This window comes from Apodemus sylvaticus, chromosome 8 (genome assembly GCF_947179515.1).
Source record: "Apodemus sylvaticus chromosome 8, mApoSyl1.1, whole genome shotgun sequence".
Lineage (NCBI taxonomy): Eukaryota > Metazoa > Chordata > Mammalia > Rodentia > Muridae > Apodemus > Apodemus sylvaticus.
In genome coordinates, this window is record NC_067479.1 from 47,505,346 (window position 1) to 47,577,434 (window position 72,089).

Here is a 72,089-nt window from a genome sequence, read left to right on the forward strand (position 1 = left end):
TCTCTCAGCAGGACCCACGTACCTTCCTCTAGGGCTGCCAAAGCCCAGATAAGCAAACAGACCCTTTCTTTCTCAAGAGAAATAAAGTCCTAACCATGTGCTTCTCCTGGGTCATCTTCAGCATGGGAGGTGGAGGTCACCTCTACAACTGCTTGATGCCCTCTCTCTTGGACTATGGGCTCATTGTTGGTAAATGCGATAGCACCTCCCCCACCCTGTGATTCATAGAGTTCAGGAGCCCCAACTCTGTGCTACAGACTGAAAATGACACATGTGCTTTTTACCCAATGGCGGTGGATCTTCTGTAAGTCCAGTCAGGGAGGGGTTAAGTCCAGCAAGCTTCCAGGTGCCCTCTCTAAGCGCCCCCTGAATGTACCCAGCCCAAATCTCAAGTTTTAAATGATATACACATGTCTCAGTGTACGGGGAAACGCCTCAGTGCTAGAAGCCCACTCTTCACGGAGAGAGGCTGTGCTTTGCAGACATGAAAGACTGTAAATGGTTTTGGTTAAGAGGCATAAAAATAAAAATAAAAATAATGAAACACAAGCTTACACTTAACGGGCAGAAGATGAGGTTGTTCACAACAGCCCATAAATACTTCTAACACTGGCTCTCAGCTCGGGAAGATAATCTTTCTTACCATTTTCCCTTCCACTTTAGCACTTACTCAGAATGAACTGTAATTGCCAGATAACTTACTGTTTCCCCAGTAATCAGAGAATTCGTTGGGAGCAGAGACTGTTTCACTCACTGACATTTCCCCAGAAGCTGGTACATTGTTTTGTACCTGGTGATAGTATGTGCACTAGAATATTTCATGAGTGAACGAATGAATGTGTGAACAAATGATGTTTTCTAAGAACACCCGTGGGCCTCATGAGAGATCTTAGAAGACATCGTGCCAGCAAGGGTTTGGATGAGTGAATGTTCCTTGGTCTGTTGAAGAATGACAGACACGTGAGTGCCCTGTGTGACAGAAAAGCAAACCAGACAGGAACAGGGCCAGATTGGGAAGAGCCTTCAATGCTAAGGACACTGAACATGACTCCCTGAGGTGGGGGTCCTCAATGTTCTATCTTCCTGAGTGCTCCTGCCCTCTTAACCCTCCTCCTCCTCCTGCAAGCACATCCCTGTAGAGTGGCATTACATTAAGGGCAACAGAGTGTGATGAGCTTAAAAATCTCCAAAGCCTTCAGATAATAGCAAAATATAAATGTAGCTTTCAATGGACAAAAGATTCAGAGTGACAGGGCAATGCAAAGGAAAAGTAAAAGCACAACGAGATACTATTCCACACACATTTTTATCAAATATGCAGAAAATGGCAGATGGTGAAAAAAAAAAAAAAAAAAAGACCTGAAACTCCAGTAGAAATACAAAGAGTAATTCCACTGTGCAAAACTAGATGGCGACTCCTCAAAAATTTACACCCAGAATGCCATGGGGTTCTACAGTCCTACTTTGGGGACTATAACTTAAAGAATTGAAAGTAAGGATGTAGACAGACATTTGTATACAAACATTTCTAGCAGCACTATTCACAAACTAAACAACCCCAGTGTCCATCAACAGTAAATGGACACACAAACACATACACATACACACACACACACACACACACACACACACAAATTCTGTACATCATACAGTGGAAGATGCTCTTCCTTTAAAATCGTAGGGCAGAAAGAAAGAGAATTCAAACTCACACTAGACTGTGGATGAGTGCTGAAAACATTGTGCTAAGTAAAATAACCCACACGTAAAGATAGTGGTTCCAGTTTGGAGAAGCCAAACTCACAAAGGCAGAAATTATAGCATAGGTTATCAGGCCAGGGACGAAGAGTAGAAAGAATGGGTAGCCATTGCTTAATGGATAGCTTTTCAATACAAGATAATGACGCGGTTCTAGAGAGGGATGGTGACTATTGTATGCATTATGAATATATTTGATAACACTGAAATAACACTTGGATAAAATGGTAAGCTCTATGCTTTTTATGTTTTCCATAATGTAGAACTGAAAGTACCACTGTGAAGAATTAAAAGTTCTTTGCCACAGAAAACATAAGGGGCTCCATTCGCACCACATGATCACATTGTTTGCTCTAAATTACAGTTCTGAACTATGATATCTTGGGTCATCCAAACTTATCCAATATATCTCCATGACACATTCCTATCTTCTGTCATTTCTAAAAGGCTTCCCAGGAGTTCAATGGACTTTGCAAAGTGTTATGGTTTAGACATTGTCTCAGTTTCAGTTATATGGCTGTGAAGAGACACCATGACCAAGGCAACTTTTATAAAAGACAACATTTAATTGGGTCTGCCTTACATTTTCAGAGGTTTAGTCCATTAACATCATGGCAGGAAACCTGGCAGTGTCCAGGCAGACACAGTGCTGTTGAAGGGTCTGCAAATTCTGCATCTTGATCCAAAGGTAGGAGGAAGAGGATTGTCTCACGGGCAGCTAGGAGGAGGGTTTCCAAGCCTACCTCCAAAGTGACACACTTCCTCCAACAAGGGCACACCTCCTAACAGTGCCACTCCCTGGGCCAAGCATATGCAAACCACCATAGATATGTCTTGAGTGTGTCCTCTCAAGGCACTCAGAAGCTTGGCCCTAAGAAAGCCAGTCTTAAGAAATGGTGGGTCCTTTAAGGTGATAGATCACTGCAAGAATTATCCTTAGATAGGATTAATGTACTTATCACAAGATGATGGTTACTTTCCACAAGAAGGAATTAATAACATAACAAGACTGACCCTGCCCACTTGCTCTCTCTGGCCTCCCATTTTTCCAGTTTATTTCTTCTGCACACTGTTATGATTCTGTTTCCCTTTCTTCTTGTGACACAACCATGGAGATACTTACCACAAACCAATCCAAGAAATTCACATGATCTTCAATATTTAACCACCAGAACTATAAGCTAAGCAAAACCTCTTTTCTTTCTCTACTCTTTTCAAAGTACCCAGCCTTAGGTATTTCCTTACAGCAACAGAAAACTAGCTAATACAAGGAGAAATAGTATCTCTCACAGTTAGGTTCATCTAATGATAGCATCTACTAATAACACCTGAATGACTGCTTCCCCCTACAATTCCAATTGCTTTAGCTCCTGTATTTTTTTGAAGGCATGAAAAGACTATTATCTGCCAATAAACAGTGTGATTTATTGCCTAGAGGTACTTAGACATTGGGATGTCATGATCCTTTTGGGGAGATGGTTTCTACCAACTTGTAAGGAAGAACACCTCTGCCTCTTATTCTCAGTAAGTGCTATGCCCGCCCTGGCTTATCTTACCACCAGGCTGCAGTCACTTTCCTGAGGAACATAAAGCTAGTGGTAGCAACATACAGGAAAGAGACGGGAACCCTCGGGGGCCTGAGCAGTTCCTGATGCTGAATATTGTCATCTATGGTAGCCTCTGGAGGCAATTCCTAATGTTCACCGGTGTGTCTAGAATCGCCATAGTTTCTGCCACTCGGGAACATAAGAATTCTGCTTTCATTTCCTCCAGGAAGACCTGACAAGGAAGGAAATAAGAAAAGTTTGAAAAAGAAAAAAAAAGAGGTTTTTGACTTTCAAAAGCCTAGAACTTGGATCATACTCAAAAGATTTGAACAAAATCTGGTCAGTCAGAAAGTGTTTCCTGTTCCTGGGAGGCAAATAAAGGTATCCCACCTGGGTAAAGGATACCATTGGATAAATCTGATATTTAGAAGCTTCTAGACCACGTAAGGGGTGAAGTGGGGGGCTCTTATCCCTGCCCTTCCCAAATCATGCCAAGTATCCCAAGAGAGCATCAAGATCCCACTTCGTGTTGAGAAATGGCCCTGTTGCCATCGAGACTAGGGACAGGAGCCATAGAGGGACACAGCACATGGGTTTGAAGAAGGAAGACCATTGAAAGCTTTGTGGGTTTCCTATGGCCCTGGGGGAATCAGGAAATAGCATTCATTGGTATGTGCCGGGGAAAGAATAAAGGACCAAAACTAGGAGAGTAGCCACAGTGTTCAGGGCGGTCACGACACAAGAATGAGGACCTCCTAGCAGACGTGTAGAAAGATGTTAGCCCAGAACCTGGCCCCAACCCTTGTGACAGGATCGCCATCCACCAGCCTGAATTAAAACTTCATCCCAGGAAAACAAGAAGACCACCGATTAGTTCAGCAAAGTCCCCACTTCCTGAGCAACAGAGTCAGATGAGAACTCTCTCACCAATTGCAGGGACAGGCATCATCTTGCCTTAAGGCCCAGGTTTATAAACAGGAACCCTGAATGGGTCTGAGCGAGGTTGTCTGCATATACCTTATGGTTGTGTAGCTTGGTATTCTTGTGAGACGTCTAACAGTTAGAATGGGGATTTTCTCTGACTCTTTGCTCATGGTTGGGACCCTTTTATCCCGCTGGGTTGCCATGTCAAGCTGTGGTATGAGGGTTTGTGCCGAGATTTATTGTATCTTGTTAGACCATATTCATTGGATATCCCTGGGAGACCTGCTCCCTCCTCCTTCTTCTTCTTCTTCTTCTTCTTCTTCTTCTTCTTCTTCTTCTTCTTCTTCTTCTTCTTCTTCTCCTTCTTCTTGAAAGGAAACAGAGGAAGAGTTGATCTGAAAGAAAGAGAAAGTTGGGGAGGGACCGAGAGGAATGGAGGGAGGGGAAACTCTGGTCAGGGTGTAATTTATGCAAGAAGAAAAGAAGGTTTTAAAAAAAAAAAAGGCCCAGGTTTGTGGTCTCTGAGTCATGCTAGCCACGTATGAATGTGTTCATCACTTATTAATACTCAGAAAAGTCAAATTTTACTCAAGGGTTAAGTTCTAATATTGGTTCATGACGTGAAAACCAAGTATAATCACAACTGACCCTGAAAATATCTTAAATTTGCTCATAAAAATACAGTACTGTACCATCGCTCAATAAATTCAAAGCAGCCAGATTTTCTTCCAACTTTGAAACAGATTGCTGGCTTCTATTTTCCAATTTAGCACCAAATATAGTAATTGGCTTTTGTTTAGAAATATGTTGTTCAAAATTTAAAAATAAATTATTTTATCTTCAAATGCTAGAATCACATGTGTGTCATTATGACTTCATCACAGAAGAGCCAGAGACTAATAAGGAAAGAGTCCTCCACCCCCACCTCGATTGGGACACCTAACAAGGGGGTTGGAAGGACGCCCTCACCCACAGCTGGCATCGTCAATCTCTCGCTGAGCTCACGACTCTTCTCCGTCTCTATTTTGTGTGGCTGGGTTAGTGCCATCTTTAAATCTAGCTTTCTGAATGCTTAGACTCGTGGGAATACTCTAGAAACTACACCAGCTGCAACTTCACAGCAACCTAGAGTCGACACAATTGCCACTTCGTACTCACCAAAAGGCCCTCACTGCATCACCTCTAGCAGACATGTTCTCTGAAGGCTTTCCAAGTGGTTCAGAGGATGGGTGTGCATACCTCATGCACAGCTTCCTGCCAAAGCCCCACAGGCATCTCTCCTCAGTCCACTGGTCAACGGGGTTGCCCCCTTCCCCATCCCTCAAAGTCTCTGCCCTTTGGCATTGATTATGCTGATTCAAACCTATTCCTTCCCACTGTCAGTGCATCCATCGGAAGGGCTCCGGTGCCTATGTCTTAAAAGGTACAGGGAAATGTGTGGCAATGTTTTCCTACTGCGGGTTAATTCTTTACGAACATGATCTGAATTTCATTTACTACCTTAACAGCTGTCACCTATTAACAAGTTTAATGTGCTAGACGCTCTGTGTTTGCAGTCCTAATGACTTCCTATAATAACCCAAGGAATGCTCTCCAAGTCACAATTAAGGGAACCAAAGGGCATGAATGAAGGTCATATATACTGAGTCACACAGCCCAGCCCGAAGTCTGAAGGTTTATTCACACTCCCTTCCACCTGCACAGAGTGATGTGGGCTTTCCGACTTAGACGCCCCCTCCCGCCCCCACCGCCCAGCTCATGTCCAGACATCCAAGGGTTGAGATAATCACTATGGAGTGGTAGTCGGTTAAAAATACAACCACATAGCCCAAGCTAATTGTGCCCCACAGAAGGACTGAAAAGTGGTTGGCTAGCCAATCTATCTCCATTCCCTCACCTTTCCGCTAGAAGCTGCTACCCATGAACAAAAATAGAAATGGAGATTGTTAGATGGAAACTCTAGGAAAGTTTTCAGAAGGAAAAAAGCCAATCCTCTCCTAATCTCCATTTTCTTTTATTGAAACCAGGCTCTTATATGCCCTAGGCTGGCTTCAGATTCACTGTGTGGCTAAGTATGAACATCTAAGCCTGATCCCACCTCCCACGTTCTGGGCATCTTAGATTGCTGTTTGATGTTGTGCTAAACACTGCCACCAAAACTTAGTTGGCTGAGGAAGTGGTCTATTTGGCTTCCATCATCAGTGGAAAGCCAAGGCAGGAACCTGGAGTCAGGGACTAAAACAAAGATCCCGGAGGAACACTGCCTGCGGCTTGCTTCTTTAGCTCACTCCGAGGCTCACATTCAAACATCCTAGGCTCACCCACTTAGGGATGTACTACCCACAGTGGGCTTCCCCAACCCATCAATTAGAAATGGAAAAAAAAAATGCCTCACAGACATACCAGCAGGCCAATCTGATGAAGGCTCTTCCTCAGTTGAGAGTTCTTCTTCTCCGGGTATGTCTAGGTTTGTGTCAAGTTGACAAAAACTATGACTCCATGTAGCAACTATATTTCAGTGCTCCGAGCTTGTGTTGTGTCGGGGACCTTGTGCATCTGAGGCAAGCATCCTACCCACTGAGCTACACCCCACCTGCTACCCTCTTCCTTCTCCCTCCTGCTTGCAACACAGGTGCCAAATCCTGGAATTCTGAAGCCCTTGTGTGCCACAGAGACGATTAAGATAATGTCATGGCAATCTACAAAGGCTACAAGGGAGATGTGTTTCAACCAAAAGCCACCTCCCATGGCCTACTGTGTCTAGGGAGAAAGTCAACTCCTAATTTTGCTGCCACCTCTTGGTAAGGTGTTCTGTGTCTGACAGTCAACGGCAGTTCTGAATGGCGTCATCACCGGCTCTGAGCTGCTTTATCCTTAATAAACAGTCTCTGTCCTGCTATCAGGCCTAATCCAGAAGCACACCAGCCAAGGACAAGCCAAGGGTGGCTGTACTCAAACCGTGGCAGGGGCTTCTGTCTCCAGACTTACAAAAGCTAAACCCCTCCTGGAGGTTGAAGGGAACACACTTAAACCTGTCAGCAAATGTCACATTCAAGAGAATGGAAGTTATGCAGGCCATGCCCTCGTGGTGCATGAGATTAAGAGGATTAAAATAACCACATGCGTGTGGGGAAGGTGCTTTTCAGACTTCCCTTCATCTTGTTTTAACAACCAACTCTCCCTTGTAGGAGGTGTCTGCACTTGGTCCCAGGGGAGTTCTTTATACACAATGTGATGTGCAGAGCTGCCTTCAGATCGGAAGGAGAAATTCTGCCATGTCACTTCCAAACCGCTAAATGGGTTCCCTAATGATTCTGGGCTGAGGACTTCTGAACATCTGAAAACCAAAGGAGACACCAAGTCTGCTGAAGAGAACGGAGCGCGCTGGGGGAAGGGGTGGCAGCCACCATTCACCTTGTGATGAGTGTTGGTGGGTGGTGCTGTCCACCGGAATGAATCCAGTGAGCAGCAGGGCTAGGTACCCTTGTGCCAGCATTCAGGGGCACAGAAAAGGTTTTGCCTTTCTGCGCCCTGCTGCAGTTTGGATGCCAGGCAAAGAGCATCCGGGACTTGCTGCACAGAAACAAGGCTTATCCACATCAAAAATTTAGACATTAACCCCTATTTACAACATTTGTTCACAACATACGGATGGGAAGCTTTTTAGTAAATCACTTGAGATGAGCTGTCTGGCCTCAAATAAAAGATGTTTGCCAATTTCTTGGTAAGGCAGAAGAAGAGCTCTTTATCAAAAGCATATTAGCATATTTTGCCTCATTAATAACTTCACTGCAGCATTAATTTGCCTAATTATCACATTTGGAATTCAACATGGTATCTAATTAATTCAGAACCCAAAAAAAAACAAACCCAGAATTCCAGAGTGCTCTTGCTGGGGGGGGGGGGCTCCCCTCTTTCCTTGGAGTGAGTGTTTGTACAGGTGTGAATGTGTGTCCTGCATCTGCCCAGAAAACCCAGCATTCCCTGAGTCCTATGTAAAAATATCTGTAAAGTGACCATCTCCCAAGCTCGGTCAGCTTAGTTTTCTGTGAGCTCTTCAACCCTCTCCTCTCTCCTTCCTTTTGTTTCTTCTCTGACACTCTTTTCCTAGAGTCTGAAAGCAAATGCAAGAGCCAAAGGACCACCAGTGGCCTTTCTTTGCCAGCCAGGGCCTTCGGCACTAAATAAATGAGCAGTGTTTGCATGCCTTACCCTCCCTGCAAAGTCCTTCTGACTAATTTCCAGAGACCGTGGGTAAACAGCTAGCTGGTATTTGCAAAAAAATAAAAATTAAAGCACAGCTGCCAAAGCTGTCTTGGGGATCAAAAAAGAGCGCCTCACCAAGTCCCCTGCACCCACATACCCTGAACCCCACACAAGATCTGTACTGTGTGCCACCACCACAGAACAGAGATACACAGAAAGGATTCAGGCCTACATGATATTGCAGGGGAAAATGGTTGTTTAAATAAATTTTGTTTCCAATGTGCCTGCTTCAGGGCTATTTTTAAAACATAAAGTTGTGGCCAAGAACAGTCAGGTCAGGTTAATGTACTGGGGATATTTAGGTTTTAAAAGGTGTTATTAACCACCCAATGGGAAATGCAGCTCTGGCAATCTAAAATGTAAAGCGCGGGGCCTGCCTTCTTCAGGTAATATATTCCAACGCAAAGAGCAGCTATTTATAGATTGTGAGGCACATCCTGCTACAGGTCAAATCCCTACCAACAATAATCCTCTTCCATAGACAGAGAATTTCCTGCGTAAATGTTTATCTCAAACACTTCTAAATTATAAGCCTACTGTTCTTGCATCTTCTAAATTAAATTCACTTAGAGAGACCAAGGGAAAATATATATATTATGTAGTGGCTCTGTGGCTGAGTTTTCCTGCCTGCTGCTGTGCCTGACATCAACACATCTTTTCAGCTCACTTCCGGTACACCCGAAGTGAACAGCCTTAAAACCAAAGGTAACCATCCTACAGCAGAAGGACGGTGCGCCCAGGTTTTGATATTTTATCTTGATATCTGCGCATCGGGAGCAGATCACAGATTCCTCAATACTAAAGAGCAGGTACTAAGGAAATGGCTGCTGTGTAAGTTAGGATTCCCAGCACTCACATTAAGAAGCCAGGTGTGGCATGTCTATAACCCCAGTCCTGGAAGCAGAAACAAATCCCCAGAGCTGGCTGAGCAGCCAATCAACCCAGTGACTATTAGGTTTAGTGAGAGACTCTCAATGGCTTCCACACACATACGCACACATGTGCACACCTACATACATGCATTCATATACACACTACTCTTTAGTGAAAGAATCTGTGCCACACACATGTTCACACCCATACACATAGGTAACTCACATATATACTACACACATACACACACACACACACACACACACCCCAAATGCTCCAGCAGCATCAACTAATATTCCTTCAAGAGATTACCCTAATTTAATCCAACCTATGGGGGAAAAACACTACTCTTGGAACCATAGGCCTGCTATCTATGCTATTGAACATTGCAACCAGATGCTGCTGGAACCACCAACCCTACTAACAGACTATACCTAAGCAGCCTGTAGGAGAAGAGAAAACACATTAAAATGTTCCCATACTCCTCCGAAAATTGACACAAGCCCACCTCATAAAGCTGTCACACCACCAACAAAGATTTAGGTCTATTCAGGAGACAGAAATACCCAGATAACAGGGTCCGAGGGTAAAGAGTATAAGGAAGACACTTGGTGAGTGTCTCCGGCCACCTTCAACCTGTCAGCCCTCAACCCTCGCTTCTATGGGCCCAGGAGGAATGGAGTGGCTTTTCAACGCTTAAAAAAAAAAAGGTATTAAGAAAAGGAAAGGCGTTTTTTTTTTAATCCTTCATGCTCAATAAAGACTGTGCAGACATAAAATCCCTCATTTAAATGCCTCAAGTTTTAATATAAAATGTATTATACAGGAAAAAGATTTTATTACCATTAAATGCTTGCTGCAATCCAACAAAAGAAGAAACTGACCTTGAATCTAAATCTTCTGCCGATGTTAGAATCCTCTATTATTCTAAATGTTATTTACTGAACATATTTTCATTATCGCTCTTCTTTTTTTTGGAGAAATAATGATTTTCTCCCTAGAAGGTCTAAAAATGTGCATTGTTTTCTCAAGACAATTCTGAAGATGATTTTCCAAAGAAATGCTAATACAGACCAACTCCTGCCCATAGACCACAGAAAGTCCATCTTAAAACAGGGGCAGAACCTGGCCCACCAGACTCAAGTAGAGATTGGGAACATGGGAGAAAAAATTCGGAGACCATGTAGTAAGGCAAAAGGAAGAAAATGGTGAAAAATGGTCCAGGTGGAAATTATAAATAGGAAATTCTTTTTTTGTTGTTCGATGTATTTTTATTTACATTTCAAATGATTTCCCCTTTTCTGGCCCCCCACTTCCCAAAAGTCCCATAAGCCCCCTTCCCTCCCCCTGTTCTCCCATCCACCCCTTCCCACTTCCCTGTTCTGGTTTTGCCTTATACTGCTACACTGAGTCTTTCCAGAACCAGGGGCCACTCCTCCATTCTTCTTGAACCTCATTTGATGTGTGCATTATGTTTTGGGTATTCCAATTTTCTAGGCTAATATCCACTTATTAGTGAGTGCAAACCATGATTGATCTTTTGAGACTGGGTTACCTCACTTAGTATGATGTTCTCCAGCTCCATCTATTTGTCTAAGAATTTCATGAATTCATTGTTTCTAATGACTGAATAGTACTCCATTGTGTATATATACCACATTTTTTTATCCATTCTTCCATTGAGGGATACCTGGGTTCTTTCCAGCTTCTGGATATTATAAATAGGGCTGCTATGAGCATAGTGGAGCACGTATCCTTATTACATGCTGGGGAATTCATGACACACAAAATAAAATCATCATTCTCATAGTAAAAATAATCATTAATGGGTATAAAACTCAGGCATTTTGTATCAGGGTCTTAAAAATGTAAAAAAGGGCCCAATAAATTTGGATAATTCAACTGTTTTACAGTGGGCCTAATCCACAAAGGTGTGGGTCAGTGTTCATAAAAAGCTCAAGGATAATACAGTTCTCATGGGCTAAAAACAGTAGAGAGCTACGCTACACCCAAGGAAGCAAAGGGTTAGAGTAGTAACTACAACCCTCCCCCTCCCCAAAAAACCAAAACAGGATAAGGAAGGAAGGCACCATAGCATTCAAGAAAATGCCATCTGAAAGGTGGAAGATACAGGAACTTTCAATCTTGGGAAGCAAAGGCTGGAAGACCAAGAATGGACCAGCCTGGGCTACATAATGAAAGATGCTGTCTCCAGAACAAAACCAAATAGGAAACAAATGAGGTCAAACTGATACGTAATGCACTTCCAACCATCTGTTTGCTATCGAAGCCCTGTTTGACCCAACATGACTATAAACTGAAGAACAAAAGGCTCCTGTTAAAGTAGGGAGCCTGTTATCTGCCAAAACATTGAGACTAGAGAAGGATAGAAAGGAGAGTGGGTCAACAAGGGCAAAAAGAAGATATCCTACAGTAAGGACCAAAGAGTTCGAATAAACAAGGAACTCCAGCAAACCGTCATTCAGAGGTAAGTAGTAAAAATGGTGACTTCCACTGAGCGTGGTGACATGAACATCTGTGATCCCAGCACTTGGGAAGTGGAGAAGGAAGCTCAGTGCCAGCGTGGGCTACATAGGATGATCTTGTCTCAAAAAAACAGAAACAAGCAAGCAAACAAAAATGATGGTGACAGAGATCAGCTCACGTGAAGGTCTGTTCTGCTCTTTATTCTATGATGTCAACAGATAGCACACACCGAGCTTCGCCTTCTCTAAAATAGGATTATTGGTCATGTGTCAACGCTGCTTTTGAGACAGGATCAAGCATTTAACAGACTCGTGCATCCAGGCTCTTCCATCTTTTCCAGTCACAGTCTTTTCTTTTCCATAGCGTTTTTTTGTTTTTTGTTTTTTTGTTTTTTTGTTTTTTTTTTATTGCCCTAGCAATCAAACCCAAGGCCTTGCTATGCTGGGTAAAGCAATGCGCCATAAGTGATGTCTCCAAACCTACAGCCACCCAACTCAGTCACATTACAAAGAACACAAGAAGAGATGAGTCATGCCTCTTTGTAGGTTTAGACACAGCATTGGCTCACTTTGGAAATATCAAGGACGCTTTATTCCACTTGTAGTTTCTATAATTTTCCCCCCAGCAAACTATTGGCCAGAGAATGAGCCTGGAGCCCAACTCGACTCTTTGAAGTATTCCCTGTGGTCTGGTGAGCACTCTGGCAGCTTCCCTGGGCACCTGCGCTCATTATGGCGGGGGATTGCTACAGGCAGCGCCCGCCACGTGCTCAGGCAACAGAGTGGCTGGTAGCTCTTCTTGCTCCCGGCTTCATTTCCCTTTTCTCACCTTGAATCAGAAGCAAGAGAACACTAGAGAGGGACCGACACTGGGCTACACACAGATCCTCTCTAAGAACCTAATGGTACATTCCTTTTTGAAAGAACAATGCCTGCCTGTTTCCTTTTGTCTTCTGAGAGTCTCTACATCTCCTTCCTCAGGGCCATTCCCACAGCACAAAGTTCGCCAGCACATTCTAGCTTTCATGAGAGGCGAGGAAAGAAACTTTACAGCTCTTCTACACTAAAATGTAATAACTTTCTCCACACGGCTGCACAAAGGATTTCTTTGGGAACAAGGGACCGAGTTTCACAGTTGCATAAATATAAACTAAAGTAGAAATCCATCTTTGAGTCGGCAGGCACACAGTCAACATTCCCATTTTTCAACAGTCTCAAGGTCGTTCCTCACTATGTGTTCTTTCGGCTCAGCCTTAAAGTTAAGCTACTTTAATAATTCATGACATCATACCCATTAAAATATGAGTATTTTCTACCAAAGGAAACAGCCTTTTCCCCCCTTTCTCCATGGAAGAGGCCCAGACGAGCTTCTGCATAGGAAAGCAATGCTGCTCACAAGCAGTAACTGATGAGGTTTCAGAACGGAGCCTTGCAATTTAGTCTACCGCTCTACACAATGACTTTTATCATGAAAAGCCAGTGCCATATGCCAGAGGAGACAGGTTAAGCCTCTTAAATGTCCCTGACAGCAATGAGCTTTCATTTATAAAAAGTAAACATCTGCCTCATGGGGAAATAATCCACAGAACAATAGGGATGGGTTATTTGTTTGCTTGATTTATTGTGACTGCACTTGAGACTGGTGCATTTCAGACATCCGAGATATGTCAAAATAGGGTTGATTTTTTTAAAACATTAAAAAAAAACAGTTTGAAACCTTTTATAGATATCAAAGAGGAGTCCTGCCCACTACAGATACTTACCATGAAGAACTGAAGATTTCAAAAACGAAAAGAGAAAAAAAAGACCAGAATTCAGGCCTTGAGTTCCACTTGTGCTAGCTATATGTCTCCGGCAAATTATTTAACTTCTCTAGGTCGTATTTTCCATAGCTGTGAGTGAGGGTCAAAATTGTGTCTATTCTGTGAAGTGAGGGGATTCTGATGATTTATGACTGTGAAAGTCCTCAGAAAACTGTGCAGCAAAACAAATGTTAAGACGCTGCTTGCTATTAAAGAGACAAAAAAGACATTTTGCTCTGTGCTTTTAAAAGTCAATAGGCAGAAGATTTATTGCCCATGTACAAAAGAAATTTCCCTTTGCTTATGGATATCACCTGGAAATTCCCTGCAGCCCCCAGATTATCTTACTCTGGCTCCGTGTGCATGACAATGATCCTTCGAATGTCACCTGGTAAAATCAGTGATTGTAGCTATCCATCACGGGCATGCCTGGCAAGAACTAAAAAGCATCCTTATCCCTCCCCCAACATCCTCATCACCATCACAACCCACAGCATCAGCAGCATCTTCTCCGGTCTGCAAAATGTCCCTTCGGACTCATGCAAGCTCTAAGAAGCTTTATTTTAGAAGTTAGAAATGTGGTATTCAGCAGACTCTGGGCAATGTATAAGTAGGAAAAAAAACAAAACCCAAGGGAAAGAACAGTATGACAACCACCTACTCCTTTGTGTCCCCAGTCCCTGTACAACCATCTATCCCTGTGCCTGTAATGTCTTCCCAAAGGTCAAGTTCGTAGTCTTCTCTTCTCATATCCTTGAGAGAATGCCTGCCCTTTGGCCACCTTTGACCTCCCCTTTCAGTCCCTAACATTAACTTGACACATGGGATACCTAAACCAAATTTGTAAAAATGAACAAGAAAAGGAAATAAACAGCAGGAGAGAAAATTAATGGTGTCTTTGTTCTTCGTCTCCACCTTAGCTTGTAGAGAAGTCTCTAGCTTTACATTTGGGGGAGGAAAGTAAGATGGCTCATCGGATAAAGGCACTGCCACCAAGTCTGATGGCCTAAGTTTGATCCCCAGGATCCACATGGTGAAAGGAGAGAAACAACTCCCAGTGATTGTCTCTAACTTCAACATGCACTGACCACCCTCCTCCCAGGGCACACAAAAGACATTATTTAAATTTAAAAAATACTAATGAAAATAAAATTTCTGTGCCTTTGGAAACAAGCCTCCTCTGGGCTCAACTACAGAATCCTAAGTTCGTTGTAAGGAAGCCGGTGAGTAATAGCAAGACCCAGGGAGGTTCCAGGCAGATCCCAGCACCCAGCTGGTTGGGAACACTATCTGGAAAGGGGAGGGGAATACAACAAAACACCTCAAAAGAAAATTCACTCCTGGAACCACTCAGATAGATGTGTGCAATGTGTGACCTAACCTGTCTATTGTAGTCTAGACTGGGACCATACTGCGTTGCCAGCCAATATAATGAGCTCACCCTGAACGGAGGTTGGTCAAGCCCACAGCATGTAGGCCGCAGCCCCAGCTCTGGAGAATGGCTCATCTGGTAAAGGCACCTGCCAGCTGAAGGCTTGCATCTTCAGGCAGTTCATCAAACACATCTGCACCAAGGATGCCGCTGACAGATGCCAGAGACAGAGAACCAGCCAGTCAAACACACCTATTTCCCATGAAATTTCTGCTTTGCATTTAACAAACTGCAGCTGAGTGTGAGTGTGTAGTCTGGCCGAGAAGCCAGAGTACCACATGGATTTTCCTCCTACCTTAAATCTGGATACTCGCACTAAGCTCCCCAGTCCTCTGTGCCTCATGTTCACAACTCTAGCACTGTCTTTCCCTCTAATTTGTCTAAACTTGAAAATGCCAAACATTTGCCAACGTAGAGAAATAGCATCACGCACGCTCACATTTCAAAAGCTAGCTTTGGTGATGCTCATCTCAGGACCAGACTGATCGCCGCAAAGCCCCGGTCCTCTCTCCATCTTCATCCTTAACACTGAATTATTTCCCGTAAAATCCTCAACTTATACTATTTCACCTATAAACATTTCGATGTGTATCTCTAAAGCTCTTTTCTAGGACCTTCCTGGCCCCATAACTTTTAACTTTCTTCATCCCTCATATTCAATGTGTAAATAACTCACAGAAGTGTTCTCCACTGGCTGCTCTTATTTTGTCTCCATTTCTGCAGACTTCATCCTCCTGACCTTAGCTTCTAGACTAGAAGACGGAAGACACTTCTCCTCGTGTTCAGACTCTAAGCTCTCTCCCCATGCTCATCAATACTCTCTTACCATCCCTGTTCAAATAGCCATGGTATGGGTTGGAGGTGCGGTTCAGTGGGAGAGTGATTGCTTAGCATTCAGGAAATCCCTGTATGTGATTCCAACACCAAAAGAAAACAAGGGAGAGAAAAAAATCAATGCTAGACTTGGATTACCTCTGTTGCCCAAACAACTTAAAACTATCAAATCATATCAGGCAGCCATTTTCAAAAACTCAAAAAACAAAGCTCTTCTCTCTCTCCCTCCCCCTCCCTCTCTCTCCCCTCTCTCTAAGTGTATGAGTGTGTTACTCTATATGTATGTGGTGTGTGTGTGTGTGTGTGTGTGTGTGCATGCCCATGTGTGCACACTGAAAGGCCGGAACAGGACATCAGCTGTCTCCTCCATCCCTGTCACCCCTGTTGCCTTGTGACAGAGTCTTTCCATGAGGTGGAAGTTTACCTTTTCAACTTGGCTGGCTGAGCAGTGAACTCTCAGAATCTACCTTTGCCTACCCTCCAGGGTGGTTACAGGAACCTAGGGGTTCAAATGCATGCCCTCATGCTTGCGGAACGGGGACAACCCTGGTTTCCTGAGAGATGGGAAACTGACTAGCGGAAGCCTAAGCTTGGTGTCAGAAGGCAATTTCCAGTGGTGTTGCAGTAAAGGCATCTGAACAAAGCGCCATCGTGCTAGTGAGCTGCGTCCGGCAGAGGTCATAGTTTGGGCCCGCTGGCATGAGTGAAATCTACTAGGCATAAAAGTTGAAAACTGGAAGCAATGTAGTCCACAGAAGTCCATGGGGGAAGCTCTGCCGGAGCTCAACCAAGAGCCAAAGGACATCTAGACAGGCTTACGAAGATGGCGGCATTCTGAAGTTGGGATCGGAACAGACACACTGGAAGTAAGCAGTGTAGGTAAGCTGGTGGGAGGCCTTGATAACACATTGTTCACAGTCTAGGTGTCCAGCTGAAACTCTGGCAACGGTACTACTCAGGAATAAGAAGCAGCCCCGAATAAAAGGTTACATTAGTCTACTCTTCCAAAACTTACAATCGAACCCTCACAAAGCTAAATGAAAAGGTTAAAAATTAAATCCCACAAGTTAAAAGGACTTTGAAAATCTTAAAATTTCAACAGATACTCCCTAAGAAATCATAAAAGCAGACTCACCCAAGTTCATTTTAATCTACAAGTAATCAACTACCACTAAAATGGAAATAACTTTTAAAAGAAGGGGAACTGAGGATGTAGCTCATTTAGAAGAGTGATTGCCTAGCATGTCTTGGTCCCCAGCACGGCACAAAACTCTGCATGGCAGCCCACCTCTAACCATGGAACTTAGGAGGTGAAGAGAGGATGGTCAGAAGTTCAAGGCCATCCTCATAGCATATTCAAGACCAGCCTGCACTACATAAGATCCTGTCTCAAATCAACAACAAATGAAATATCACAAAACACAGTCCCTACACTGATTTGTCCACAGTATCTGATGTGCAATCAAAAATTAGTAGACACACCAAGAATTACAATGTGATATATATATATATATATATATATATATATATATATATATATATATATATATACAATGTATATATGTGTACACACACACACATATATATATCAGGAACTAGAAACTAACATATGAGAAGCTCATATCTGTAATTTAACAAACTGACAAATTCAAAGAAATAGTAAATACATTCAAATCATCGAGGTAAAATAGAAACTTAATAAATGAAAGAGAAAGACTTGCAGCAGAGAAAGGAGAAGGAGCATTTAAAATGAAAACTTGCTGTGTGGACTTCTGAGTAAATTGAAGGCAACAGAAAAAAAAAATCTAGTAGATTGGGAAACAGATCGATAAAATCTACCCAATCTGTAAAGGAGAAGGAAAAATGGATAAAATGAATAGGGCCTCAAAGTCCTCAGGACAATATCAAACAGTCTGCTTGGTGCGATTTGGATTCCCCTGAGGAGAAGACAATGATAACAGAGCAGGTAAATTACTGAAGAAATACCAAGGGTCTTAGCTGGAAGGCAAGAGCTGAGCTGTCTGGTGTTGGAGGAGACAAACCGGCCAGCCAAAAGTGAAAGCGTTGTGTGGGCTTGTGTCTCAGCGGTGGAGGTCACAGAGACAGACAGGAGGCCTTGGACTTCAAACATGCACTGGGCAGCCATCAACACCGAGACACATCGTTGGTCACAGGCTGAGAAGAACTGATCACATGCTAAGCTCTAAACGGGATGTCTTTATCAGCCCTCCCCTCCCCCACCACTAGCCGACTTTTTAGTAGACTTCCCAGGTTTAAGTGGAAGGCTCAGCTCCCATGGACACGTGAACAGCACTAATCATCGTACTGAGTGTTAGCAGAGGCAGGAAGAGGAAGGGCGAGGAAGGGAAAGAAGTGGTTCTAGTAGCTTTTGCAGAGAATGTATTGGGAGGACTAGGCCAGGGTTGGAGGCAGAAAATGGGAGTGGGATGTAACCATATTTTATTGTATACAGTATGAAATCCTCAAGGAAAAAAGGGGGCATTTATACTTTAAAAAGTCTTCATTCACACTGGCGAGAGCTAGAACTGGAGAAGGTGCTGAGTCCTGTTTATGTCATTTTCCTTCTTTTGTTTTTCTTTTACCTATGAAATAGCACCCCAGATTCTGGGCAGGTGGGCCAGAACAACTGGGAATTATCTCTTTTGACAGAGCCCACAATAAAAGGTTCCTTTGGTTTTTTGGACTAAGGGTGTTCTGGGAGAGAGAAATGGGCAGGGGCCAGAGTGGGAAATGAGTGAGCACAAGGAGAAAAGAACAGTTTCTTTAAGGTTTCCCCCTTTCCCTACAGCAGAGATGTCTGAGGCCTATGCACCAGACAACCAGACATAAAAGAAAGAGAACCAGGCAGTGGTACAAAGCAAAACGGTAGACCCACGTGAGTTTCCTGAGTCCTTAACTGCAACTCCGTCATAGACTGCCACGTTCTGGCTGGGCTGGAGCTGTGGGAAGAGAGATTTTCCCCCAGAAGCTTGTGAGCAAAGCCTTTCTCCTAGCCCATAGCCAGTGATGAAAACTAGCACACAGGTTTTTCAACCAAGAGCCAAACCTTCAGAAAAGAATAGCTGAAAATTACATTCGATAAAAAAAAAATCAGCTTATAAAGCCAAGCAGCTCAGTGAGCCTCAAGCTGGCTAAATACAAAGAACGCTACACGTAGGTACTTCATTGTCAGGCTGCTGGAGACCAACAGGAAAGAGGAAACGCTGAAAACAATCAGAGTACGTAAGATTTCACATGCGGAGAGCAATAATAGAAATGCCGGCTGACTTATTGCCAGAAAATGGAAAGAAAGAAAAGAGGAGAAGGAAGAGGAGGAAGAGGGGGAGGAGGAGGGGGATGACCAAAAGTCAATGGAATCACACCTCTAATATAAGGGGCATAGAGGTGAGGGTTGGGGTGACAGAATGATTCTGTTAATATATTTCCATAGATTCCATAAAGGATCGTTTAAAAGCAAGAAGGGAAACACCATCGAGAGAGAGAGAGAGAGAGAGAGAGAGAGAGAGAGAGAGAGAGAGAGAGAATACATGGTTGGCAAATTCAACTAAAGACGCCAGAGGATGACCCTTCTGACTTGGAGAATGACCCCAGATGGAACAGGAAAGAACCAAGAGCTATAGCTACTGAAGCGTAGCCCGTGTCCCAGTGCACGGGTCACACTCATGAAGACACTCAGTACAAATGGACTCAAGGTGCTATTAGTAATCATTTTTGTTTTCAAAAGGACTTGAAATTTGGAAGGAGATGGGTTGTTAAGTCCCAGAGAAAGTTAGAGAGAGGTAGTGAGAGTGGATAGGATCAAAATACATCGCATACCTATATGAAATTTTCAAAGAATAAATTTTAAAAAGTATAAGAAAGGAAGAAAGAATAACTAGGAACCCAGGATTGGTTAACAAATAAAAGGAACGCTAGTGTTATTTCGTCTCACAGTTTCTTTGGAAGAACACCATTTAACAGTAGTTACAAATAGTAACACCATACGGAAGGTCTTAACAATTCATAGAAGTAAGACTTGAAAACGTATTAGCCTGGGAGAAGGGCCATCAGGGTTACAGAAAACTGTAAGATTATTAAATGTGTGGTATAAGAACAAGAAGTGGGACCACTTAGGTGTGAAGGTGGAGGTAAGAGGTAGAAGGTAGGGGAGGTGAGAGGTGGAAGGCAGAGGAGGAGAGAGGTAGAAGGTAGGGGAGGTGAGAGGTGGAAGGTAGGGGAGGTGGGGCAAAACTGACCCTGACACTCAACTAATTCCAAGATCACTCTCCTGCAAGAAGCTCGGATCTGATTGGCCATTCCCCAAAATGAAGAGCGGCTACTTCACCCCTGTGGGTCACAAATAGACTGAACTGCTGACGTCAGATGGGTGTGTCTGGCCTGACTCCACCTTTTATTTTCAATGCTCAATTGACCAGAGGCATTTGTTCTCCTCAAGAATTTGCAATATGCAAGAGCATGCTTTATTTTTTTTCATTCTGCTGGTTATCTTTATGGTTTGTTGTCTTCAATTATGTTTTATTATGGGCTTAGAAGATGTCTATTATATGGCATGCTGTTATTGTGCTGACTACAATCATCCCTTGGTATCTGGGGGACTGCGCCAACACCCTCCTCAGATACTAAAATCTCCAAATGCTCAGGCCCTTGTGCAAAATGACATGGTGTGTGGGCATACCCTATGAACGTCCTCCAGGACACTTTAAATCACCTGGAGGTGACTCCTAACACATAACACAGTATAAACACACCAGTTGCAAATAGCCATTATCTTATATTGTTTAAGGGGGGAAACGATAAAGAAAAAGCCCAAACATGTTTAGTACAAACATAATTTTTTCCTGAATATCTTTTGATGCACAGTTGGCTGAACTGGGGACACAGAGCCCATAGATACAGAGAAGACTGAGTCTATTATATCCATGACTTTCTCTACCCTAAGCTCAGAGAAAACAGTCCCACAACAACAACAAAAACTGAGCAGAAAAGAGGCCAGTCTCAAACGCCAGGACAGTGAAAGGAGGAACAATAACTTAGCAGCTAAGTCCTTTACCTGGTCAACATCAAAGGATATCTGTTGCCATTAGAAAGCCTTAGGTCGAATCCTGAGGCAAGAATGAAGATTGTGTGATAGAGTGTAAACAGGGACAGCTTTGTTATCTGCCTGTCTCCCTTACTCCACCCCAATACCACCTCTCCCATTTGTCCCCAGTCCTGTCCCTGTCTCTCCTGGATGCCCTAACTAATCTCTCTGAAATCCTGCAAACTTCAACTCCACCCTCCCTCAGGGCCAGACATAATTTCTTAGAACCCGTCAGGCTCAACTTTGTCATGTGAACACCTCCATGAAGCCCATCCCATCCGGATGTATAAATCTGTCATCATAAAATAAAGGTGTAGACTTTAGTCCTGACATTTTATTCTGTGCCCTTGACAACTGTCTAGGTGGTGGCTGGTGAATTCTAATAACAGTCCATCAAAGCCTTGGTACGCTTGTTATTATGGTAGTCTAGAGAGCTACAAACACCTTATAAACAGCCAGCTTGATGTTGCTGGCTCTTGAATTCCCTAGATGTCAAGACTCCTGTTACGATAACTTTTGATGGCCTGAACCTGCAATCACATGAGGTCTAGACCTTTGCAGATCAGTTGGCAGAGTGTCCGCACTCTGTGTCCTCAGCTCTCGCCATGTTGAGCCTTTCTTCTGATGTTGCCTGGGTGAGTTTGCCTCTGCTTAGAGATGCTTAGTGTTGATGCATCTGACAACTGCTTGTCTCCTCCTCCCTGGGTATCCAGGCAGTGGCTGCTCAGCTCTCCCCGGGCCTTTTCTCTCCTCTGCTGCTTCTTATCATGGTCTCTGACTTGTAGTCCTACCAGCACCAAGAAAGACTGAGGTCTTGGTGCAGGCAGGAGTGTCCTCTCCAATCTATGCCTCTTATTTGCAATGATAATAAGCAAGTAGGGACCCCATCTGATCACAGCATCAGAGAGAGAAGGCTTCCATGAGACAACTCTGAGCAAAGAACAAGTTTAAAAGCAATGTAGCTAAAAGACAGAAAAAATCAGAAAGACTCTGGAGTGGTTGAAGTGCAGAGGACCCGCAGAGGATGAATGTGACAGACTGGCAAGAATCTTTTTCTCTAAAACTTAGTAGGCATCTGGGGGACTGCGGCTCTATCTAAAGAATGGTGAAAGACAAAAGATGGTAATCTATAGCATCAATTTCAAAGTTAGTTTAGTAACAGAAGGAAACAAGCCAACAGACAGAGACACTGCTGATTTTCAATGCCACTGACCAGAGGGAACTCTCAGCCCTGCAGCAGCAATGGCTCCAACAATCTACCCTCCTGCCCAGGAGGATTCCCCAGGACATCACATTAATGGAAACAGCACAGTCAGTGGCAGTATGGGATGATAGATAAACTGTTCTGATCTAGGCCAAATATGAGGCTGTTTTCCTGTCAGCATCATCCTTCAAATGGGCCATAGACAGTCCTCTGCCCCATCTATGGGCATGTGAGACAGTAGTGGGTGTTATTATAAGATCAGACAGTGTTGAATAACAGTTTCCTGAGAGACTGAAACATTCCATCATGTAGGGAAGCTCTTTAAACAGAAAGGCAAACCACTTAGAATAGCTTCAGGAAGTCCCTAAAACTGACTATATTTACTAGGCCCCTCACTGTCAGAGTAAACAATAAAAGCTGAGACCCCAGCTCGGTCTGAATGAGAAGACTCAGATCAGCCAAGTTACAAAGAAGATTTGAGACCAGACCAGCTGCCTGGAAGAAGTAGAAACCAGCCAGCTTCTTGGAGGAAGTTTTTCCCAACTGAGTGAAGCATCTAGAAAGGACGTTCTCCAGCCCATTGAGCTGCCTGCAGGCTGTGCACTGAGCTCCAGGTTCTCAGCTTTGGGATGAGCCTTGGTGATGCAGCTGTCTTTGAGTCATTTCTACTCTGTAAGTTACCCCTCACCCATATTCCTGTAAGTAACTCCAGTAAAATTCATGGCTTGCCAAATTGGACTTCAGTGGTTTCCATACTTTGGATTCCCTATGTGGGTTGTGTAGATGTGTGTTGGGTCTCCCCAGGAGAACTCTTGCTGTACAACAAGCAGAGAACATCAGCCTCTCTCTCTCTCTCTCTCTCTCTCTCTCTCTCTCTCTCTCTCTCTCTCTCTCTCTCTCTGTCTCTCTCTCTGTCTCTCTCTCTGTCTCTCTCTGTCTCTGTCTCTCTCTCTGTCTCTCTCTCTGTCTGTCTCTCTCTCTGTCTGTCTCTCTCTCTGTCTCTCTCTCTCTGTGTCTCTCTCTCTCTCACACACACACATACCACACAAACACATGAACTCACACACATGCGCGCGCGCACACACATGCATGCACACTTTCAGGCACACATACATGTACACACATCTTATGTGAGCATTTACTAGATTACAGGCTAACAATGAGTGGTCTTCTCTAGTCAAGCAGGGATTCAATACCAGTCTATCATCTACTCTGCAAATCTGAGGTTTCCCATCTCACTTAGGCAGAGGCTGTGGTCTTTTGTTCTCATATTCTGTCCCATCTCAATATGTTAGAAGCCTCTGAAACACTGACTCAGAAGGTGTTTCCATGTGAACTACACCAATAAGTCACCATGTGAGCTACATCAATAAGTTCCTTTGTGCTCCAGTTTACACATGAAGTCAGGCCGAAGGAATCACTATCAGAAGGACAGAGGGAGGCAAGTTAGTGTAAGATGTCTGTCACAGGGTACCCAACTTCTTCTAGGTGGGTGTCTTAGGGTTTTATTACTGTGGAGAGACATCACGACCAAGACAACTCTTATAAAGAAAACAACATTTAATTGGGACTGGCTTACAGTAAAGTTTTAATCCATCCTATCATCATGGCAGGAAGCATGGCAGCATGCAGGCTGACATGGTGCTGGAGGAACCAAGAGTTCAACATCTTGATCCGCAGGCTATAAAAGAAGACTATGTGTCATACTAAGCAGAGTGTGAGCATAGACCTCAAAACCTTCCCCCACAGTGTCACACTTCCTCCAACAAGGCCACACCTCCTAATAGTGACATTCAAACAAGTGAGTCTATTCAAACCACCACCTTCTACTCCCTGGTCTCCACAGACTTATAGCAATACCTAATGTAAAATGCATTTAGTCTAACTGCAAAAGTCCCCATGTCTATCACGGTCTCAAAAATGTTTGAAACCCAAAGTTAATGCAATCTCTTTACTGATTTAAAATCAAAATCAAAAGATTCCCATAGTCTATCACAATCTTGACAATGTTTAACAGTTCAAAGTCTCTTCTGAGATTAACTCAGTCTCTTAACTGTAATCCCCTATAAAATCAAAATAATAATAAAAAACAGATCACATGCTTCCAATATTTAATGGCACAGGATATCTATTACCATTCCAAAATGTAGGGAAAGGAGCATAGTAAGGAAATACTGAGCAAGATTAAAAGCCAGCTACGCAAACTCCAAACTCAGCATCTCCATGTCTAGTGTTAACAGTGCTCTTCAGATCTCCAACTCCTTTCAGCCTTGTTGAATTCAACACACTTCTTTCTCTTAGGCTTGTTCCATTCCCTATTAGCAGCTTTCCTTGATAGGTTTCTGTAGTCATGGAGGGAGATTCTATAACCCCTTTCTTTCTAGCCTCCCCCTCCCCGTGCAAGGATAACCCTGCCACACACCTGTTCTCAATCACTTTCCTTAGTCTTGGAGGAAGATTCCATAACCCCTTTCTTCTATTCTTGACTCTAAAGCCAGAACCACATGGTTGAAGCTGCCAAGTTCTGTTGCTTGCTGGGGCTGGAATATCCGCCCCCCCCCCCAAACTTGTTTTAGTACATCTTTATCAGCTTTCTGTTCTCCATAGTGTCCTTCACACAGCTGTTCTGGAACTTGCTCTGTAGACCAGGCTGGCCTTGAACTTAGAGATTTGCATGCCTCTGTCTCCTGAGTGCTGGGACTAAAGGTATGCACCATCATAACAGGACCTAAGCTTTTCTTTAGTTACTTTTCACAAGATGGTAACTTAGCTGGGTAGGATCTGCCCCAAAGTCACCACTCTCTTAATTCCATTTAATATCTTTAATTTGTTTAGTTCCATTCCACTTCCTGGTGCCTCCTTTAATCCTTGAACTATACATTTTGTATTTTCCTGACTCAACTTGCTCCATTTCATCAAAACATTCTTCATAAGAGTGAACTATAGGACAGAGTCTATACTAGACTGTTTCAAGATTTCCTTTGCCAATCCTATTAATCAAAATCTCATCATCTTTGCCTCAAACAGACTCTTCAGACAAGGGCAAAAACCAACCACATTCTTCACCTAAACATCACAAGAATGATCTCTAGGCAACATACTAAAATTCTTCTGCTCTAAACACTCTTGAGCCAGATCTCCACAGTTCAAATCATTCTCAGCACCACTCTCCTCCGTGTGCCTACTAATACAGCCCATTAAGCAATGATAAAGTGTTACACTGATTTTCTAAACCAAAGTTCCAATGCTCACATTCCTCCAAATAAAAGCATGCTCAGGCCTATCACAGAAGTAACCCAGTTCCTGGTACCAATTTATATCTTAGTTAGGGTTTTATTGCTGTAAAAAGACACTAGGACCAAGGCAACTCATATAAAGATAAACATTTAATTTTGGCCGGCTTACAGTTTTAAATTTTTAGTCTAGTATCATCATGGCAGGAAGCATGGCAGCATGCAGCCAGACATGGTGCTAAAGAAGAAGCTAAGAGTTCTACATCTTGATCCACAGGCAGGAGACTGTGTATCTCACTGAGCAGAGCTTGAAAGCCCATCCCACTCCCATAGTGTCACACTTCATCCAACAAGGCCACACCTACTCCAAGAAGGCCACACCTCCTAAAAGTTCTACTCCCTACGGACAAGCATTCAAACACATGAGTCTGTGGGAGCCATACCCATTCAAACCACCACAGTGAACATCTCATACTGACCTCATGGCTTCAGTAACTTTTCTCTTCCCATATTCTTCCCTGACAATGGCTCCTGGCATTGTTAGTCCATGGACATTGCTATGCCCCTTGCTGCTGTCCCAATACTCTTCCCATACTTATGCAAATAGCACTTCTTTTCAACAACTCAGGGTCCCTAGTTTCAGTATGCCAGGTTTCCTTCCTTCTCTACAGTACCAAACCCAGAACTGACTAACCACTGTGTGTGGTCTTAAGACAGCAACTATTTGTTTTACCTTTCCATCACATGTCAGTTCATATTCCCTACTGATTGGCCTCTGTAGGCTCTTGAATAAGGTGGATAAATCCAACAAGTGCAGAGGAACCAGAAGAAGAGGGAGGCTGCTTCTCCTTTCTTTTTCTAGCAAGTTCTCCTTGATCCACCATACCCACTTCCATCCATACTGCTCCCCATGACAGATACAGTGTGCCTCAGATTTTTCCATCCCCTTTCCTTCTATCTGTCATGCTCCTCCATCAGAAATTTGAGTGGCTCACTCCAACATTAATGTAAGGCCTTTCCTACCAAAATCAGTTTTCAACTAATTTCTTGCAACCTACTGACAGTTGTTACACACACACTAGTCCTTGATACCACCTTCCCTAATTTATTATGTGCATAGCATTGGTCAGTTCTACTTGGTAAAGATTTTTTTATTGAACACATCACACACACACACACACACACATATACACACACACATCTGTAATACACAACCCCAAATTCCGTGTGCCATTTGCTGAGCTAACACAATGTCAGTTCAATAAGATGTGTAGAAAGGACTCAGGTACATTGTTTTGGCACCAAAGTTTCTAACTTATCTCTGAACAGAGCCACTTCTTGCAAAACCCTACCTTTAGCAAGGGTCTTTATCTTATCCACAGCATTCTGCATTATGCAGAACAGGCCTGTGCCCTGAGTTAGTTATGCCATTTCCAGTTTGGATGCATCCCTGGGGAACTGGCAAACCATTCTTTTCTGCCTGGTCTCCATTTCAAAAGAAGAACCACACACTGGAAGAATAAAGTTCTTCTTGATCTGGGAAGATGACCCCACTGATCCTGAAGTTAGGTATGCACTTTGAGAAGACACATCCATTCACATATTGTGAAAGCGCCTACTATATAGTAGGCTTTGTGCTAGCAGCCAAAGAATCCAAGATGAATAAAATATGGTCCCTTCCCTACAGGTGTTCTGACATACCATGCTAGCCTTCCACGGAGTAAAAAGATGAAAGCCAGTCTCATCTGCCCTATGGAAGCATTGTACTAGACTATGTAGTCCCATCACTCAACACATAGAGAAACATACCATGCCTAGAAAAGCCAGGCCTTGACCCACAGCTACAGACTGAGAAATCACACACATGGTCTATATCAACATCAGACTCCCAGGAAAAGCTCAATACCTCTGTCAGTCACTCCATACCCTGGAATTTAATCCAAGTCCTCAGGGTTTAATACAGAACCACAGCCATTCCTCAGACCCAGGCCTCACAGACTTTCTCACACATGCATCCTTGTGAGTATGAACACATGAGTGAATGAGAAGGCAATAGACTCGCTAACAGCAATAGCATAGGAAAGTCACAGGTGGGTCCAGCAGGCAGTCCACCCTCATGACTTCTGGGCTATAGCATCCCAGCTAAGCACTTCAAGCCCATGGACCTTCAAGATGTCCTCAGAAACTGGAGAGGTGAAGGCCAGAGCCCTTAGAAGAGTGGGCTAGTGATAAAGAATAGAAACAGAACAAAGCACTAAATTTTCTTCAGGATTAGCTCTTTGAACCCTCAGGTGTCAGATGAGCATTGATTATTAATTAAATGATGCAATTGCATTCAACAAGAAGCACAGTGAGAGCCCTGAGGGCCTTTAAACATAGTGTTGGCTACTTGTGTTCTGTGAGAGCAATGCTCTGTAAGGAACTATATAGTTTCTCGTGAATAATGATCAGCCGCAATTTGTTGGGATAGCCATCAATTAAGACACATGATTCCTACTATTTTTATTCTCTCTCTCTCTCTTTCTCTCTCTCTCTTTCTCTCTCTCTCTCTCTCTCTCTCTCTCTCTCTCTCTCACACACACACACACACACACATACACACACACACATGCAGTTCAATTATTTCATTAAAAAACATAGCTTTCCCCTCAAAAGGAATAAGAAATAGTTTATTCCTGGCCAACATAAAAGTGATCATAAAAGTGATTAAGACATCAAATGCCATGTTCCTCCACGGTAACAGTTTCATGAACAGTTTCATGAACTTTTTATAGTAAAAGAACAAAGAAAATAATGTATCGAGATGCTTTTCAAACATATTGATGGGACCATCAGACGGCCAGGTTCCAGCAAAATACAGAAATTCACTGTAGGCTTCAGATGCTGTCTGATGATATTCTTTGTGTAGAGGTCTATTCATACATTCCAAGAGGATTTACCTAATAGCTGCAAGGATGTTAGGTCACACAGAAGTCAGCAATAAATGGCTAGTTATGGAGCTAGAGTGGTCCAAGATAGTTGCGTTCTGGACCTGCAACTTTCCAACTCTCCACAGTCATTGACGGTCTAATTCACCAATGGATCTTGTAGGTTTAATGTGGATATGTCTGGGAACCTTGCTTCATACTTCAGAGGCTCTCTGTAAGGAATTAGGCTCCAGGAACCAGAATGGAGGAGATGGTGCCTTGGTGACCACAGTGTGAGGTGAGTTTTTGCATATGGTAACTTGAGAGGCCTGAGAAGATGTGCCCCTTACACCAGCCATTTCTGGGCTGTGGCCTGATGTTTCTGCCACCACTCAGATGACATGATTGAATATAATCAGCACAGGGAACCTAGTTACAAAGCAACTTGCAGAAATGACAGTTTTCTGCACAGAGCAGATGTGCATCGCTTCTGCTGTCTTGGGCATATGTAAGACTTGCAGGGTGTTAGCACCTCAAAACCACAGCTTTTAAACACATTACCTGTTCTAACTCAGTTCGAATTTCAAAAATAGTGGTTGGCACAGAATTTGTGCAATTGATCCCAGAGAGCTTCTGTCGGCTCCTGTGCAGAGGTTTCCCATCTGAGTGTTTCCAGAAGAACGGCACTTTGCTTTCAATAGACTGCCAGCTGGTCCGAGACAAAGCAGGTGCAACCCTCTCTAAGTACCATATGCACATACATGCCTCCCCAAAGCCTGCCCCCTCCTGCCAGGATTTTGAGACAGGGCTTTGCTGGTAGTTTCATGACTTTTTCCTTAAACTAAGCTTCATTCAAGATGACTACAGTCAAAAGCAGAAGTGAGAAAAACAGTGGAAAGCACAGACTGCTGTGTGTGTGTGTGTGTGTGTGTGTGTGTGTGTGTGTGTGTGTGTGTCTGCAGTTGTCATTCCTGAGCCCCCATATCTACTTTGGGTTTTGAGCCAGTGACACTCACTAGTCTGAAGTATGCTGATTCAGTTAGGCTGATTGGCCAGTGAACCCAAAGGATTCACCTCTAAGCACTGGTATTACAAGCATGCACCATCAGGCCTGGCATTTTTATATGGGTGCTGGGGATCTGACCTCAGGTCCTCATGCTTGTTTTACAAGCCCTTTGCTGACTGAGCCATCTCGCCATCCCTAAGACTGCCTATTGTAACTCTCAAAGCGCTTTGTACATAAACCATATCTGTTTGAGGCTGGAGCCAGGGAAAGGCCATTAGACCTCAGCATAGGGACCTGTATAAATGATGGAGTTGAATTTGCTCAGCAGTTGATTAAAAAGACTTGTGTTCTGCTCACTGTTTGTTCTCCTCTGCCCCCTTGGAATGCCTGAGACAAGACACAGGTGGGGTCCATCTCTGCGGCCTCACCACCACCACCACCATCTTTCACCAGCACATTTAGCTTTTTTTCCATTTTGAGCAGGAATGGAAATAAACTCGGAAGTCCCCAGCTATCTTTGATACAAGCCTAGAATAGAAAGGAGAGGAATAAACAGGTCCAGGGCTGAGCTCATTTCTCTTTCAGGTAGAATCCTATTACATTTAAAAGTATCCTTTGAAATTCTGATTAGCCTGAAGCCTTTGAAAGCACATAGTTATGCAGCCATCTGAAGCGGAATTCTCTTGCTGCCTGGCAGCTCCCCATCCTTTTGACCTACACCCTCTGGAAACCTCTGGCCAGCCACCTGCTACACAACCAGATGTTTTGGAGTTTGCTGAGGTGCAGCCCCACCTGAGGGGGCATGGGAAGCCAGAGGCAGGGGGCAAAGCTGATCATGTTAGGAAAATAGTTACATAAATTGATCTGAGAGAACAGAACGTATCAACATAAATGCATTCCAAGTAGATGGCCACGTACACTCGTGCCTGCCATGGTTCAGATGTAAAATGTTTCCCAGAAGGTTCATTTGTTGGTCTTCAGCATAGTTCATGGCTTGGTCCCTGGATATTGGCACTACTGAGACGAGACAAAATTATTGGGGTGCTAACTTCATCAGTCTATTGATGGACTTGTCATTAAGAGGAGGTGGGATTAAGGGATGATGCTTGGGTGGAGGACATGGGTTATTTGCATATGCTCTTGAAGGTATACCAGTGCCAGTCCCTCCCACTCTGTCTCTCTGCTTCCTGGTTGTTGTATTGCAAGGATCTTTTCTATGCCATGCCTTCTGCTATGATATACTGCCTCATCTCAGTTCAGGCACACAGAACAAAATGACTGTCATCTGAACCAGAAACAGTTTATGTTCAAAGTGCTTTGGGAGTCACTGTCTTTCAGGTGGGTAGGGAGATGTCTCAGTCAGTGTCTGTGTTTCTGATGGCTACCCGTCTCATTCTACCCTGTGTTGGTTCTCATGTTTCTCGCCAGTTTCCTAATGCAGTGGGTCACTGCTCCAAAACAATGTGCTCTGAAACAATATGCTACGATCTTTTTCCTATATTTGCCCAAGTGCTTTCGCCACAGTGGCAAAAGGGACTAATGTATTCATCATGGAAATACTTTTTGAGCACCTGTTGTAGTCCATGTCTTCTGCTGGCTACTAGGAATTTTGTTGTAACTACAGGCTGTACATAACTCCCACTCTCTTGAGACACAGTCTGATGGAAAAGGCAGGGATTAACAAAACAATACCATACGACAGGTGCAATGATGTCTGAGACTCTGAAAACAAAGCAAGGTCTAGTGGTTGTGCCCAACGACAACACAGTTTTATCATTCACAAAATTCAGGCTCAGGAACAACATAACCAAATGCACACACACACACACACAAACATGCACACACAAAAACACACATGCATACACATACATGCATACATACATAAACACACACACACTATCTTGTAGTATTTTAAGTAAGTTTATAATTTTGTATCAGGCTGCATTCATGGCTATCCTGGGCTGTATGCAGCTCACAGACTGCAGGTTGGGCATGCGTGATATGGGAACTTAAAAGTGTCAGAGACACTTGAAAGTGTCTTTATCTAGCCAAAGAACCCAAGCGACTTCCAGAGCAAATGTTTCTTTACTTGAATTCCAGAAGGTGACAACACAAAGGGAGGAAGCCCAAACCACCCTAGATAGACGCAGCCCATCAGGCACCTTTCAAAGTGCCACCTGAATCCAGATATCTGACCTTTGTGAGGCCAATGAGGTCCCTGCTGTCATTCTCTACTTTTTGTGCATTTATTATGAGGAAGCCCTTTATGAAGACCATCCTTATAGCAGCCCTGGAGTGTTAACTGTGTAACATCACCATCTCATAAAGAAGGAACTAACGCACAGAGACACTGAGCAGCAAACCCAGAGACAACCACCAAGTGAAGAACTGTGGCCAAGTACAGAACCGTATCTGTGTGCTCCTGACATCTGTCCTCCTTACCCTGCCATCTTCTATTTCACACATTTCTCTCTAGCTTCCTCATATAGAGAATCACTGCTCAGAAGGCTGCCCCACCACCATCACATCACCACCACTATGAGAGGGTTTATCCACGTAACAGAGCCCTGGTTGTGCTGGACTCACTTTGTAGACCAGGTTGGCCTCCAACTCACAGAGACCCACCAGCCTCTGCCTCCCTAGTGCTGGCATTAAGGGCACATGCCACCAAGCCCAGTTGGGCTAAGACTTCCTTCCAATCACAACTACTCTCCTATTTGAAAGGAGCTATCCCCCCCCCCCACCGCCGCCTTTACATAAACTAGAGGCAACAGTTCTTCCACAGTGGCCTCCCTCTCCCTCCCCCTCCCCCTTCCCCCCCTCAGACATACACACTTTACATCACTGAAAACATTACTTGAACGCACATAGCAGCCGGACCCTCTCTTCTCCAGGAAGCAGCAGTATCACAGCGCTTAGAGCATGAGAGAAGTAGACACGCTTCTTGCAGGGTAAGTAACACGTTTCTGCAGTTACAGGGCAAAAAACATTTTTTGAGTCAATCCCAGATTGCAATGTTTTTCTTCATTATGCCTTTGTCTTCCCATTCTGCCATTGTTCTATCAATCTGCATGAGACTCTCGGTCCTCACAGCCATGCTTTCAAATCTCCCTAGGAGTTCAGCACAGTCCCAAGGACTTGTGGAGCTAAATCATGGGAAGGATTACCTCTGGGCTCTGTAGGCTTTCTCAGTAATACTGATTCCAGGGAAGGATTCTGACTGACAGCCAAAATGAAAAGTGCCAAAACTCCAGAACACTTGCATTTACACCTTGTAAATCTCATTAGCATGTGTCAGAGCACCAGGGGTTCCCAGGTGGGGAGCTGGTAAAGCCATTTGTGGAATGTTGCATCCTGAGAACACACAGACACCACACACACACACACACACACACACACACACTCAGCTTTCTCTGCCTGCATACTGTTCCTCACTGGTGGACTGCACAGTTGAGACCAGTCTCAATGTCTCAGTCTGTGACTGTGGTTGATAGAGATGGGTGGAAAATTCCAGAGGTAAATAGAGCACAGAAACACGCTCCCAGAAAAAACGTATCCTTCATTCCTGCTGGGGCTTTGATGTCTAATTGTTCAACAGTTCCCCACTTTAGTGGAGTTGGCTTACCCACACATAAATGATCTATTACTCAGGATTAGGTTCGTTTGCAACTGACAGCAGCATAAGCAAGATAGATGTTTACTTCTCTTGCACAAATGAAATACAGAGGGCTTGCAGGGTAGCTCTGTAAGAACTAAGAATGGAGCCTCTTCGGGCTTGTTTCTCTGCCGTTCTCTCAGTACAGAACCTCCACCTCAGGCTCCAACAAGCCTACTGCCGCTCCACCTACCACATGTTCATCAAGAGATGAGCAGTCGTTCTGATAAATAAGGTGTGATCAGAACATACAAGGACAAATGGGACACACACACCCCCCATTTGTTTGAGTATATTCTATAGCTGCTTTAACAGTTTAGCAGCAGAATGGAGAAGCTGTAGCAGAGACCAGATGGCTCACAAAGCTGAAAATATTTACTATCTGGCCCTCTCCAATAACAGTTTGCCAACCCCCTATTTTAGATGGGAGTGAGGGGGGGAGAGTCACAGCAACCCAGGCCGCTTCCCAAAACCACATGTGACATTTCTGCTTGTATCCCATTGCCAGAACTGAGTCTCGGAGCCATTCTCAGCTACAAGAAAGGCTGACAATGGAGCGTATTCTAGATGGCCACCAGCCCAGATCAGATTTACAGCCCTTTCACTAGGGAAGAGGAGATGGGATTTGAGTCACCCAAGAGCCCTATTAGACCCATGGGCTCAAGACAGAGCCCAGTTGAGTGCTCTACTTGGCATCTCCCTCAGGAGTACAGATTGACTTTGATTGCCTGCACAGTGGTTCCCAGCCAAGGGGGAAAATCATAAAGTGAAGCCCAAGTTCAGCCATGTTCCCTCCCATAACGACCAGCCAGCGGCTCTCTGACTCTTCGGTTATTAGCTGCTTCTGGTCTCTGTTGTCTTCGGGGGAGAGACACCCAAAAAGATGACCATGAAAGAAGTACTTACTTCATCAAGAGATCATTCTGTTGATGAGATGGGGGAGAGGCAGAAGGAGAGAGAGAGATGGAGACTGAAGGGGAGATGGAGAGAGGGAGGAAATAAGGAAAGGGGAGGGAGAGAAGACATGAGAGAAAGTTTTTAAGATGGTTATAAAATATTGTTTGTAACACAGGTTTTTAAAAATACACATCAGTTTATTTTCGTCATTAAATAGGATTCTTATTTAATACCACCTCCTGGTAAGGTCACAAATACAACACAGGCAATGTTGGCTTCCTTTTCAAACTCCAGCAAAGTTCCCAGGGACTTCTGAAATGGTCCTTTTTATCAGTGATCATGGCAGGTGCACAGGGGGAGCATATGGCTCCTTCAGGTGAGGCTGGGAAACCTTAGGAAATAGATTCCCTAGAAGAACCACCCCCTCACAGGGCGTAGCACACCTGTTTCTTTCCTAAGAGGAAATTCAACCCCATCCTCATCCACAGCCGCAGAAACATAACCCTGTCTTTGCATGCTCTATGGTTCTTCCAAGAGCTTCTACTTCCTACACTGTGAAAAAAGATCCTATAATCAATATTTTCTCCAGAGATAGTCAGGGAACAGGGGGATAGGTGTTCATTCATAGATAGATAGATAGATAGATAGATAGATAGATAGATAGATAGATAGATAGATGTTAGATATTTAACATACATACAAAGATAGATTTATCTTCTATGTAGAGTATCACTGAGTTTTAACTGCTACATCTCTTCACCCTGTGGCCCATTTGCATATTTCTATTTCTTTTTGTCCTTTTCTTGGACAGTAACTGGGTTTCCTCCTGATGGGAAATAGGAGTTAAGTGGAGTGATTAGAAGACATTGGGGAGTGTGATAGCTTGAGTGACCCCTTGATACTTATCTGAAAATCACCTAAACTTGCTCTCTCTCTCTCTCTCTCTCTCTCTCTCTCTCTCTCTCTCTCTCTCTCTCTTTCTCTCTCTCAAGACAAAAGTTTCTCTGTATAGCCCTGGCTGTCCTGGAACTCACTCTATAGACCAGGCTGGCCTTAAACACAGAAATCCGCCTGCCTCTGCCTCTCAGGTGCTGGGATTAAAGGTGTGTGCCAACACAGCCAGGCCTGACCTTGCTCGTATAATTACACTTCAAATTTCTAAATATTAGGAGCATATCCTAAAACAATCATTTATGTTGAGGACCTTACTGTCAGTTCAAAAATAGTGATTGTGAAGTGTGAAAAATATTTAAGTACCATTGATGGATACAATTGTATCAAACTCTGGAAATTCAAGCATGGTTACTACTCATCTTATATGCACCAAGAAAGCTGTACCCATGTCAAAATGTTACAAAAGACTACTATCTGGTTTTGTACTCCCAAGTATTACCCTAGAAACTCTCCAGGGCCTCTCCAAACCTCCCACAACCCAACAATCAAAGGGTGGTGTCTGGTTCAGCAAAGAGCCTACAGATACTGCCCCAAGATTATGACCAAGGTTCATTTTGATTAGTCAGTGACCAGGTACTGTATTGATTGTAGGATATTTTGAAATCACCTGACTATAAATGCTTCCAATGGAGAGAAACTAAGACAAGCCAAAGGCTCACTTGCAGGGTTCGTCAGGCTGTTCATTGCACAGGTTCTCATTACCAAGGGGAAGCAATAGAAACTGAATTCCAGCTATCTGCTTGCTGCGCCCATGCCCAGTGTAGGACTGTCACCCAAAAGAAATGAGGAATGAAGTTCCAACTGCGGCCTCAAGGTCAAGGCTATTTCCAGTCGCCCAGTGCCGAGCAGAAAAGGGTCTACACTGGGATGGGAGCAGAGAAAGCTGAAAGCTACAAGCTGTTTAAGGAATTATGGGTTACAGGGTGTGCTGGCTGGTTTGTGTGTCAACTTGACACAAGCTGGAGTTATATCACTGAGAAAGGAGCCTCCCTTGAGGAAATGCCTCCATGAGATCCAGCTGTGGGGCATTTTTTTTTCAATTAGTGATCAAGTGGGGAGGGCCCCTTGTGGGTGGTGCCATCCCTGGGCTGGTAGTCTTGAGTTCTCTAAGAAAGCAAGCTGAGCAAGGCAGGGGAAGCAAGCCAGTAAGAAACATCCCTCCATGGCCTCTGCATCAGCTGCTGCTTCCTGACCTGCTTGAGTTCCAGTCCTGACTTCCTTTGGTGATGAACAGCAGTGTGGAAATGTATGCTGAATATACCCTTTCCTCCCCAACTTGCTTCTTGGTCATGATGTTTGTGCAGGAATAGAAACCCTGACTAAGACAGAGGGATTCAGAAAAAAAAAAGTGTAGAGGCTTCCAGTTGAGGGACTAAGCTACTGGTGCTGGTTGAATATTGATACAATAAGAAAAAACTTTAAGAGAATGTGGAGGAGTGAGGTAAGCTTGTTGCCTGATGCCTAGGAAACTACAGCTGAGCTGCCAAATAAAAGCTCCAACCCCAACACGGGGGTGAACAGAAGAAATGGGGGCTGAAGAAGTAAGCCCTAAGTGTTCTGTGGGAGGGGAACAAGAAACTTAGAGAAACCTTGGGAATAAGGGGTGTGATGCAATGTGGTTTCACAGAATGGAAAGGACATACACATCGCAGAAATCTGGTTAAAGCTAGGTGTGGCAACACACCCCTGTGATCCCAGCACCCAGGGAAGTTCAGGGCCAGCCAGGGCTGAGTAATGAGCTCTAGACCTGGACTACACAGTGAGACCCCTTCAAAAGCAAAGAGGACTGAATCGAAGTCTCTCCTTGCCACTCATCCTCTGGGCGCCCTTAAAGGCATTAACTTCTCTGAACTTTGGTGTCTCTGAAAACCGTTGTAATAATACCTACACTGCAGCGTTACTGGGAGAATTAAAATAAGTGAGTGGACTGCCTCGCTCAGTGTATGACAAGGAGCAAGTGCCTTACCCTCATAGCCATTACTAGAAATATTATTGCTACTATTATCAGCAGAGAGGTGCATTCTAGGCCATGAAAAGCACCTACGGAGCAGGGCAGAAGGACATGAAGAGACAGCCAGGGCAGATTAAAAGGACACGAGATAAGTGACAAATTTCCCAAGCTCTGTACTAGGACTACAGCTTTTCCTCTAAGAGACAGAATTTAATATGTGAATGTGATTTTGATAAATGACGTGTAGTATGAGCTTATCTGTGATTGAACTCGACTCGCCTCCCAGATGGGTTGAGCGGGAGGAGAGCTGAAGTCTGGGAGAAATGATGCTCTTAAAAGCCTTACTGTCTTTCCCTGGATAGATTCTACCAAGATCAGAGCCTCAAGATGACCCCTCAAGAGTTGTAGGGGCCGCCATGCCTGCTGTAAGAAACAGGAATCACTCTGGGGTTCTTATGGAAGAGGGATCAAATGTGTCCACTTACACGGACTCCAGAGCCAACAGAAGGGATAGGATGTCCTTCCAGTCTGCATCCTTTTCACTCCATCTCAGCGGCTACAGGGGCGCTGTCCAAGGTCCAGCCTCTTGCCTGGACAGCCTTGAGACGCCAGCGTTAAGTTGAATTTCCAAAATTGTATCTACCATGCTGATTGTTTTTACTAGTGTGCACGTTCATTAAAATTAACTGGATGGTGTCTCAAACATGTTAAAAAGAAACATGTAGCTGACATCTCTTCCCCTAAAACAAGAAGCTGAGGGAGCTGGGAGCTGTTACTTCAGAAGATCTCCAATCTTGACACAAGCAAAGAACCTTTTTGTTCATGGAAGGAATGATATTCAGGTGCTTTGGGTTTTGTTGGGGTTTTACTAGTAGAGGTGTGTAGCCCAAGCTGGCCTGGGACTCACTAGATAGCCTAGGCTCACCTTGAACTCTGCCCCCTCAGTCTCCCAAGTGTTGGGATTACAGGTATGTACCACCATGCCTAACTTCTCATGAACCTTATTGCTAATTGTCCACTCATTCATCACAACTATTGTTTATTTGTTTTTGGCTTCTTAAGGCCAGGAAGTTGGTATAAACCAGCAAATGATCTGCTATCTACGCCATAGCCACCCTCCTCCATCCTCAGGAGACTAAGCATTACATTTTTCCTTCCATCACTACTTCCTACTCATGGTATTGGAGATCAGTGCTAATGCTTTCAATCTGCATGTCCAGACACTGAAGGTCCTCGTCTCCAGTTGGTTTTTGAGCTATCAATAAAGATGCCGGTGGACAATGGCTGAGCATGGGGCAGGACACTGAGAGTTGTGTGGGCAGGACCCAGGGAAAATCAGGAGGACTCGGGAAGAAAAGGGGACAAGACAGTGGCAGGAGATAAAGTCAACCACCATGTGAGTTTTCAGGGAAGTGGTGACCCCTTCTCCAACTGGGCCTAGGTAGCAAGGGAAGATTTAAGAGTGCCCAGTCACTGAGTTTGCCAAGGCATTTAAAGATTAACTGGTGTGTGTGTGTGTGTGTGTGTGTGTGTGTGAATGTATGTCTTCCATTCATTGATCTGAGATACCTCCTGCGTGTGTGCCCATCTGCAACTTGTAGGGAGCTCAAAGTGGTACAGCCAAAATAAAATAACATAAAATAAAATAAAATAAAATAAAATAATAAAATAAACAACTCCCATTAAGCCATGGTTCAAAGGCCTCAAAAACTTTCCGAAGGAAGTCAGACCTAGGATATCCACCCAGCCTTTCTGCTTCCCTTCCCTCAGCTCACTCTTCACTGCCCATTCCTTTGCCTCTGTAATGCTGGTTCAGTGTCCCTATACTTTCAGCATCTCCGCTAGCACTGTAGCTTAATGCCCACAATGCTTTATAGTTCATAAAAGACATGGGCCCTTCATTTCAATTCTGAGTGAGTTAAAGTAAGAATTATCCACCTCATTTAACCAACCCTGAATAATGTGTTTAGACCAGGACACCTGCATGGCGCCCCATGCTTCCTTTAGCTTGCTAAAGTCTATAATTAAGTACTGTCTCATATTTCCCATGTGCCTTGCCTACTTCTAAAAACAGATGTGAAATAATACTTATCTGTGGCCAGAGGTCTTCCAAGCACAGCTCTTCTGGAAAATGGCAGCTAAAGGAAGCAACGGAGATGTTTTCTCCTCTTCTTAAATGAGTTCCTAAATCTGATCCTCTTTCTTAGGCAAACCTCTGTTTTGTTAATGCTTTGTTGGTATGTGTGTGTACAGGTTTCTGCATGAGAGCTTATGCATGCAGTGGAGCTCATGTGAAGGTCAGAGGACTACCTCAGGTGTCGGTCCTCCACATTTCTCTTGAGGCAGATTCTCTCTTGTTGTTTGTCATTATGTTGTTCTCAAGACTAGACGGCTCACAAGCTTCTGGGGGTTTCTCCTGTCTCTGCTTCCCATCTCACCATAGTCGTCCCATTGTAGACAACTACTGCAGCCTCTAGCTTACGTATGGGTTCTTGGACGTCCAAACCCAGGTTGTCAGGCATGCAGAGAAAATACTCGATAAGTAAACACATTCCACTGAAGTTGTTCAAGAGTGTGTCTGCCTTTTCCTCTGATCATAGTATACAAAAAAATAAGGAAAGTGACCATGCCCTGGTGCCTACCCATGTGAATAATGTATCAGTAAGGTCAGTTTTTCCGAAGTATGGCTCATGGCCCCTTATCTACTGATTACCCTAAAAACACATTTAGAGAAAGAAAACTACATTTATTCCTCAGCCTTTGCAAGGACGCATTCTCTATATTCATCCTCTGGGTATTTGTTTAGCCACCTTGAATTGTTCTGTCCATGTGATTCTAGACTACAAACCCAACTACAAAGCGCTCTGTTCCACCTCCTTGAACCCTTTGAAAGTTGCTTAGTAAAATGTTTTTGATCCTGGTGGTCGGTTGATGGTGCTAAAAGTAAAAGCCATTAGGACTGTGATTAATGAAGATGCTTTATGCAAGTTTTCCCCAAGCACAAGCAAGAGGACATGTAATCCCATTACCAATACTCAATCTTTCACTCTCCGGAGATTTCCTCACACTAATTAGTCTGAAGCTGTAATTTAGCCTCTACTTTAAAGAATGTGTCACATGAGGACACTTCTAATTTATGTCTGACCTTCCTTGAATTTCAAGGCACATATGCCTTTGAGTTGCATTTCTCACAACTGCCATTTTTCTGCCACTTAAAAAAAAAGAAAGAAAAAGAAGAAGAAAGGAAAGGAAAGGGAAGGGGAAGGGAAGGGGAAGGGAAGGGAAAGGGAAGGGAAGGGGAAGGGAAGGGAAGGGAAAGGGAAAGGGAAAGCAAAGGGAAGGGAAGGGAAGGAAAGGGAAGGGAAGGGAAAGGAAGGGAAGGGAAGGACTCATCTAAGACCTATGAGGAGAGGCAAGCTCAAAGCCCTTGTCCTAGACTTTGGCCTCATTGAGTTTTTTGTACGATGGTGCTGATCTGTTCCCTTAAGCTCCCTTTATAGGTCAATGAGCTTTGCACTGCATTAACAAGATTTTTTAAATGGACAAAGAAATAGAAACAGACTCTCTCTGTTGTAGCTGAGCACAAAATGTAAAAGTCAATGTATAATGTAAAAGTCAACGGCAATATCTCTACCATGAACACTGAACCAGCAAAGACCAAGTTCTAAGTGGTGCTTCTTCATCAGTACGAATTTCCAACTAAGGAGGCCTAGAGTACACCCACCCACACCCACACCCTCCGTGATGCAAGAGAGTTAGGATAAACATTCCATTGTTTGAAGTTATAAAGCTTGGGTGGGCTGGTTGTTCCTAAAGCGTAACTTGATCCATCCTAGCTTATGCAATTATCCTGAGCAAAGCACTCTTTAATTTATTATTATTATTTATTTACTTACCTAGCATGCATGGGACAGACCTAGGCCCTCTGCACGTCTGTAACAGTTGTGCAGCTGGGTCTCCATGTGGGATTCCCCTTCTTCCTGTCCTCCCAGTTCCTCTCTCCCCTCCCCACACCCACTACTCCTCCTCCCCCTCTCCTCAGAAAAAAGGAGGCCTCCCATGGGTATCGACCAGCCTTGGAGTATCAAGTTGCAGTAAGATTGTACACAAGGACATTTGCTCACTCCGTTCAAAGCCAGATTTATTAATAATAGCCAGAAACTGGAAACAACTTAGATGTCTCTCAACAAAAGAATGGATAAAGAAAATGTGGTACATTGACACAATGGAGTATTACTTAACCAATGACATCATGAAATTTGCAGGCATATAGATGAAACTAGAAAAGATCATCCTGAGTGAAGTAACCCAGACCTAGAAAGAAACACATAGCATATACTCACTTAGAAGTGTATATTAGTCATAAAGTAGAGGATAACTGTGCTACAAACCACAGACCCAAAGAGGCTAAGTAACAGGGAATGCCCAAGGCTGGAATGTGAATCTCACTGAGAAGAGGAAATAGATTAGACATGGGGAATGGATGGAAGGAGAGGACTGGGTGGGGAAGATAGAGATGGGAACAGGAAAGACAAAGTGGGGGGAAGATGGAGGGAGAGAGTACTGGGAGAGACAACTGGACTGGAGCAGGACACATCTCTGGGATGAGCTAGAAACCTAATTCAATGAAAATTCCCAGGAATCTATGGGGATGGCCCTAACTAAGACTCCTACCAGTGGAGGACATGGAACCTGAGCTGGTCATCTCTTGCAACCAGGCAAGACTTCCAAGGGAGCAATTGAGACATCAACCCAGCCACAAAACATTAGACCTCACAATTTGTCCTGCATTCAAGATATGCAGGGGTAGAAGATGGAGCAAATTTGAAGGCTGTGGCCAACCAATAGCTGGCCTAGCCTGAGATGCTTATCATGAGTGGGAGCCCACCACTATTACTATTAATACTATATCATACTATTAATGATATTCTGCTATACTTGCAGACAGGAGCCTAGCATAATTATCATCAGAGAGGTTTCACCTGGCAACTGATGGAAACTGATGCAGAAACCCACAGCCAAACACTGAGTGGAGCTTGGGGAATCCTATGGAAAGGGTGGGGAAGGATCGAAGAAGACAGACTCAAGGGCAGCACAAGAAAACCTACAGAATCAGCCAATCTGGGTCCACAGAAGCTCACAGAGACCCAACTGCCAACCAGGGAGCATGCATGGGACAGACCTAGGCCCTCTGCACATCTGTAACAGTTGTGCAGCTGGGTCTCCATGTGGGACTCCTAATGCAGGAGCAGGGGCTGTCTGTGACAACATAGCCCACCTTTGGATCCCTGTCCCCTAACTGGACTGCCTTATCTGACCTCAGTAGAAGAAGATGTGCCTCATCTTTAAAAACATGGCAAGTTCTATTTTGCTATGGCCTCCTCTGTTTCCTCCTGCAGGTCTGTCTCCACAGTGGACCTCCATGAACAGCCTTTCTCTCTCGATCCCTGTAGACTCCATAACTTTCTTACCCATAAAATTCTCCTTCCAAAATTTTCTATTCACATCATTCCATTCCTGGGCAAAGTCACTCCACCCCTCTTTTTACAAAATTCCAAAATCCTCCACTATGTTTGATGGAAAGGTGTGTAATCTGTCACACATTTGATATTGTTCCCTCCTTCCAGCTCCCAACCATTAAGGATTCAGGGCTCCACAGGGCCCCCTGACCACTGAAGGAACAGAAGTCAGCCAGTTGCCATGTTCTGACAGTTTGTCATATTATTCTTCCCTGTGGGAGCACTGATCCCTCCATCTGACCCTCTTCTCAAACCCTTGAGACCAGAGGATACTATACAAAGTTCCTAAAGAAGCAAAGCAAGATTGATACCCTGTGGACAGCTGTGTCTGGGAGGGCTTGAGGTTCAGTGAGGGGAGAGGTCATTCTTTCCTACCTCCGGTTCCCACACTGGACACCAAAAGGGAGCTAGGGCCGGCCAGAGCAAGAAGAATTTAGCCTTTGTCCACGCCCTAACACAAATGATCTGACATATCCTCTAATCTCCTGAGGCCAGCCTTCTCACCTTGCCTGCTCAAAATTTTTCTGAAAGTGCCCCAGCCCTTCTTAGACCAACACATAATTCATCAAAGAGGAATTAGACTCAAACAAGGACACAAAATGTGGTGGGGGTCGGGTGGGGATGGGTTCATTTAAATATCAGCCAAGAAGGATCCCAGCTCCTGCTCTAGCATTCTGGCCCTGTGCATTTTTCCACATTTGCATCTATTAACGCAAGCAATGATTGAGGCCTGGAGGCTGGGTCATTCTGGTAAGAAGTCATAAATCCATCAATTAATATTAACACTTATGGTTGTTTATAGACACCATTTCTGTCTAAGCAGGTAAGAGCCTCTCCGTGGCTGCGGGGTTATGGAACTTATGGGGGCTGTGAAGCAATACATGTAAGAATGATTTCATCTAAAAATTCCCTGGGAGGTTTCACAGACCAAAGCACCTCTGAAGGACAAAGAGACGACTGTAAAATTACCTGGAAATAAATGCTTCTAAGAAGGGATCCAGAGTGAGGGGAACTCAGAGGCTGATAACTAATCCATCAACTCTTCCCCCCTCCACCCCCCCCCATTTAGACACTTTTTTTTCCAAGGCTACAGCCTGTCACTGTGCAGTTTATCAGCCATCACTCCATCTCGATACTGGGTGACATGAGATCAATGGCCTAAAACTGTTCTCAGATCAACAATGAAATTTATAACACCAGGCTACCCCAAACCCTGACTGGATCTGATTCTGGTTTTAATGCTGAGACTGCCTTGTGAACTTCATTTCCATTTCAAAAGTGGATTGTGATCCCCTTAGAGCATGGGAGTTCAAACCACAGAGGCAGGCAGGGTCTCAGAAGTCTCCTGCACTTACTCAGAACAAAGACTCTGGGGGTGGGGGTGAGGATGGGAGGTGGAGGGTGGTGAAGTAACTAGTCAGTAATTAAAATTCTCTCTTAAAAAAATGCTTCTGAGTTACGTCTTTTTAAATCTTGTGAAATTTATTAACAAGGAAACCCTAAATTTGTAGCAACATGTTTTAGTCTCTGAAAGCAGTTAATCCATTCAATTTATTGAACTCTAGAATTCCAGCTCACGATTTAAGCAGAGCCCTCCTCAGTGAGGGCACTTTTGATTGCCTATAGCCCCATTTTCTGCAGTAAGCTATCTAATCTGTCTTAATTCTAATTCAGAATGCCCACAAACCAAAAACCAGGATTCTACCATGCCCAGCCAAGAGGATCCAGAAAAGAAATTCTTATTTTCCCACATGCCTTCCCACATCCTTACACTGAATCCATGGGCTTTTAAGAAGACCACAAGACCACAAACAGCTATGGAACACCTGACCCCATCCTTCTCCTTGTCCTTGATAGATCACCAACACCAGGCATATTGAGATCACTGAAGATTTCACCCTAGCTGATCCCCAAAAAGAATTAGCTTGAGGCTCAAATGACAACTTTCTCTCCCAGTCCTGTCTGATGTGTGTTCTCCCTGAAACTAACATGCAAGGTGAGGCTTCCAGACAACTGCATTCTCCAGAGGATGTAGAATGGATGGAGTTCACAGCCAGCTGCTCCTACACTGCTTTGTTGGTTTGAGGGGAAGATTTTCCACTAGGAAATCCAAGTTTCTGCCTTAGCTCATTGATAAGCAGGCGCCACTCCAAAGCATTCTTCCTTCCTCAGTCTCTAAAGATTCATTCTTACCTCTAACAAAACCAGTCACTGTTTGGGTTACATTATGCTTTTCTTCCAGGTGATAATTTAAACTTCCCCTTCCAGGTCCCTTTAACCCAATGAGCCTAGTTATTGATTTCAGGAGCAACATCCTTGAAACGACTCTTTATGATGCAAAACCCAAATTCTGGAATGGCACATAAAGCACCTAGCTGATTTCTCTTACACCTGTCAGTTCCCCTCCTGGGTCTCATACTCCAGCCTCATCCCTCTCTCTACACACCTCAGTGATCCTCTTGCATGGAACACACTTCCCACCTCCACCTCTTTCCCTCCCCTTGACCCCTATCTCATTTCCATTCATCTTCCAAATGCAGCCACTCCCTGGAAGGCTACCCTGAGTGCCTCTTAAACCCAAATGATTGCTCATTCCCTCAGAGTTTCAACAGCGTTCCTGCGGCACCATTCTTGGACCCTGGGATATGTCTCCCGGTATTCTCCCTTTCTGTAGGGACCATCAACACTGTGAACCTTCATCACAGAATGCTTCATGCTTCTATGTTATGGTTAACGACTGATATTGGTACACTGATTTTATTCAAAGGGCATACTTCAGTCAGATTTCCTTGGCTTTCCCTAAATGTTTCCCCCATTTTAAAATTATGTGTGCTTTTATGTATATGTGTGTGGGTACATGCATATGTGTGCAAGTGCACATGCATGTGCATAAACATGGTTGCTGTGGACAGAAGTTGATGTCAAGTGTCTTCCTCCACTGCTCTCCACCTTATTTTTTTATTGGATATTTTGTTTATTTACATTTCAAATCTTATCCCCTTTGCTGGTTTCCACCCTTCCTGGGAACCCCCTATCCCATCCTTCCTCCCCCTGCTTCTATGAGGGTATTCCTCCAACCACCCACTCCCACCCCCCTGCCCTCAATTCCCCTACTCTGGGGCATCTATCAAGCCTTCATAGGACCAAGGACCTCTCCTCCCATTGATGCCTGACAGATGATGAAAACAGAAACTAAACAGACACAGTGAAACTAACAGAAGTTATGAACCAAATGGATTTAACAGCTATCTATAGAACATTTTTTCCTAAAACAAAAGAATATACCTTCTTCTCAGCACCTCATGGTACCTTCTCAAAAACTGACCATACAATCAGTCACAAAACAGGCCTCAACAAATACAAGAAGATTGAAATAATCCCATGTATCTTATCAGATCATCACAGACTAAGGCCAGTCTTAAATTCCAACAAAAACAATGAAAAACACACATACACATGGAAGCTGAACAACGCTCTACTCAATGATAACTTGGTCAAGGAAGAAAGAAAGAAAGAAATTAAAGACTTTTTAAAATTTAATGAAAATGAAGACACATCATATCAAAACTTATGGAACACAATGAAAGTAATGGTAAGAGGAAAACTCATAGCTCTAAGTGCCTCAAAAAAAAAAAGAAAGAAAGAAAAGAAAAGAAAAGAAAGAAAGAAAAGAAAAAAGAAAAGAAAAAAAAAGAAACAGCTTGACAGCATTCCTGAAAGCTCTAGAACAAAAGAAGCAAGTACACCCAAGAGGAGAAGATGGCAGGAAATCATCAAACTAAGGACTGAAATCAAATAGAAACAAAAAGAACTATACAAAGAATCAACCAAACCAGCAGCTGGTTCTTTGAGAAAATCAACAAAATAGACAAACCCTTAGCCAGACTAACCAGAGGGCACAGAGACAGTATCCAAATCAGCAAAATCAGAAATCAGAAATGAAAAGGGAGGCATAACAACAGATACTAAGGGAATCAAAAAAAAATCATCAGATCCTACTATGAAAGCTTATACTCAACAAAACTGGAAAATCTAGATGAATTGGGCAATTTTCTAGACAGATACCAGGTGCCAAAGTTAAACCAGGATCAGATAATCAATCTAAACAGTCCCATAACCCCTAAAGAAATAGAATCAGTCATTAATAGTCTCCCAACCAAAAAAATCCCAGGACCAGATGGGTTTAGTGGAGAATTCTATCAGACCTTCAAAGAAGACATAATACCAATATTATTATCAATCTATTCCACAAAATAAAAACACAAGGAACACTACCCAATTCATTCTATGAAGCCACAATTACACTTATATCTAAATCACACAAAGACCAGACAAAGAAAGGGAACTTCATAACAATTTCCCTTATGAACACTGATGCAAAAATACTCAATAAAATTCTTTCCATCCACCTTATTTTTTGAGACAAGATTTCTCTTTGAATCTACAACTCACTGTTTTGGCTAGAATGTCTGTCCTAAAAGTCGTAGTGATTCTCATATTTCTTCCTCTCAGCCCTGGCTCCTTTAGTCTATTAGGCTCCTTTGGTCTATTAAGGTTTCTCACATTCTCCTTCTCTTTGATGACCTTGATAGTTTTGAGAAATATTAATCAATTTTTGTAGAATATCCTTCCATTGGGGTTTGTGAGGTATGTTTCTCATGATTAGACTAGGTCTATATAGTTCTAAGGAAGACCCTAGACATAAAGGACCATTTTCATCACATCATGTCTATGGTGCACACCATCACTGTGACTTTTGCTGTTGACCGTCTTAGGGTTTCTATTGCTGTAATGAAACATAAACAAAAGCAGTTTAAGGAGAAAGTAGTTTATTTTGCTTGTATTTCCATGTCAGCTTACCATCAAAGAAAGACAGAGCAGGAACCAGAGGTAGACAAGGCAAAGACCATGGAGAAGTTCTGCATACTGGCTTCCTCCTTATGACTTCTTTAGCCTGCTTTCTTATAGAACCTAAGACCATCATCCTAGAGGTTGGCACCACCCGCAATGAGCTGATCTCTCCAATTTCAATCGCTAAGAAAATGATCCACAGGCTTGCCTACAGCTCAGTCCTACGGAGGCATCTTCTCAACTGGAGTTTCTTCCTATCAGATGACTCTAGCTTGTGTCAAGTTGACATAAACACTAGCCAGTATGTTGATCTTGATTACCTGTTTGAAACTATAGACAGGAGATTTCTCTACTTTTTTCTCATAACCATTTATTTATATTGCAACAAGTTTTATTTTTAATGTCTATTCTCATAGCACATGTCACGGAGCTGAGACTTAATAGAAGATAAGGATATAATTGCTTTTGTCACCCAAAAATCCACAGAGAGGTCAACACTGAAGTACCATAAAATGTGACTGTGTTTAGAGACAGGACCTCTAAAGAGAAAATTAAAATCAGAAGTGGTCACCAGGGACTGCTCATGCATGTAGAGAGAAGACAACATGAAGTCATGTGAAAAGGCAGCCATCCACAAGCCAAGGAGAGAAACCTTAGACCTTGGACTTGATCATGGACATTTTGCCTCCAAAAGCATAAGAAAGTGCATTTTCTGTTGTTTTGACTACTCGATGGGCAGTGTTTCATGGTGGCGGGAGATTACCTGCTGTTTTGTAGCATCCTAGAAAAGAAAGCCTCTTGTTTGTCAGGGGTTGCTGCTTATCAAATGACTATGTGTAGGTGATTTCAACGATGATAGATGACCTCTGTGGAACTAAGTAGGGGAAAGGTTGACTTATATTTTTAGTTATGGTCCGATTTCAACTATAGAAGACCTTCAAATGAGAAGAGGGCATGAAAATTACTCAAATTTATAGAGGAATTTTAATCCAGCAATATGGCTGCTCGGGCAAGAAATTACATCCAAAGATGATGGGGCTGAAATGCAGACACACCCTGGATTACTGAACGATGATCTGATTGGAATACAGACCCACCCTTAGTACACACCCTCCATCCCTAACAATGAAGGTAAGGTTAGTTTGTAGGATGAAGGAGCCATGTTTGAAAGTGACATCTAATTGAGGGGCAGACAGAGTGACAAATCAGAGAAAGATTTGACAGAGTCAGAGATAAGATATGCCCGACTCACCGGAGAACAGCAGAGAGGCTACTTAAGAGCAGTGAAGGGGCAGGGGGTGGTGATGGGAGATGGCTGGTGAGTGTATGTGACAGTTTTACCAGGAAACTTACAGGGACATGTTACAGAGAACAAATGAGACACAGCTGAAAACGGAGTAAGCCAAAGAATGAGGAGGAGCCAGAAGACTAGACCACACTGCCAAAGTCAGTACAAGGCCAGGCAGAGCAATTCCGTCAGAAGCTAAGAGAAGCCAGATGTCATCAGTCAGCTTGGAAGATGAGCTTGTATGGAGGCTAGAAGCTTTCAGTCTAGGGATAGTTAGAACAGAGAAGGAAGCTCTCTGAGCTCAAACCAGACACATATTCACACGGCTCTCACCTCATCACTTCACCTGAGGGAATAAAAGAACATTTACACAAATTCTCACACCGTCATCTTACAGATTATAGATTGTGTGCCACTATAATCTATCATTTCCAGAGAATTAGAAGCAAAGAAGCAGACCAGGAATGCATCTGTCTCTCTTTTTCCCTTTCTCCTATCTCCTTTCTTGTTTTCCTTCCTATACAAATGCCTCACCTATAAGAATGACTATAGTCTCTCATATTTTTTCCCAGTGACTTGAAGAGAAATAACCTGTGTTCATAGCCGGCTGATAGTATATCATCTTACACAGCTCTCCAGACAGTCTTAACGGGTTCCATTATCCTGCCCCTTTTCACAGATGAAGTCATTCAGACACAAAGAGATCGGGCAGTGTGTTCAGATCCGGTAATGACACCACATGTCAGTGATTTCTCAGTGATGAGATTGGAACCCAAGCACAGCAGTAGCCTATGACAAAGGCCATGTGCTACCTCCTGTCAGGTAAAGTGGGGCCCCCAGAGATTCCCACCACACAAAGCATGCAGAAGGCTTGGTGGCCAAAACCTGAAGTGGACCAGAGTTTGTGAGTATCAGGCATTGGGATAAATCCAAAACCATTATTTAAACAGCAGTTACTTTCACCCCAAAATTGTCCCTTTGTTTGTCTGCTGAGACATAATTACATTATGCTGTTCTTTGGTTTAGGGTAACGTTTAAAACTCATTCTGGCAGGACTGACAACGAGAAAAATTAGAGTAAGCATTTGGAGTGCACAAAGAGCTCTGCTGTATTCGTTTCTACATGTCCATCCCAGTGAAACTCAGATTCAGGAATTCTAAGAGATTTTTTGCAAAAGGCAGTTTGTTGTTTGCACAGCAGAGCAGCAGTTACAGGATTCCATGGGAGATTTATTCAATGGAGTGAGCTTGTAGGGAGAAAAATCATGGGCCCTGGTTTTTGTTGTTGTTAAAGATAAAATGTTAGAAAATAGCCCCTCTCTCCATCCATCCTTAGAATTACACTTTGCAGCGAAGTCTAGTTCCCTTTCCTGGCAGATATAATCCTAATTAAAAATAAATTACATGCCGTACAGAACTTGAAATGGAAAAGATAATCCTATTACATATGAGAATATATCCTGATTTTCTTTCCCGCTAAACTGTAGGAGATAGCGGATCAGGCTGAGCCCCCCATTGTCGCTGCTTTGAAAACTTTCCTAGAGCCCTAATCCATCACGTGATGCCTGTGTCAATCCGGAGGTCTGCACGCGAGCTTCACAATGCCGGCATTAGGCGCGGTGACAGAAACCCAGCTCCGCCGAGCCGGCGACATTTGCATCTCGAGAAAACGCGGCCATTGTGGAGATGTGTTTGTTCTCAGGATTGCGAGAGACAGTTGCGGGCGAAGTTGCTAAAACCGAGAGAAAGGGACTCCTTTGAGACCTTTTGGCATGGCAACCAGGCGATCAGGGCAGCTTTTGTGGGTGGATCCGCGCTGGGGGTGGGGTGGGGGGAGGGCTTGCCCCCTCCCCTCTCTCTGCGGTCGGCCCTCCCCGACTTTCCTCCAGACCTCGCCACCTCCCCACCTCCCCACCTCCCCCCCACACACACACACACACACTCATTTCTTTTCCGCCGGGAGTTGCAGTGACCGCTTATGCGCTGCTTTAAATCGCCTTTCCATTATCTGGCGAACGCTGGCGGCCAGCGGGAGCTCCCTGCTCGCGTGCCTTCACACCTGGACCTCCAGCCCGGCCAGGCCGGTGAGCTCCGGCTGCACAGTGCTCACAGCAGTCCTCCCCCAGCCCACCGATCCACCCGGCTTCCCCCATCCTCTGTGCTGCCTCCTCCGAGCTGCCAAGACCCCGGCAGTGGACAATAGTCTTCAAACCTGGGGCTAACCTCCCCAACTGTGCCGTGGCTGGGCTTCTTGCTAGCCCTCTCCTGCCCTTCTGCTTGTCCCAAACACTTCACTCCAGTCTTTTGGGGTAGAGAGGAAGAGTAGGTGACAGGAAGTGCGCGCTTAGCATCCTGCTGAGCTCCCACGGTGGAACCTGGAATCTCAGGTTGGAGTCCAGCTCCCTCGCGTCTGAGCTATGTGTCTATTACAGAATCGTGGTCGAATCCCACCTCATGCTCTCTCCAGGTCCAGGCCGCTGAACTCTCTGCTGGGCAGCACAGCGCCTGATACAGCTAAGTCCCAGGTTGGCTGCAGTCCATCAGCAGAGTTCACAAGGTCATGATGGAAGAGGGAGTGAGCCTGGACGAGCCAACGGTCAAGTGTAGGTCCAGGGTGGTCTGGGATTCGAAAGACTATAAACATTATTCTGAATATATATCTCTCCACCAAAGTGACTGTTTCTTGAACAAGAGCAGGGTAAGAGCCAAAACCTAAAATGGCACTTGGGAAGGAAGGGGACAACAGAGGGAAAGGAGGAGGGAGAGGATGAGAAGGAGGGAGAGAGGGAGGGAGGGAAAGAGAGAGGGAGGGAGGGAAGGAAGTAGGGAGGAGGGGAGAGAAGGAGAGAGGGAGTGAGGGAAGGAGGGAGAGAGATAGGGAGGGAGAGAAACAGGGAGGGAGAAAGAGGGGAGGGAAAAGGAGGGAGAGGGAGAAAGAGGGGGAGGGAGGGAGGGAGGGAGGGAGGGAGAGAGAGAGAGAGAGAGAGAGAGAGAGAGAGAGAGATTGATTCTGTTGGAAAGTTGCCTTTCTCACATTCCTCAGTGGAAGGTAGAAGAGAAGAGGAAAGCCCTCCGCCCCGCCTCCACCTCTTTTATTTAATGGCTTGGATTGCATTTCCTGACCCCAAGCAATTCCAAGTGTCCGTTTATCTCCTCCAGCCCACTGTCCACTGGGACCCAGGGGCCCTCCCTATGCCCTGCTCCTCTTCTGAAGGAGTTCCAAATGAGGCTGAGGGGAAGAGACCTGCAAAAGGACTTTACAGAAGGAACTGGTCCAGATTCCGGAAGAATCGAGGCTGAATACAACCTGCTTAGCAAACTCATTGTCTTTATTTCTCCAAGTGTGTGTGTGTGTGTGTGTGTGTGTGTGTGTGTAACTCTTCCTGCTTCCTGTGTATTCACATCATGTGTTCAATAGAGTCCTTCAGTGAGAATCGATAAGAATCAGTCTTGTTGCAGGTTGACACAACTCCCTCCCTGCCCCCTGTCCTTCAGGCTCAGGCTGGGGGCGGTGGAGATGCCTACGGACCCTCGTGGACCCACCCAGGGCAAGCGTTACCACTTGCTGAACTTCCACAGTTTCATAGGCAGATGGTTAAGTTACCCCAGGTTCCTGCCAGGTTTCGACGTCACGCTGTGGTTTTGTTCTTCTGGAACTGGGCGAGTGTTGCTTCCAGAGAGGCCCTATTAGAACAGAAAGCAAATCCTCTAAACAGGCAGAACAAGGCATCGGGAGGAAAATGGCCTCTAAATGCACTTTAATACGAACCCGGTATTGTGTGGAATTCAGCGCCCATCACCGTTTAGCCTGGGAGTTGTGGCAATGATTGAGGATGAATAGAGCAGCAGAATGGATACATGTGGCGTTTGCTCATTATATTCAAGTTAGCCCAACTCCACTGTGGAAACTGTTCAACTTTCTCTCCCCCCCAGCTTGTCATAGTGAAATAATACAGACATCGGGACCTCCAATGGGATCGCCCGCCACGCCATTCTATTCCCACTACTAACGAGGGCTTCATAAGCCTTTGATACAGTCTGATCTTTGAAACCTTTCCAAATCTCCTCAAGCTTATGCTAAATCCTATTTGGAACTTTTTTTTTCCTTGCCTGCTAGCACCTTGGGCTTAAGAAAGCCATTTGAACAGTGACATGCATACTAACGTGTATTATCTATCGTGGGGCTTTTTCTGAAAGGCGAGTGGCACCGGTGCTCACGCAAGCAAAACACAATTGCGTACACAAATTTTAAATAAAATCAGTTTTGTTCTTTCAGTCACTTTTCTTCATCGACAGGTTGGTTATTCCTGGCACCGTGGGAAGCTGGGGGAGATGGCGAACAGAGCCGATCTCCCCAGAGCAAGTTTGGAAGCCTTCAAAATGCAAAATAAAGGGGCGGAGGGGGGGAAGATGTGAGATCCGGAGCTTCTGAAGAGAAACCCAGCTTGTTCGCGCTTAGTACCGGCGGGCAGAGGAGACCGAGTACCCGGCGCCCAAATTTCCAAAACCATCCGCTTCGTTTACTTCCGAGCCCAGTGCTAACTCATTTCAAGCAAGGTGTTAACCGAAAATGGGAGCAGGAGTTTTTAAAACAAAGGAAAGATTCCCTCATTTTCCTTTCTTGTTTTCTCCTCTAAGCCTTTCCACATTAAAGGGATTGTCAGTGGTTGGCGGAGGAGCGGCGCTATGGCTCGGCCGCCATTGGCTGGCCCCTTCCAGTGATTTGCATATCGGCAGCTATAAAGACGGAGGCGGCGCTCGGCGGCGCAGCTCCAGCCCAGAGGAAGGAGGCGGAGGCGCCGAGCGAGGGTGGGTCTGCGCGCCCTCCGAGCCAGCTAGAGCCGGAGCTGCAGCTCCGAGACTTTTCCCCGCAAAGGGCTCGCAAAGCCCGAGACTCACGCTCCGATCTGCACACCGGGGAGGACTCTTTAGGTTAGCCTTTCGGAATAGCAGTCGTGGTTGGCGGTATGAGTCCAGGGAAGCGCTGGGGCAGCCCTTGCCTTTTCCCCTTGCAGCTGTTTAGTCTCTGCTGGGTGCTCTCCGTGGCCCAGAGCAAGACAGTCCGATACAGCACCTTCGAAGAGGATGCCCCTGGCACAGTCATCGGGACCCTTGCAGAAGACCTGCACATGAAAGTGTCTGGAGACACAAGCTTCCGCCTGATGAAGCAATTCAACAGCTCTCTGCTCCGGGTACGCGAGGGCGACGGGCAGCTGACCGTCGGGGATGCGGGCCTGGACCGTGAGCGTCTGTGTGGCCAGTCCCCACAGTGCGTGCTGGCCTTCGATGTTGTCAGCTTCTCGCAGGAACAGTTCCGGCTGGTGCACGTGGAGGTGGAGGTGAGGGATGTAAACGACCACGCGCCCCGCTTTCCCCGAGCCCAGATCCCTGTGGAGGTCTCCGAGAGTGCTCCGGTAGGCACGCGCATCCCCCTGGAGGTGCCCGTGGACGAGGACGTGGGTGCCAACGGGCTGCAGAGTGTGCGCCTGGCCGAGCCTCACAGCCCCTTCCGCGTGGAGCTGCAGACGCGCGCGGACGGTGCCCAGTGTGCGGACCTGGTGCTGCTACAGGAGCTGGACCGCGAGAGCCAGGCCTCCTACAGCCTGGAGCTGGTGGCTCAGGACGGCGGGCGCCCGCCGCGTTCCGCCACAGCAGCTCTCAGCGTGCGTGTGTTAGATGCCAACGACCACAGCCCGGCCTTCCCGCAGGGTGCCGTGGCCGAGGTGGAATTGGCCGAGGACGCACCTGTGGGATCGCTGCTGCTTGACCTGGACGCTGCCGATCCCGACGAAGGTCCCAACGGCGACGTTGTGTTCACCTTCGGTGCCCGCACCCCTCCCGAAGCCCGTCACCTTTTCCGGCTCGACCCGCGCTCTGGCCGCCTCACCTTGGCTGGCCAGGTAGACTATGAGCGCCAGGACACCTATGAGCTGGACGTGCGGGCTCAAGACCGAGGCCCGGGGCCGCGGACAGCCACCTGCAAGGTCATCGTGCGCATCCGAGATGTCAACGACAACGCTCCTGATATTTCTATCACCCCTCTGGCCGCCCCGGGGGCTCCAGCCACCTCGCCCTTCGCCGCCGCCGCCGCTGCCGCCGCACTCGGAGGAGCGGACGCGGCCTCGTCGTCTGGGTCTGGGACACCGCAGGAAGCCGGCGTCACCTCGCTGGTGCCAGAGGGGGCGGCGCGCGAGAGCCTAGTGGCGCTGGTCAGCACCTCGGACAGGGACTCGGGTGCCAACGGGCAGGTGCGCTGCGCCCTCTACGGGCACGAGCACTTTCGGCTGCAGCCGGCCTATGCCGGCAGCTACCTGGTGGTGACCGCCGCGTCTCTGGACCGGGAGCGCATCGCGGAGTACAACCTGACGCTGGTGGCCGAAGACCGTGGCACACCCCCTCTGCGCACCGTCAGGCCCTACACCGTGCGCGTAGGTGACGAGAACGACAACGCACCGATCTTCACCAAGCCAGTCTACGAGGTGTCAGTCCGCGAGAACAACCCTCCAGGCGCCTACCTGGCCACAGTGGCAGCCCGAGACCCTGACCTGGGTCGCAACGGTCAGGTCACCTACCGGCTGGTAGAGGCCGAAGTGGGCCGCTCCGGGGAAGCCGTGTCCACTTACGTCTCAGTAGACCCGGCCACCGGGGCCATCTATGCGCTGCGTAGCTTTGACTATGAGACTCTGCGCCAGCTTGACGTGCGTGTCCAAGCCAGCGACGGCGGTTCCCCTCAGCTTTCCAGCAATGCTCTGGTGCAAGTGCGGGTGCTGGACCAGAACGACCACTCTCCGATCCTCGTGCATCCGGCTCCGGCCAATGGCTCCCTAGAAGTAGCAGTCCCTGGACGGTCCACCAAGGACACAGCTGTGGCGCGCATCCAGGCTCGGGATGCGGACGAAGGAGCCAACGGGGAACTGGCCTTCGATCTGCTGCAGCAGGAGCCACGCGAGGCCTTCTCCATAGGCCGCCACACGGGGGAGATCGTGCTCACCGGAGACCTCTCGCAGGAGCCTCCCGGCCGCGTGTTCAAGGCCCTGCTGGTCATATCCGACGGCGGCCGCCCCCCTCTCACCACCACGGCAACCGTCAGTTTCGTGGTAACAGCAGGTGGCGGGTCAGCGGTGCCTGCCAGCGCTGGGAGCCCAGAGCACTCCCGGCCACCTGGCTCTCGCCTCGCGCCATCGGGGCCTTCGCTGCAATGGGACACGCCGCTGATCGTCATCATCGTGTTAGCCGGAAGCTGCACGCTGCTGCTTGCAGCCATCATCGCCATCGCCACCACCTGCAACCGCCGCAAGAAGGAGGTGCGCAAAGGGGGGGCCCTCCGGGAAGAGCGGCCCGGGGCGGCGGGCGGCGGAGCCTCGGCCCCTGGCTCCCCGGATGAGACCGCCAGGGGAACGGGGCCCAGGCCCAACATGTTCGACGTGCTCACCTTCCCTGGCAGCGGCAAAGCGCCCTTTGGCAGCCCCGCGGCCGACGCGCCCCCGCCCGCGGTCGCCGCGGCCGAAGTGCCGGGCTCGGAGGGCGGCAGCGCCACTGGGGAAAGCGCCTGTCACTTCGAGGGGCAGCAGCGGCTCCGAGGCGCGCACGCCGAGGTGAGGCCTTCCTTCGGCTGGGCGCCCCCCTCCGTGCTCTGCGGACAGGCTGGGAGAAGGGAAACCGGAGGGGTAAGGGTGGGCTCTCACAGGAAGATAGATGCTTAACCTGTCGCACTTGCTTTTTTTTTTTCCTGTCCAACCCTCACACCTCTCCGCCCCCTTCCCTGCTGCAGCCCTACGGTGCCTCTCCAGGCTTCGGGAAGGAGCCTGCACCCCCTGTTGCAGTCTGGAAGGGCCATTCATTCAACACCATCTCGGGCCGAGAAGCTGAGAAGTTCAGTGGGAAAGACAGCGGAAAAGGAGACAGTGATTTTAATGACAGTGACTCGGACATCAGCGGGGATGCTTTGAAAAAGGACCTCATCAACCACATGCAGAGTGGTAAGGATGTTTCTCCCAACCCAGTCCAGTGGTCCACCTTCCCTTGCCAACTTCCTGCCTGCTCAAAACCTCTGTTCCCAGTCCTCCCTCATCCCCTCTTCAATACTCCAGTCCCAGCCGGAGCCCATTTTCGTTAAGTGTGATGCTAGCCCTGGAAGGAGGGTATTCTCTTTATCGTTTTGTGATGTTGTTGTCGTTGTTGTTGTTGTTGCTGCTGCTGCTGCTGTTCTCCCAGCAAATGAGCTACACTTTGCATTACGTCAAGTTATCTTTGTGTGTTATCCGCATGTGCCTTCCTCTCCAGCCGCCCTGACCGGGCTGACATTGTGCAGTTGGATGGATGCCTACGAGAACTAACCTCAGGAATTTCTTTCTCTCTCTTTTTTTTTTCTAGGACTGTGGGCGTGCACAGCTGAGTGCAAGATCCTAGGCCATTCTGATCGCTGCTGGAGCCCATCCTGTGCTGGACCCAACGTACACCCCCCTCCCCACCCACCAGCGCAGATGTCAACCTTCTGTAAGAGCACGTCCCTGCCTCGGGACCCTCTGCGCAGGGACAATTACTACCAGGCCCAGCTTCCCAAGACAGTGGGGCTGCAGAGTGTCTATGAGAAAGTGCTGCACAGAGACTACGACAGGACAGTCACCCTCCTCTCCCCTCCCCGTCCAGGGAGGCTCCCAGACCTGCAGGAGATTGGAGTACCCCTCTATGAGTCCCCTCCTGGTAGCAGATATGTGTCCCCGAAGAAGGGAAGTAATGAAAATGTGTAATCTTATCCTGCATGTCTTCCCACACACATATACAGGTCACCCTGAGACGTCCCTAAGTTATTGACCGGTTTCAGTGTTGTATATATAAATATGCAAGATGTGCCTTAAAATGAAGTTGTTGGAAGCTATTTCCAATCACATTGGTACTGTTTGGTATTTGCAAACAAAAAAAATGTAGTTAATGTAATTTTTATGAAATGTGTGCAGTATTTAATTTTTCTTATCATGCTATCGGCTTTAATTTCATTTGTGGCTTGCAATTTTCTTAGTGTTTTTAACCTGTACATTGTGTAATGTAATGTTTGTATATACTGAAATTTTGTTATATTTTTATATATTAAAAGCTAAGTGGAAGTTACTGCCAAAGGAATTGTCTGTAAGACAAAAAACAAAACATGTTGGAATTGCTTAATGGGATTTTATCTTTCACCAGAAACAACCTAATGTTTGAAAAGTTTTGCCTTGCCAAGTCTAACAACTTGTAGATCTTGAGTCTGTGGTAGATTTCAAGTTACTGTTATTTAATTACATTTGGTTCTCTGTAAGCCCTGTCACTTGTAAGCACAGTAATAAAGGATTTGTCATGTATTTGAAGAATCTGCTAATTGCTTTTCATGGAGTTGCCTGAAGTCAGACATTCACAAATAATTTCAGTACCAGAATTAAACCTCCTTTCAAGAGCTAATTATTCGGGCATTGTCGGTGCTTCTGGGGATGCTGAGCCTGTGGGATTTGGGGTATTGCAAAATCTTGCCCAACAACTAAAAACATTTGTTGACTTTGTAAAAATATTTATGACTCTGCATGCATCTGCTACATGCAAAGTTCCTGCCCTCTCCTACCCCTTCAACAAATAGCTACTGAGCATTTACTAAAAGGTGGAGGAAAGCTAAATTTGAGTTGTTCATCTACCAATTAAGCAAATATTTGTAGAGATTTTACCAGAGCCCAGTAATTCCTCTAGGAGCTGGGGCTTGAGGAAAAGATGGTTCAAAACTGCTTATTAAGATGGTAGGATCTAAAAGATATACAAATAGCATGGATACAGAGTACCGTGCTGGGGTGCCTGCTCTGCCTGGGTTTGACTCCCCTGCACTGCAGGAAAAAAAGGGGTGAGGAAGTATACACATTGTAGATGAAATGACACATGCCTGGGGTTTGCTTTAACATGTTAAAAAAAAAAAAGAGAATCCACAGAAGTGTATGAAACAAGATTGATAAAATACTACTGGTAAGTGTCAATGGTGGTATGGGCACATGCTGATGTGCAGGGGGTCGTTGTAGAAGGTTTGAGGCAGCCACTGAGTCAGGCCTGATAGCCCTCAGCTCTCATCCCAACACTTGGAAGATAGAGGCAGAAGATCAGTAGTTCAAGGCCAGCCTGAGCTACATGCCTTCAAAATGCAAAAGATAAAAAGCCATGAACCCATCTCTGCCAATGCCTTGGGTACATTCCATCTAAAATTAAAATGAAGATAATAATGAGAGTTGGCATCTACTGAGGAAGCTTTTCTATATGCAAAGCTCTTCACAGAATGTTCTATGTGAATTTAATTCTTACTACCTCCACACCATAGGAACTATGGTTAACTTTATTTTTGCAAATAAGGAGACGGAGGCATAAGCAAGTTAGACAGAGTTCATCATACAGCTAACAAGAATCCAGAGTGAGAGTGAATCCACGCCGATTGCTCAACCGAAGGAAGCAATGGGGGAAGAAAGTTTGTAGAGTGTTTATTGATGTGAAAGAAACGAAGTTAGGAGGAAGTTACTGCTTGATTATTATTTAGCCCTTTATATTTGTAAGTGTCTGTGTTCCTTTATTACTAATTATAGAGCGAGACACGGTCATGAATAGAGCATCCCTCCAAGCTGCCTGTTGAAGTCATAATTGAAGGCATTGTTAGCTTCAAGCTGAACAGCAGGTCAGGCACCGAGTGCTTCACCACCCACTGCCAGTGGAAGTTCAGCGGTTTCTGCCAGCAACTGAGCTGCACTTGTACCTGACAAGCTGGCTGCCCGATCCTCAGAGTCTGAAAGCAAACACCAGTGTTTGTCAGTTACCAACCATCTCCCTAGCCAGGAAAACCCAGCTCTGGAAGACAGATTCCCCAGGTAGATATCACATGATAGTGGAACTTTGTTCTTGAGTCAGTCCAATCAAATGCAGAGCAGAAGACTCTAAAAGCAGGCTCTGTGTGTTTGCTGATTGGAGCCTTCAAAGCAAAAGCAATGAGGGCTGGCAAGATGACTCAGCAGACAGAGAGGCTTGCCACCAAGTCTAACTGTCTGAGTTTGACCTCCAACCCCCATCTCATGATGGAGAGAACTGACACCCACCCCCAAGCTGCTGTCTGGCCTCCACATGCACCCTAACATGTCTGTGCCCCAACACACAAAATCAATCAGTAAGCATAACTTTTAAATTTTCAAAAATAAAATGATGTTAGAAAGAAACATTATTTTATTTTGAAATGTGCAAGTTACTTTTATTTCTCCAAAAAATTTGAGATTCAAAACCTCTATAATTGTATTATTATATACTTTTTTGAGAAAAGACAGCATAAAAGACCATGTTTTTACAAAGCAAACAGGCAATTAAAATTATTTAGATTAAAAAGAGTAAGAGGATCTGTTCTAAGGGACAGCATGAGGATGGGTTTCTCTAGAAATGTCTACTAAAGGTAACTAAAATGGTTACATGTTGAAGGGAATGTATTGTTTTGGAGTTAAATGAGATAATATGTGTGCAGAACATTCAGCATAAAGCCTGGTCTGTAGTGATGTCCCACTACATTCTGCCCTACTTCCTCTTGGCTGTTTCCTTTGGACCCAGACTCTTCTATTACTCTCAACCCAACCCACCCCAAAGGAAGAGGTAGAGCCAGGGCAGCTAGCCTTGCTGGCTCGGTTTTGCTCTCCACCAAGTAGAGGCTCCCCCCACTCACCCCCATGTAGCCAATAGTTTACAAACAAGTATGGCTGAAGTAAACACCAAATACAAACTCGCAGAAGGTCACCATGAAAGAAAGCTAAACCAGACGTTACCTCTTTGATATCTTTGTCTCTGGATCCATTGGCTTGGGTGTCCTAAACTTCTTCCTATAATAAAATACCCATCAAAGAAACCACTTCTGAAAATTAAAATGTGAGTGGTTTCAACATCTATTGAAAAATGCATTCTGAAATAGAGCAAAAACAGGATGCATGTCTCCAAATGCAAAGATATATGCCTATGGAGAGAGGAAAAAAAATATATATATATAATCAGGATGAGTTCTGTGCTATAATTAGCTAACTATCTGGCTTATTGCACTTGGCAAATATAAGCTCTTATCATCTAAAGAGTCCATTTTAGAAAAGCAAGCATATTCACTTTAGTACTGAACTCAGCAACAACAGTATAATTGGAATGCAGTAAGTTTTGAGAGCAAACTGAAGGAAAGTAAGACAATACTCGACGGACCGCTGGGCTCGGCAACAACTCAGAAGAAACCTCAAAACGCCATCCTGATTTTTCAATAGCTTTGCAGTAACTCAAAGAGTATTTATTGTTCCCTTTCCTACTAGAAGACAAACTGCAATAGAATTCACCAACAGGATCAAACCAACTGGTAAGTGAGCAGCAGACAAGAGGAGGTACCAGGCTATCTCACCAGTCAGCACGTGAACCCTCGTGCTAAATCTGCTCTCTCAGTGGGGGAGGGGGCTCCGTTTATTATCAGAATTAAGACTCACACCATAAAACCTCCTTAATTTTTTTCAACATGTCAAATTGAGACTGTATAACACAGAAAAAGGAAAACTCCCACTTGCTAACCCAACCTGTCTGGATGGCCAACATTTCGGCATGTCCAAATGAAAATCATCTCCTCTGCTCTGATACAATTCATCCCAAATTACCCCCGTGGCAGATGTATAAAGCTCAGTAAATGGAAGTGCAAACTCAAAACTATCAACGTTGTTTTCATACCTCTTTTTATTTTTTATTTGATTTTTTTTAACGCTTTTATACATGGGTACTGTGTTTTAATTACTACATTCCTATCCCTCTCCCTCCCAACTCCAGCCCCTGCTGTGTCTCCCACACTCCCTCTCGAATTTATGACCTTTATTCCTTCTTCTGCTGTTTGCTATGTATATGTATATATATGTATATATGTACATGTATGTATATGTATACATCATATACATCATATACATATATATCATATATACATACATATATACACACAACCTGCTGAGCCCATTAAGTGTCGTATATGTGTTTAGGGCTGACCACATGGGATTGAGAAGCCTAACAGGGGCCAATCCCTAGAAAAGACTGATTCTCCTTCCCTTGGCTGCCATTAATTTCTAGTAGCTATTCACCTAAGAGTGGTAATACACCCCCCCTTTCTTGTTCCCATTATCCCATCTTCTGTTTTAAAATTACATTTATTTGTTTCTTTCTTTGTTTGTTTTATATGTGTGTATATACACACTACAGCACACATATGGAGACTGGAGGACAACTTTCAGGAATCTGTTTTCTCTTCCCACCATGTTGGTCCCTGGGAATTAAATTAAGGTTGTTGGCTGGCTTAGTGGCAAGGACCTTTTACCAGCTGAACCACCTTATTGGACCTAATAAGCAACCTTTCATCAAGACCTACTGGTTCTACCTTAGAAAAGTTATTTTATTATCCTGTTGCTCCTTTGTGGAATATACAATGATCTACCCCATATCCTTGCTGCTGATGTCTGAGTTCATATCAGATATTACAGTCTCTTCCAGTTGCCCTTTGATGGTATCAAAATTCAGACACCCATCACTGTAAGCTTAAGAAATGCCTAGAGCTTCAGACTCGACCTGGAGATTGTCCAGTCTGTGCACAGAGCAGCCTGAACACACTGGAGACTTAAGCCTTGCTTGCAAGAGCAACCCCAGTCAACGAGGCAAGAGACTGGCAGAAGTACCTCAGCCTTCCCATCCCCTGTAAGAACCTATTTTGACCTGTGTCCTAGAAGTTCCCCTGAAGTTCTCCAGTTACCCATCCATTAATGAACCTCTACTGGTTTGGTAAAGTCACCCCGCTCCACTCTCCTCAGCCTCTCATTAATGGTTTCTGTGACTCCTTTCCAAGTAGACTGCCCCTAGTGTGTGATAATTAATCTTCACTGTCAACTTGACTGGATTTAGTGCACCTGGGAGATCGAAGAGGACACTCTGGGTGTGTCTTTGAAGGCATTGCCAGAGAAGACTAACTGAGCCGGAAGATCCACCCTGACCGTGGGCAGCATATCCCATGGGCAGGAGGCTAAGATGGAAGAGGCGGATGAAAGAAAGACAATCATCAGAGGACCAGTTTCTTTGGCTCCTGTCAGGATGTGAGGTGAGTTACTCTGTCATGTCCTCCTTGTGCTGAGGGATGTAATCTTCTGGCATGATAAGCAGAATAAGTCCTTCCTCCCCTGTAAGTTGCCTCCCAGCAAGTTTTTCCCATCAGGTATTGGTCACAGCAATGAGAAGGTCACGAGAACATCCTGCGTCCTCAGCATGGCCCCAACTGAGGACAGCTGTGCTGCTGCTGCCTATCTCCCATCGAGTCGGGGAAGCAAAGGACCGTCAGTAGTTTTCATCTCTATGTTCCCAGAATCCATATCTTTGTTTCAGTTTCTGCTTTCAACGGGGCTGTCCAACCTGAGCAGGGGTTTGTGTGTGGGAAGCTTGCTCCCTACACATCAATATTAAGAGATGATGAATTGGAGGAGCTAGTGGAAGGACTGAAGGGGCCAAAGGGGTTTGCAGCTGCATAGGAAGAACAACATTATCAACCAACCAGACCACCCTGAGCTCGCAGGGACTAAACCACTAACCACAGAGTACACATGGGGGGAACCCATGACTCCTTCTGCATGTGTAGCAGAGGATGGCCTTATCTGGCATCAATGGGAGGGGAGCCCCTTGGTCCTTTGAAGGCTCCATGACTCAGCTTAGGGGAATGCTAGAGTGCTGAGGGAGGAGTGGGTGGGCAGGTGGGGGAGCATCCTCACAGAGGAAGGGGTTAGGAGAGGGGATAGGGGATTTGTGTAGGGGAAACCCGGAAGGGGGATAACATTTGAAATGTAAATAAATAAAATAACCGATAAAAAATATGAAAATAAAGAGAGAGAAATGGTAAAATATTTAAGAGATAGGACCTAGTATGAGGCAGTTGAGCAATGGTGGGGTTGCCCTGGGAAGATTTCAGGAAATTCCCACAGGGGCATGCATATCACACCCAAGAGAGAAGGCTGCTTAATAAATAAATAAACAAACAAACAAACAAATAAGACTGAGCTGACTCTGCTCTCATTTCTTGTCTTGCCACAGAATCTCTCCATTTTCTCTGCTTTTCATAAAGATCCTATTCACCACGGTGAGATGAAGCCAAGCTGAGTCAGTCTTACTGCTCCATCTTTTTTTAAATATATTTTTTATTTTCAATATTCTATGTTTACATTCCAAATGATTTTCCCTTTCCAGGTTCCTGCCCCCATAAGTTCCCTAAGCCCTCTTTCCTCCACCCATTCTCCTATCACCCCCTCCTATTTCTCTGTCCTGGTAATCCCCTACAATGCTGGAACAAGCCTTTTCAGGACCAGGGACCTCTCCTTCCTCCTTTTTGGGAGTCATTTGGTATGTGAATTGTGTCTTGGGTATTCAGAGTTTCTGACCTAATATCCACTTATCAGTGGCTGTATTCCATGTGTGTTCTTTTATGATTGGGTTACCTCACTTAGGATGATATTTTCCAGATCCAACCATTTGCCTAAGAACTTCATGAATTCATTGTTTTTAATTGCCCAGTAGTCCATCCTCCATCTTAAACTGTGAACCAAGTAAATGCATGGCCACTACTGACCTGCATCCTAGCCCCACATTCTTTTTCCCTTGTACTTTGTGATTTGGTCACCACACCAAACCCATCACTGGTATTACCTCATCCCATCCTTACAACCTTACTCTGAGCCATCTTCCACACAGAGCAAGTGAGACAGAAGTGTCTCAGTCTACCACAGCTCACGTGGACAATGTTAAAAAAAATAGCTAAGGTTAAAATCAGCATCTGTCTGGTAAGAATGAGGCATCCTTCCCCACACCCTACTTAACAGTGATTGTTTCTGTCCTCCATTCCAGCACTCACTTCTGTCTGTCATCTTTGCATTGGTAACCTGCCCTCACTCTGTCTGCCACATCTCTGTCACAAAAATCTTCCTAGAGTCCCATCTCCTCATCCATCTCATTGATGTCCTTATGACTTTATTATGATAAAGTCCAGGATGTCTCATGCTTTAAAGCCTTTCTCCTTCCTCAGCCTCACACATTACTACTGGGCTTCATCTTTCCACCCTGATCTCTCTCTTCTCCTCTTTCCCAACCAGCCAGTCCTGTCTCTAGTCCAGTCTTTAAGATAATTCAAAAAATCACTTCCTTAGAGAATGCTTCAATCCCATAATTTCTCCAGGTCCCCCTACCAGCCTGACAAGCAAGCAGGGCAGAGTTCCCTCCTGTGTGTCTCCTCAGCACTTGGCCTAAATGGAAGGCAACTGTTTCTCCACTGTCTGTCTTACCTTTTCAGTCCAGGAAGTCAAGGATCGCCTGTGTTCCTCATTCCTGCATAATAGGAATTCAATAAAAAAGTGCTCGCTAAATTGAAGTATTCACAGAGCACAAAAGGTCATGGTGAACCATCTTACAAAAGAGACCACATCCACCAGTCACTTTATCTCCCACATCAGGCTCAAGCCAGATATATTTCCAAATCAGACCCACTTGGTACACTCGGCATCCTATGCACCCCGACTGCCCTAATGTCTCCAACATCAGTCTTGGCTACAGAAATGAAGCTCTCCCAATTCCAGTCTCGATGCTGCAGTATTTCCTTAGATGCAGCTCCAGAGAGCTCCTGTTTAGAAGGACATATCCATAGAGATTTGGAATAAGCTTGCCTGTTTTGCTGCCAAATCCATGTAGCCCTTATTACCCAGATAACTGTCAAATTCCCTCACTGTGAGTGCAGTAAACTCACAGTGGATGAAAACATGGAATTGTCTCCCATGATAAATATTGGATGATAGTCCTTATTCCACTGAAACTTTATTGTGCCACGTTTAATACCCAGAAATTCTTTTTCTCGAAGTATTTCTTAGAGGGATGAAGATTTATATCTGATGAATGTCACAAGACCTTCAGAGGAAGGGATGGGTTTCAGTGGGTGGGAGCGGGGTTGGGAAGGGGAGTAGACTCTCATTTCACTTAGTCACTGGTGCGCGGCCATCACTTACCCTGTCCACAATTCATTCCTCTTATCAGCCAAAAGCTGTTAATCACCTACCTTCACCAGAGCTCTGGAAACAACTAATGGAGATGCTTAGGCGCCTCCAGGAATACTAAGAGCTCAGCCAGCCCTCATCCCGCAACAAAGTTAAATGTCGCCATTCCTTCGCTGGTGTTCTTCCAGGTGTGCATGGTGGCCCATCTTGCGAACTATGACCCATGTAAAAGCTAGTCAAGAATCACATTCTGCAGAGTTGTCTAAACACATCCAGGGGTTCATGTGGGACTCTAAAATTGCTTCAGAAATCTTTTCATTCTTCACTTAATTTTGATGACTGTCATGTGCCGGAGAAGTGTGCTCAGGATAGGATGAAGAGTCTCCTGAGAATCACTTGTTGAGGAAGTATTCTAGGAAGGGTGGAGAAGCAAAGAAGATAGGGTGAGAGAGGGTGGGAGGGAAAGCTCCCCAAAGGTGGTGGCCCTAGTTTCCATCTGGATCAGAGCTCTAGAGCACAGTCTGGCTCTCTGGTGGGTGAGAGGCTGGCCTTTTGAGGTCTATGTCAGTCGTAGGCCTCTGCAGTGAGGAGAGGGGTGGGTTGCCTATTGTCAAGAAGGCTTCCTGTTTGGCTGGGTGCTGGTCTCCAGGAAGAAGGCTATCACAACCTAATAAACAACCAGTACACATAGGAAGGAAGGAATATACAAGTCCCGTGGACACAAATGGGTAGACATGAATAGACCAGCCATCTTGAAATTGCAATCATTTAGAAAGGGTGCTCTGCCATAAAGTGCTAGAAATCTAACCAGGTGTTTATCATACAGAGAGGACACGGCCTCACACTCGTGCTTTATCCAGTTCACAGGCAGCACTAATGCTGCTAATCTGAAGACTACCTTTGAGGACTACTGTTTTCATAGAAAGTATGTGGTGTTGGGCCAAGTCTTTCTTTCTAGCGTGCCTAGATTTGGTCAGGTTTTACCCCAAAGTATTTCAGTTACAGAACATACCCTTCAGACATTCTTCCCAGAGTGCTGGATTCCTGGCTTAGGACTAGCATAAAGCACACACATGTGCAATAACTCCTGAGTAAAAAGGAGGTAAGATGGGGCTCAGAGCTAAAGAGGAAGGTGAGGCCCGGACTCATCTAAAAGGCCTTGCCAACACCTCGCCTTTCTCCTTCCATATCACAGCACACAGCTTGGTGTCTGAGAGGAGCCCAAAGAGAGCCTGGGTGACTCTGGTAATAACTATCACACACACACACACACACACACAGGAAGAGTGCTGCACGCCACTCTGACTGGAACACATCAAGAACTAAGCAACTAGGCATTGCAACAGCACTCAGCCATTCTGCAAAGTAAATGTGAAATGAATATTTAAAGACTCAAGAATTAAAGATGCAGAAATGAACCCACACACCTACGGTCACTTGATATTTGACAAAGGAGCTAAAAACATCCAGTGGAAAAGAGAAAGCATTTTTAACAAATGGTGCTGGATCAACTGGAGGTTAGCATGCAGGAAAATTCAAAGTGACCTATTCTTATCTCTCTGTACAAAGCTCCAGTCCAAGTGGATCGAGGACCTCCACATAAAACCAGATACACTGAAGCTTATAGAGGAGAAAGTGGGGAAGGACCTTGAACACATGGGCACAGGGTAAATTTTCCTGAATAGAACACCAATGGCTTATGCTCTAAGAACAAGAATTGACAAATGGGACCTCATAAAACTGCAAAGGACACTGTCAATAGGACAAAATGGCAACCAACAGATTGGGGAAATATCTTTACCAATTCTACATCCGATAGAAGGCTAATGTCCAGTGTATACAAAGAACTCAAGAAGTTAGACTCAAAAGTGTCAAATAACCCTATTTTAAAAGGGGGTACAGAGCTAAACATGGAATTTTTCAACTGAGGAAACTCAAATGTCTCTGAAACACCTAAAAAAATGTTCAGCATCCTTAGTTATCAGGGAAATGCAAATCAAAACAACCCTGAGATTCTACCTCACACCAGTCAGAATGGCTGAAATGAAAAACTCAGGGGACAACAGATGCTGGAGAGGATGTGGAGAAAGAGGAACACTTCTCCATTGCTGGTGGGACTGCAAGCCGGTACAACCACTCTGGAAATCAGTTTGGTGATTCCTCAGAAAATTGGACATTGTACTACCTGAGGACCCAGCTGTACCATTCCAGGGCATATACCCAGAATATGCTCCTACATGTAATAAGGACACATGCTCCATGTTCATAGCAACCTTATTTATAATAGTCAGAAGCTGGAAACAACCCAGATGTCCTTCACTCTGGGATTCCACTACTCCCTTGTTCCATTAGCTAGTTATTTCCTTGGCTTAAAGGTTTCCAGTGCCAGAGAATTACCATTGTTTGCAGTGGGGATGATTAGTTGTTACTATCCAGCACCGTTGATTGTTTACCATATCTTCCCCAGGAAACATTATTGCACAGATCCCCCCCTCTTTTCCTAGTTTTTTTTTTTTTTATCCAAAGGAATGGATACAGAAATTGTGGTATATATACACAATGGAGTACTTACTACTCAGCTATTAAAAGCAATGAATTCATGAAATTCTTAGGCAGATGGTTGGAACTAGAAAATATCATCCTGAGTGAGGCAACCCAGTCACAAAAGAATACACATGGTATGCACTCACTGATAAGTGGATATTAGCCCAAAAGCTCAAAATAAACAAGTTACAATTCAGAGACCACAGAAGCTCAAGAAGAAGGAAGACCAAAGTGGGAGTGCTTTGGTTCCTCTGAGAAAAGGAAAGAAATACTCAGGAACAACTATGGAGACAAAGTGTGGAGCAGAGACCAAAGGAAAGGCCACCCAGAGACTGTCCTACCTGGGGATTCATCTTATAAACAGTCACCAAACCCCAAAACTACTATGGATGACAAGAAGTGAGTACCAAAAGGAGCCTGTTATGGTTGTCTTTTGGAGGAGCCCTGCCAGAGCCTTACAGATACAGAGGCAGATGCTAGCAGCCAACCATTGGACTGAGCACGGGGTTCCCTATGGAGGAGTTGGAAGGCGGACTGGAGGAACTTGGGGGGATTGCAGCCCCATGGGAAGATTGTCGGCCAACCAGACACCCCAGAGCTCCCAGGGACTAAGCCACCAACCAAGGGGTACACATGGTTCCAGCCAAAAGAGTGGCAGAGGAAGGCCTTGTTGGGCATCAGTGGGAGGAGAGGTCCTTGGTCCTGTGAAAGCTCAACAAATGCCCCCGCATGGGGAAATCGGTGGGGGGTCATGGGAGTGGGTTGGGTGGAGGAGCATATTCTTGGAGGCAGGGGGTGGGGGGATGGGTTGGGGGTTTTCGGGGAGAGGGTAACTAGGAAGGGGTGTAACATTTGAAATGTAAATGAAGAATATATTCAATTAAAAAAAAGAATTTCAAAAAAAACTAGGAAAAAGAGGGAGGAATCTGTGCAATAATGTTTCCTGGAGGAGAACCGGCAAACAACCAACGGCGCTAGATAGTCACAACTGATCATCCCCGCCTCCAACAATGGTAATTCTCTGGCACTAGAAGCCTTTAAGGCAAGGAAATAATTAGCTAATGGAAGAAGGGAGCAGTGGAATCCCAGAGTAAGGATTGGGGGGCAACGCCTAGGTTTCCTCCAGAGCCTAACAATTGATGACAACTGTTTGAGGGGCACTTTGGGGCATCAACTTGCCTGGGCTAAGGGATGCCCACGCAGCTGGTAAGTGGTTTTCCAGAGGGTGTCTGTGAGAAGAGCCTAGCGTTTGAATGAATAGTTGAGTAAGTAGCCCTTACCACCATGGGCGGGTAGCATCCAGCCCAGAGAGTGGCCTCATAGAGCAAAAGGCCCGGGGAGGCTGGGGATGCAACTCAGAAGAGCGCATACCTTGCAGTGCAGGGCTCTGGGTTGGAATCCCAGCACCAGCACCGAAACAAAACTGAGGCATCGTGTGCAAGTTTTGCCTCTTCTCCAACTGAACCATCCATCTCGTCTCCTGTCTGAGGACATCGGGGATCCTGGTCCTTACACCACTGTACACCTTCCCTCACCCACCCTTCACCCGCACCTCCGCCTCAAGCCTGCATCATGTACTGAGGTAGTCTTCACTTTTCTCCTTCAGTGTTCACACAGCATATTTGGGGCCTCCCAGCTCTCTCTCTCTCTCTCTCTCTCTCTCTCTCTCTCTCTCTCTCTCACACACACACACACACACACCATGTCTCTCTCATACTCTCATACACACCATGTCTTTCTCTGTCTCACTCTCTTTCACACGCATACACACACACACACACACACATTTCTCTCTCACACAACACACCATGTCTCTCTCTCACACACCTACACTATGTCTCTCTCTCACACACACATACACATACAGTGTCTCTGTCTCTCTCACACACACACATACACACACTATCTCTCTCTCACACACACATACATACCATGTTTCTCTCTCTCACACCATGTCTCTATCTCTCACATACACCATGTCTGTCTCTCTCTCTCTCTCATACATACACACATACACACACCATCTCTCTCTCTCTCACACACACACACATATACACACCATCTCTCCCTCACACATACACACATACTATGTTTCTCTCTCTCACACCATGTCTCTCTCTCACATACACACCATGTCTCTGTCTCTCTCTCACTCATACACATACACATACACACACCATCTCTCTCTCTCACACACACACATACACACACCATGTCTCTGTCCCTCTCTCACACACATACACACACCATGTCTCTGTCCCTCTCTCACACACACACATATGCACACCATGCCTGTCTCTCTCACACACACATTCATACACACACCATCTTTCTCTCACACATACACATACACACACCATGTCTCTGTCCCTCTCTCACACACACATACACACACCATGTCTCTGTGTCTCTCTCACACACACATGCATACACACACCATCTCTCTCACACACACATACATATCATGTTTCTCTTTCACACCATGTCTCTCTCTCACACACACATACCATGCTCTGTCTCTCTCACACACACATGCATTCTCTCTCTCTCTCTCTCTCTCTCTCTCTCTCTCTCTCTCTCTCTCTCTCTCTCTCACACACACACACACACACACACACACACACACCATGTTGGTAGGTTTTGTTACTCTTGAATCCAGTCTAATGGCTTTACGAATCCCTGGTGTGACCTTTCTTTCACTCCGGGATGTTTTGATCAACCCGTGCTGCTTTACCTGATTCTCTCGGAGGACAGAAAGCTTAGCCTTCTTGCTATTTTATTCCACGTGGCTTGGAAGAGCTGCAACATTGTGCCCAGTGTTCTGACAAGTCAGAATCATCCCTCCACCCTGGCCGGATGCTTAGCTGCTCTGGGAGACTCAGTTTGTCGCTCATTGTGTCCTGTTGTGCCATAAAGCCCAACACGTTCCCTGTGAAATTGGCTTGGATGAGGAATTCTCCAAGCCACTTCCACTCACCTCTCCAATCTGTTCCTGAGCTGCCCCATCCTGCAGAGGGAAGCTGAGGTGCAAAGGCAGCTGGCTGCCCACCCCCACTCACCCACCCCCACCCCCACTCACCCCACCCCCCACCCCCACCCCCACTCACCCCACCCCCACCCCCACTCACCCCACCCCCCCACCCCCACTCACCCCACCCCCACCCCCACTCACCCCCACCCCCCACCCCCACTCATCCCACCCCCCCACACCCACTCACCCCACCCCCCCACACCCACTCATCCCACCCCCCACACCCACTCACCCCACCCCCCACACCCACTCACCCCACCCCCACCCCCACCTTGACCCTCCTGCCTTACCTCTCTCCTTAATACTTATTAAATGGGGATATTTATTCAGCATAAGTCTCTAGAGTTATGTTCATTGTAAATCATTTAAGAATTGAGTCACCGGGGCTGTGTTTGGCCGACCTCCTGCATTCACTCATCCTGGACCTGTGTCCTAGAATACAAAGGCACCATGATTCATTTCTGCTCTTAAGCTCCGCTAATCAGAAGAGCCCATTGCTCTTGCCACTCACTGCGTGATATAGCAGAGATTTCTAGGCTGAGGGCATTAGACTCAGATGCAACTGGAAAAAAAAAATGTCAGACAGCCTGATTTATTATAGCTGTGGCGATGAAAAGGGGAAAGGAAAAAACCCTGGTTTCTGTGTGCTCTTTTCTCCCGAAGCTGTGCACACAGACAACTGCCATTGGCGTGACCAAATCATCCATGTGGAGACTGGTGAGCTCACAGGGCTCTAGCCTGACAGAGAGGAATTAGCAGGCCTTGCAGGGCCAGGGAGCCAGCTCAGCGGGGACAGAGCTGAGTGGACAGAGGCTGCCCAACATCCACTAAGTCCTGGGATGGAACTTCAGCACCACAAGAACTGGCTTCCTTAGAGTGGGGTAGCGTGCACCTATAATCCTAACACCCTGGTGGTGGAGGCAGGAAGATCGCATAGTTAAGGTCACCCTCAGCTAACAGCACCTTGAAGACCAGCCTGGAAT

At 45.3% G+C, this 72,089-nt stretch overlaps 1 protein-coding gene across 2 annotated transcripts; it reads left to right on the plus strand.

Moving 5' to 3' along the window:
- Positions 1 to 53,450: 53,450 nt before the first annotated feature.
- On the plus strand, positions 53,451 to 57,263 carry Pcdh8 (protocadherin 8). 2 transcript variants are annotated; one of them, XM_052190718.1, is made up of 3 exons: positions 53,451 to 56,078; positions 56,255 to 56,462; positions 56,857 to 57,263. In XM_052190718.1, exons 1-3 carry the CDS (start codon positions 53,451 to 53,453, stop codon positions 57,231 to 57,233), a joined length of 3,213 nt encoding a protein of 1,070 aa, XP_052046678.1. In that variant the 3' UTR covers positions 57,234 to 57,263. The 2 variants fall into 2 exon arrangements, with proteins under 2 accessions (XP_052046678.1, XP_052046679.1); XM_052190719.1 differs by having other exon boundaries at positions 53,451 to 55,787.
- Positions 57,264 to 72,089: the final 14,826 nt, after the last annotated feature.

What these genes read in the sequence shown, in the direction of transcription:
- Pcdh8 (XM_052190718.1), top strand. Translation starts at nt 53,451, where the DNA reads ATGAGTCCAGGGAAGCGCTGGGGCAGCCCTTGCCTTTTCCCCTTGCAG. An exon ending in TCCGAGGCGCGCACGCCGAG is followed by an intron (nt 56,079 to 56,254) that starts GTGAGGCCTTCC and finishes TCCCTGCTGCAG; the next exon opens with CCCTACGGTGCCTCTCCAGG. An exon ending in CATCAACCACATGCAGAGTG is followed by an intron (nt 56,463 to 56,856) that starts GTAAGGATGTTT and finishes TTTTTTTTCTAG; the next exon opens with GACTGTGGGCGTGCACAGCT.